Source organism: Gallinula chloropus (assembly GCF_964237585.1).
Source record: "Gallinula chloropus genome assembly, chromosome: 2".
Taxonomy (NCBI): Eukaryota; Metazoa; Chordata; class Aves; order Gruiformes; family Rallidae; genus Gallinula; species Gallinula chloropus.
This window is the reverse complement of record NC_140086.1, coordinates 87,049,100-87,121,188: the sequence shown is the minus strand read 5'-3', so window position 1 is coordinate 87,121,188 and position 72,089 is coordinate 87,049,100.

The following is a 72,089-nucleotide window of genomic DNA, read 5'->3' as shown; positions in this document are numbered from 1 at the left end:
ATGCGTACAAACCAGGTGTTGACAGATTTTTTTCTATCTAGCAGTTCTTCTGACGCACGCACCACGTCCGTATCTGCAAACCGTGGCACGCCGTCGCAGACTCGTGTGGAAGAAAGCCAGCATTCCCCACAAAACTCTGTTATCCCTGCTGCAGAGACCAACCCAGGATAATCAGAAAACACCTATCGACCGAGGTTGAACAGTTTATATATAACTAGGCACTAGTAAGAGCCTAGTTCAGGCTGTGCAGTCACAGAGAAGGGATGAAATGGAAAACAAAGCAAAGCAGAGGCCATTTTCCTGGCAGCAATCCTACCCACAAATACAGTGGCAAGATCTGTGACACTGAGGGCAGGATTTATCCTACAGACTAGCGACAGGACGCTTCCAGGTCTCCACTGACCTCCAGGAGCTCCCAGCAAATGTTTTTTCCTAGTTCTTTTTCTTACTTTCATCAAAGAATCTTCATGCTAGGCCTGACACCAGGTTGTCCCTCCACCTGAGATATTCTTGTGCCTTGTCGTCAGATCTACTTTTTTTTTTTTCTTTTTTTCTGATTCATTAAAAGGAACAAAGAAGCCATCGTTGGGAGTGGAAATCACATTGACCTCACCTGAAAATTCTGTACACATAAGACTTTCAAATCATTCCAGTGGTTACAGAATGAATCATAATAGAGTCGGCATTCAGCACTATTTTTTTTTTTATATAAGTGTGCTTTAATAGGACAAAAGCATAGCTGACATGTTTAAGTTACACATCTATTACAGGGTAGAACTCACTGAACCACTCTGCTATAATATGATTTCCTGTGAAGTTAGCCACATTTTGGTCAAATAATCCTGCAGCCAAGACTGATTTCTCTGAACATACTTGCCAGCTGGGACTCTATTAGGTTAGAGCCCCGCTTCACGCTATTAGGACCTGTGGGCACCGATGTCATACAAATAAATAATAATATGTTGCTGCAGAATAGTTTGGATAAATAATTCATCACACAGATTAAGTAGGAACTATTTGCTCATGCTGTTGTTTGCTGTGTCACTGGCCACACAGAAGTCCCGTCGCATCGGTCCTGCTCTCTGGCTACATGGCTGAGGATTTTTTTAACGGGAGAGAGAAGAGAGAGTGTGGGGATGTGTTACTGACTGCCCTCAGTTCCTGGGCATCACCACTGTTGATAATTTATTCATGCATTTTCTTCTGCTTGCTTGGTCCAGTCTTTCAGCTCATGTTTATCATTACAGTTCCCTAGAAGTCAATGGAATAATATTCATTTGTCTCCTTTTGACTGAGAATGGGACGAGATAAAATTTCAGTCAGAACTGAAGAATAAGAAGGAACCCTTGAGTGTTGCTAATCCTGAATCTAAGAGCCTTATTCCGCCCTGCTACTGCTCAGTCCCTGATTCAGCACAATCTTTTTGAGCATTCGCTTAAATCCCACTGACAGTAATGGCCCACAAGCACACGCCGAACACAAGCACCGCAAGAAAATATTCTGACTGTGGTTCTCAGAATCCTTCTAACAGCAGATCCTTGAAATGTGAATGCAGCCCTGAAACTAAAATTCAGTTTATCACACCCTGAAAAGCCAGGATAACACATTCCTCTGAATGTGTTAATGCTCGGTTTTGCTTTGAAGAACCAGCAGTTTTCAGATTATGACTCTAGTATTTTAAAACTTAAAGCCCTCAAGCCCAAGACAAAAACTAAGCTATTGATTAAAAGAAAAGCCATGGAGATGCTGAAAGTTCAAATAAAGCAATGAAGATGCTTAAATATCAGCATTTCTTTTGAGTCTTTTAATGTCTTACTGACTAGAGAAGCTCAAGAAGACAAAAATAACATCTCCCTTGCTGTGAGCCAGTGGAACTCGTAGCCCCTTGCTGACAAATCTTTTCCCTTAGCTCTACAGGCTGCGACCACCACATCCAACCCTTGGTGAAATGAGTGTTAAATCCACTGAAGAGTATCAGAAATGGAAATACACAGGGGGAAAAAAAAAGCAAGCAAACAAACAAAATATGCCATACAATTTTTGGAAGCAGCTGAACTTGGAGAAGACAAAGTTGGAGGGGAGGGGGGCATTAGGTTAATTTGAAAACAGGTAACAGAAAAGACCACTGTTATTATTTTATATATGAATATTTAAAAAAATAAGCAAAAATAGGTTTCTCAGAAGTGGAACAAACTCAACTCTGTTCCACTAAGCTGCACATCTTTGCCCTGATTTTATACTCAGGAGAGTGAGCAAAATTTGGCAAGGAGAATTACTGGTTATCTACCCGCCTCCTTTCCTTCCCACCTGAGAGCAAGCTCCTTCCCGGGCTGCCTCTGTAACAGCAAAAAGCAACAGCTCCTGCTCCATCGCTTCCCAGAATACAGCAGCAGGATCACCCCCTGCCTCCTCTCCTGGCAGGGGCTGCCCAGCAGTGACTTAACAAGCAGGGCTGGGAGGCTTACAGAAAAACACCGCCGAGCCGGAGGTGCGACAAGTCGCACAAAGTAAATGTCAGAAAGGAAAATTTCTCTCTGTGAAGGTACGTTAGGCAAGCCTGGGTCATGTACGCCTGGATTTCATTCTCCAAAGTAATGTTAATGTTAGCTGGACAACGTTCAGCTCCTGGTCTTGCAAATCTCACTGAGCCAGACTCTGCCAAGGGCCGGTCACCCTCCGTCCCGATGAACTTCAGGGACAGCGAAAAAGCAACTGAGCTCAGCGAGAGACAAACACCATCAATTTTTCAGGATCAAGCCCATGACAGAAGAGGCCAGTTTTCCCTCTGACACATGTGAGGGGATGAGGTATTTAAAGCTCAGTAGAAAAATCTGGTGCCTGCAGTGTTCATATAAGCAATGTTTTGGAGGCAGAAAGAGTAATAATAAAAATAATAAATAACAAAAATATAAACCTGGGTATGGCTTCTCTTAAATGCAAATTAAGATTTAAATATAAAAATGATAGGCTTCTGCTAATCCTTCTTAGGAAATCATAAATTGTTAATCAGACCTTAGGCGGTGTTGTTTAATACCAACTTTAATAAAATAGCTGCCTGAAGCAGAAAGACAGTTGGGATCCTGACTCTAAAACTTTGGTAGCCTCATCCACATTTTTGTAGCCTGAGGCTCTTACACTACCATTGATACCAACTCCTTTGAAATATGCTCATTTTTTAGGCTGCTAAATTATTAAACAGCTTATTAGTAGAAAGATTAGATGGAAGAAAAGTCATCTCTGTATGACGGAAAATGGATTGGAAGAGGAAGGAAAAGTTGAGGGAATATTTACATAAAAGACACAGCTCTGTTGTTGATATACAGAGGTAATCCATAATCCATAATTCATTTAAGAAATGAACCCATCGAATTACATCACAATGCATGACAAATTGCTACTGTTTAGCTATCCTACAATAAATTACACAGAATCATTCCTGTCAAGAGTATAACTTGTTTGAGACTAAAAAAGCAATGTCACTACAAGGTTGTTTTCCCTGTTGTTCCATAGGATTTCTCTGTCACATGCAATGTCTCACATTTCCATCATATACTTCGATGGGGGTAGTGACAGTTCCCTTGTACTTTTCCCTTGTACCTTCTCTTTCTAAACACCAAATCTGCCAAATTCAAACCACTATGAAAACTGCAAGAGAAGTGGGGGAGGAAGAAAAGGGAGAAAGGCTTCTTCCTTATTATTCCTTAATAATATTTATCAGTCAGGTGAGCAAATCTTTGGTCAAAAAAAAAGAAATAGTCATATCCTTTAAGCGCAATGTCTTTCCACTGTATGTCCAGAACAGCTTGTTAGCATGTTAATTGTTTCGTTTAATATGCAATAGAGAGCATGCTTACTACTTTGAAGCGCTTATTCATGATGTCATGGATATTAGTGTATACTTCTTAATTACACCACAGGACAATCTTTCCCCCCTTCAACCTACACTTCCCGTCTCTCCGATTGGTTTCTCTAACCAGCCAGAAAAATCATTTTGCCACACAGAAGCAGATAAGGAGGGGGGAAAGAAAAAAAAGTAAACAATTTTAAAAGCCATTTTAATTTAATAACAAATTGGGAGCTGTACTTTGTGTTAAATTAGCACTGCAAGCTTCATATCAATTCAAGGCAAGGTTCCTTGTTAGTTACTGCTTAATTAATCAGTTCTGTTTCTATCTAAATGAAAAGTTTTCTCTCTCCCCCCTATCATCTCTAACATCTCATTTCAGGCAGCACATCAAGTTAATCTTGCTTACATTAGCAACTTATTTCTAATGGCTCAGCTCAGTTATTTACAATAACCCATCCTACCCCAGCTTGCAGCTGAATCGCACTTCATTTCTTTGCTCTGCTCGGGCAGTCGGAGTCAGTAGTAAAACAGCAAGAGCTGCGTGAGCCTACCCAGCCCCATGATGCACCGTGGGGCCAAGACCTGCTTCCAACACTATGATGTCTACTGAACTTTTGGCTTCTTGGTGTGTCTTGTCTTCCCAGAGACAACACAGTCTCTCAGGGACATGATTTCGCAGTGGACTTGGCCACGTTAGGTAAGCGGTTGGACTCGATGATCTTGAAGGTCTGCACACAGCTGGGCAAAGAATCATTGTCTGATAAAACAACAGACAAGCACGGAATGGTCCAATGGAAGAAGAGAAATACATAAGGGAAGGAGAACACAGAAAGTTGGGTGGTCCCTGAAAACATATCCTCGCTACCCTTTATATTGGACATCCCGTAAATACAGCTGGGATAACCATGAGTCCTGCAATTACTCATCAGTAATGTATGAAAAAAATACCAAACCTTCCACCATGTCACCTTTGGAAGGAGTGAAGAATGTGACCTGAAGCACCAGCAGACTGAGTGTCTCCTTGTGCTCACCCCACCATTCCTAGAGCAGTAAATTGTTGTTGCCACCATAACCTGGTACTTTCTGTCACTGTGGTAGCCAAGCACACTAAATTTGGGACTTGACAAAAGACTTCTGGTATTTTGGACTGCACCAGCCTAGCTCCTTTCAAACATTTGCTGAAGCTGTGGTTGCTGCTAGCCATCTACTCTATGTGCTCACGGTTGCTAAGTTTACCCTCCAGAAGTAAGTTTCCCATCTGCCTCTGGGCACTGGGGTGCCTGCCCATGTCAGGATGCTTGCTGCTATCCTCCACCCCCCTGCCTATCCCCCTCAGGAGGCACCATCACTCCAGGAGCTCTGTCCCACAGTGACCCGCAGCCTCTGAGGTGTAACAGATACTTGCTCAGGTCAGGTCTCGAAACTAAATCTGCACCTGAGGTGCCTGCATCACATGAATGCTGTGTTTAATGCTGGTTTGGCCAAACACGAATGCCTCTGTAATAAGCACAAAATCCACTTCCTATTAAATGAGCCATTCCAAAAGGGCAAAGCCTGTTTGTTCCTGTCTGACCCCAGTACGTATTTTTGCTTTCCCAAGACTGAGGATGGCATTACAACAGGAAACAGGGATGTGCAGTGTATTTTAACCTCCTAGATTTGCAGCGGCCAGCTTCTGACCTCACATTTACCAGCCTGGTTGAAATTACAACCTGTTGCTAAGGAAAACTCTGTCATACCTTAAAGTAACTGTGATATCAAGTAGCTTTGAGATATCTGACAAATGAATTACAGTAGATTAATGAGGAGTCGCTTCAGGAATCCTGCAAAAGACATCCTAACATACTACAATATGATAATACATTTAATTTAGTAACAACATACATTATGTGCTGGAAAAAACTGAAGCCTGTTTTTGAGTTGTTTCGTGGTGTTTTGTTTTTTTTTCCATGAGGAAGATAAACCCTTTCTATAAATTGGAGAGCATATTTCTGTTTCTGATGGGAAACACTGCTCTGAAAAGCACTGAATTCCAAAGCTGCTTGAGCTTAGATTGTCTGCAGGATTGTGCTGATGGCTGTAAATATTAATAAATAAGATACACTGGGCTGGCCTTTTTTCCTCTGATACTTATGCACTCCTTCCTCTTAAGTGCAGATGACCTGAAGACACAGGCACCAGAAGGAAGAATCTGAGCTAAGAACTGGCTTCAGAGATGTAATGTACAGAGACACTTGCACAAAGGAAAGATGCTCCTGCTATGTTCCAGCAGACCCAGCCAGCAAGTGACAATCTCAGTCCAGTCCTCTGCATCCCCGCTGCAACTGCTCCCAGCTGCAGAAGGAAGCAGAAGGACAGGAGAGAATCCATCTCCATGCTGTACAAATGCGCCAGGGCTGTGTAGCTGAAGGGGTGTCAATGGGAAATGATGATCATTCCTTACACAGTTTTGGTTTTTTCCATCCCCACTTTTCCTAGTCTATGACTTAAGGAGACAAAGTATACACATTTCTGGAGGTCACCATTTGGTCACCGTGAAAATAATTGCAAAGTTGTAAACACTTCATTACAAGATCCTGACATCTTGATCCAGGAAGGCACTTAAGTATTCAAACAGTCTTGTGGATTTCAGTGAAGTTTATTGGTATGTTTGAAAGTAAACTGTTCTGGGACCAGGTATGATAAGGCAGAGAGAGAGAGAAAGAGAACACTGCTTTGTTTATAGCAGAAATAACTTGGTAATTATCGGCAGTGAGAAGGGAAATACCGTAGCAGGGCATTCATATTATTTAGACTTAAATGGAGTTTAGATGAAATACAGAGTTTTATAAAACTGGTAGGCACAGCATGAATTGCTTAAAGGGATGTGACTGGTGGACTTAAAAGTTCCTTCGGCATCTTTTTCCCTTTCAGCAGTGACAGCTAAATTGAGCACCAATTTCACAAAAGGAATTTGCTCCCTGAAAGGGATTCTAACTCTATATATTCCTGCTCTGTGATCTGCCAGAGCACTCTTTGCACTGTGAAAACGAGGAAATAGGCTCTCTTGAATTCTTGCAGTGGTCGATCAGTTTGTGAGGCCAGCTCCAAAAGCGTTAGGGCATAGTAGGTGGCATGCAGATCAGAACCTGGTGTTATTTTGACCTAACCCTGCCAATTAACTGTAAATTTAATGTGTCTTTTTCTACTTCTCCCTCTACTTATTTGTACTAGCATCAATACCCATGCCAGGGGTATTGGTATCTGACATGTCCTTGCTCAACTAACTTCCCTTTGACTCACCCTCATATCTATGCACTAGGAATACTACTCCTTAGATGTTTACAAAGCGAGGTTGCTTTGAAATGAATTCATACAGGCATGGACGAGAGCAAGAGAGAGTGTGGCGTGACCTCTGGCTGCCCCAAACCACGGGCAGCACCGTCTAGAAAAGGCAGCCTTTTATGAGACTTTTTTTTATCCCCTTCTCTCCTACAGGCATAAGTAGGTGGGAATGGACAAGGCAGAGAATGATGAAGAAACTCTACGGCCGGTCCAACTGGGCCAATGCAGAGAAGAAGGTCACGGCCACCTTGCTTGGGGACAGCTCAGATTACTCTCTCCCAGGAATAAGATATTCAGTCTTGTCCCAGATGGCTCTGGAGCTACCCAACCCCCCTTTCCCCTCCACGCAGAACACGGCTGAACAAACAAGCAAAACACATCCAGAAAATCCTTTGGGGAGAAAGTGTCAAAGCGGCTGCAAGGAGTCCTTGAGAAAAATAATTGGCTTTCTTTTGGATGAAAAAAAGAGACCCAAAACTCATTTTTTTTTTCCCCTCCATCCATTCTTTGATCAGCTCCAACAGCTTGAGTGAGCAGCAGAGAGGCAGGAGGGTTGACTGTGAGCCGTACTTGCTGTAAGATCCTGGTTCGTCATCCCTGCTGTGCTAAGGCCTCCTCGTGCGACCTTGGGCGAGTCACTCACCTCCGTTGTGATTCGCTTCCCCCTGCTGTAAAACATGGCCAATTATACAGGCCCGTCTCGCAGGGGGGGCGCGTGGCAAAGATGCGTGTTTTAGACATTGTGGAATACTTGAACAGCTTCTGAGTGAAGGCCCCATGTTGATCAACTATACCTCATCCCTTACTTGAAGCAAGGCTCCCAAATCTCCACAGAACATCTCATACAGATGGTGTTTTGTTGGGTTTTTTTTTTTCTTTCTTTCTTTCTGGCAGGATACTCTAAGCTATTTCGTTTTCTTTTTGTCCATGAAGATGCTTTTGTCAAGTAATGATCGCCAGACTAATGACACCCTAAAGTTACAAACCACCGGGCACTCAAAGAGAATCAATTCAGGGAGGAAACAGATTTCACCTGAATGCTTAGGGCAAAGCTAAAAGTAACCCTGCTTTTAATTATTTTTCTTAATGTATTGGAACCTGGGGGGTGGGGGAGGGTTGGCAGTGAGGAAGACACATGGAGATCTTTCTAAGTGAGAGGGCTTTCCCTCAGGTGACAGCTTCAGTACAGAGGCTGGCCCTCATGCTTCTTGGTATCAGCACCCTGGTTGGGACCCACAGGCTCACATGGTTCTCCCACCACCCCCAGGCAGGACTGGTCTGCATCCCCATGACCTTCAAGAACGCAAAGCTGAGTTAGCATCAGAGGCAAGTGTTTTCTTTGTGTTTGGTCTTACCCTTCACCCCAAAGCGGAGCTACATGCTAATGATCACGTTGATTAAGCAGCCTCTGTGCTTATAGAAGCCATTAACTGACAATTGAAATGCAGCAGTGAGGGAGCAGGCGGCTCTGCCTCACACCCAGACGAGCACGCACCTGCGGTACCTGGGGAAACTCGACTAGTGTTTAATTTCTTTGCTAATTTTCAATTCCTGCTGACCCTTCTCCTAGGTTCTCCTGCTCTGGCTCCGCGATTAGATGCAGAAGTGGGAATGCTGGAAAGATACACTACCTATTATCTCGCAGGCAGCTGTAAACATTACGGCAAGATAATGGAATTAGTTTAGCTGAGAGGAATTAAGGTACCCAGATAGTACAGGGCTGATCTCATTCATAAAGTGCTCTCTTCTGAGCATTGCGGTGTGTCGCTAGGGAAGAGCTGAGGGGTTACGATGGGTATTTATGTTACAAATCAAATCTAATAGTCACATTCTGGCTACAACGAAGCACTTTCTGACTATATATAAATACTTCTGCATATCCTGACAAGACAGGCTATTTAATCCATAAAATATTTGCCCACAATGCCGGAATAAAGCCATTATTGAACAGGTTACTTAAAACACAGCAAGGTTGGCACTGTTCCTGAGTGCGACCAGATGGAAACGTATATGCGCTTTTGTCTGTGCGCTTGGCGAAGAGGAGAGTATGGAGAGACGGTCTTGTGCCTGGGTGTGAAGAAAGATAATGCAGTATCAGTGTAATCTTGGACGTTTCAGCACAGTGCTATCGAGTGCTTTGGCACCGTCACAGTTAAGCAATCACTTCTGAGCTTAAAGCTTCTTGCTGGAGGTCCAGCACCATAACTCACGAAGGACACCATGCCAGACGTGTCTTTTCCATCCTGGCAGGGCTCATGGTCTCCTCTCACCAGAAAGATGCAGTTTCCCTTCGCTGTCAGCATTGCTCCTCACCGCTGCTACAAGGGGTTGAAGCTACAGGAAAAACTGAACTGTCTTTTCTGCCTTGTTTTGGAAAGGGGGAATACTCAAGGAGTGGGTAGCTCCACGAGACTGGGTGTACCAACAAGTAACTTTAATTCGCACCATTCTAAGCAGTCCTGAACTACAGTTACCCTAATTTCTTCTGGGAATGCTCCTGTTAACAAACAAACAAAAGCATAAATGCAAATGTTCACAGTACTCATTTGGGCCTTTCAGTGGCAAGTGTGCAACCTGGAAAACAAGGTGGAAGACCATGCTGGCAACCAGCCACACTTGGAGTAAGTACTGGAGATGGTCACAGGTGCAAGAAGGGATAACACTGCCTGAAACAGGGAAGGGAAGTTGTTGATGGGTGGCCAGGATTAGGACACACAGCAGTGACCTGGAGAAGCTTAGGAACATGAGGCTGGATGGACTCCCAACAGGTATCAGCCATTCATTGGGGAAGAACTCCCAGGTTTACAGGAAGAAAAACCCACATGGATGTGAAGTTCTAAAACTTTAAATATGCTTTTATCCAGGACTTTCTCCACCTAGTTCCACTGCAGTGTCACTCACAATCCAACTCAGCAAGGATGACTTTTTCTGTTGACATTTTGCATTATTTATGCATTCTTTAAGGGTATTTTTAAAACTCAGACAGAGACTAATAATCTGCTCAGAACCTTCTGCTAAGCAATAAAGACAGATAACAGCTGGGTTTAATTGCACTAAACGTTCCCTCTACATCTCCTCTCTCCCCATCCCAAACAAAACACAGCAAGATGTCTTTGCACACACCTCTCTCCTCACAGACCCGTTTCTCCAGACCCCTCAGAAAGGACTGCCATGACTGAACAAGCAGCATGAGTAAACCAGCTGCTACTGGACTTTTATCTCAACTGGAACACATTTAAATTTGAAAGTTGTGCTTATTGTGCAAGGTGAATACAGCATAGAGTCAGAAGAGATTGGGTTTAGAGGCACACAGAGCTGTTCATGTACAGGATGGGGGACTCACTTTAAAAGTTTATGTTGAAAAGGTCCCGAATTTGGCCCCAGAAGGCAGTCAGGATAATCACAACTAAGTTTATCAACCTTGTTCCTAAGAATTGTGAACTCAAGTAATTATTAGGGAAAGAAAAAGAAATAAAAGGAAAAAGCAGCAAATCCCAAAAGATGCAAAGCCTTTGAAGAGACTGCAACAGTCACTGCAGCGAACTGGGTCTTTAAGGAGTTAACAAAGAAGTCTCCCTAACACCCAGCTTCCAAGGCACACCCCCTCCATGGCATTTCCCACACGCTTATGATAATCAAAAGATACTGAAAACCAATTCTACTTTATTCTGGTATAATTGCAGCAGAGCCACTAGAGGAATTGCAACCATTATGCAAGATGAGGTACCATCACAGTGGGGCCTGCTGTTTCCAACAAATTCTACTTCTCGTTTTTATAGATTTCAGCTACCTTTCATTTTAGTAATTAGCCACCATTTCCAAGGAGATCCATAAGCAATTTCCTGCCAATCTTGAGCCATAATGCTACAAGATTGCACTAGGAAGGGAAAAATAGTTTAAAAGTAGTCAACAAAGGACCGGAGGCACACTTCTTAGAAGTTCTGTTAAGCAAGAGGTGGAGACCACCGTTTCATTTAACAGTTTAGATCTGCTTGACCACCACACAGTGCACAAGCTTCCAGTGGAAAACCCAACAGCGGTTCCTTCCAAACCCCGGAACACTGCAGGAGTCTATTAAGAAGCAGCAGATCGATTTGGCTGAAATCTCCAGTCGAAGCAAAAATGATGTAGCAGACCAGAGGGGGAACTGGACTGGAGGGAGGATCCCGCCCTGAGGAATCCTGTGTGCCCTTGGGTAGAGAGAGAAGGTGCCCTGGCAGGATCTCAGCTGGTGAGAGCACAAGCAAAGCACGTGTGTAACTTCTATGAAGTCTGCGTTAGCTTCGAGATCTTCAGCAGAAAGGAGGGGAGGTGGGTGGAAAAAAGCCACAACATTTTTTAACGTGTGTGTTTTGCTTTCAAGGAAGTCTCTCAACTAAATATTATTGAAACAGCAGATGGCAAAATGCAAACTTTATGGAAGGGAAGGCTGCCTTGAGCGGCAGGTTACTGTTTGCCTGGGAGAGCTGTGCAAAGGAGGGAGAGAAGAGTCAGAAGATGCATGTTTCTGGTTGAACAACTTGGTTAGAAAATGATGACCATGTCTGTAAAAATGTAAGCTTTGGAGTGCTGGCATGGAGATACGCAAGAACTGTGAACTGGTGTGAAAACTAAAATACCTAGAGGGACTAATAAGTCCCTACGGGGACCCCAGTTCCTTCAATGGCGCAAAGGATAATTGCAGAGAACTACAACAGGATTGAATCAATGCCATTTTCCCTGGGAAGAAAAAAAAAGAAAAAAGAAAAAAGATAAAAGTATTGCTGCCTCTGATTATGTTATTCTGAAGACTGGCTGCTTTCCCTCTCCCTCCCCCAGCTCAAAAGTCACTAGAAATATGTCCAGAAAGATTATGATGCAGCTGAAAGCCAGAAGCATATGAGATTATATATTTACCGGTGCTGTGTCAGATAACATCTGAGAGGAGAGGTAAAAGGGATTCAGCCCTGCAGTCTTTATTAGCATGTTTGGGCTGTTTAAAGGAGCTATCCAATTGTGTCATTGCTGCCAGGCCTTTAAAACTGTGTGTACATATATATATATAGATATATATAGATATATATCTATCTCCATGATAAAGGAATCTACTTGATCTTGATCACAAGCCTCCAAGCCCTGGTAGGGCTTCTCTTGTGACATGCAAACTTAACTACCTTTAAACAAGAATTAGGGGAAAAAAAAAAAAAGATAAATTAATAAGGATGCACCATTACCCATAGCATTATATTGCTCAGGAACAGATGTTAATCAATTTTATGGAATGCTTTAAGTAATATGCAAGCACTTTTGCACAGAACAGACTGCATAATAGAGATTTCAACCCAGCAAATACAGGAGATAAGCCTTTATCTTGACTGGGAGAGTTACGTCTATTTTGATTAAAACCAAAGATGTCTGCACGTTCAAGCAATTCTATTCCCTCGGAATTATGTTATTTCCAGGATGCTATTAGGCATGGTCCTATGACAAAAGGGAATGGAAATAACCTTGCTCTTGATTGTTGTGTTCTCCTTGTACATACGCTGATGCACACAGGTTATGAAGTGCACATGTAGGAGGTATGTGCCATCCTCACAGGTTCCTGAATAGACAGGAACAACTGTACTCTCTATTCCAGCTGTGCCAGAAAAACAGTAAATTTGAAGAAAGGGCTGACCTTACATGTTGTAAGTAATTTTTGCTACACAATCTCCCGTGCAGTGCTAACAGAACTTTAAAATCCCACACAGTACACAAGTACATTGAAAACAGTGCCCCATCCTCCCAATTTGTATAAAAGTAGCAGCTGTGTCATCACGCTGGGAGTAATTTTGGTCATTAAACTTCTTGATCCTTGAATGTCATCAGGAGTTACTTAGGTGACCATCCACTTGCACTTACAAAGTGCTGCATTTAACTCTCCATAAAATATGGATTTTATTGCAGCAGTGACAAGACTTCTTTCCACAGCCACTGACCTCTGCTGCTATTGCTTATCTCTTTACCCAACCTTTTGCATAGGAATACATATATACGGCATGCATACCGTGTATTGTTTTCCCCTCTGTGTGCATGTAGGTGCTGTATACATGTGAATATATAAATAGTTCCGTCAGTCTGACAAAGTATGTTACCAGCTCCTTAGAAACATTTACAACACAGCCAGATTCAGCGCTCGCTTTCTGCAATTACCCAACTTCTCTCCCGTAAAATGCCTGTACGCCTACCCCCTTTCTTTCCACCACCTCCATCGCTCCCCAAACCGCTCTTCTATCAAATAAAAGATTTCACATTTGCCAATTCCTGCAACGTCCCCGGATCTGCCCCCTCTGCCCCCTTCTTTTCGCTGAGGGAGCGCCTCACTTCAGCTGAGCTCTACGTTCGGCTCTGCACTTTGCCTCGCGTTTTCCTCATGATCCGAGAGGTTTTGCCCTGCATCCGTTTCACAGCAGCGAGGCACTGTCAAGGAACCCAGACGGGTTTGGGGTTTTTTTTTCAATTATTATCATTACGCTCTAGCTACTCGCCACGCTTCTCCTGTTGTTGTCATTATTGTTGTTGTCATCATTACTGTTGTCATCATTACTGTTGTTGTTATTATTGTTGTTATTATTATACCTTTCCAAATAGGCACGACCCTCCCTCCTCCCGCTCTCACCACCTCCCCTCCGAAGTGTCTTGCTGCCGGTAACAATTCCCAGGAAAACGCCGCATCCCTTCGCCCGACTTGAGACGGCACCAAACGTGGTCCCCGCACGCCGCGGAGCCCCGCGGCGGGGGATGGGGGGAGGGATGGGGGGTGCGGACGGACGGGAGACGAGAGGGGTACCAACGACGACACTCCGGCACGGCAGTGGGGTGCAGAACCCTCCACGGTGCGGCTGCCAACTTCGCAAAACAAGTGCTTGGCCCCCCTCCCATCTTGCTCCCCCCACCCCCCTTAATTAGCATTCCCAGTGAGCACGGCAAAAGGAAAAAAAAGAAGGCAAAAAAAAAAAAAAGGGGGCAAAAAAAAGAAGAAGGCAGAAGGCAGCTGCCGCCTGCTGAGTTGAAACTTGCTCCTCAAGAAGTGCAGAGCCGCATCTCCTTACCGGCAAGCAGGGACGACGGGGCTGAGCCTCGCCCGGGTCGGCGGCGGCGGCGCGGCGGCGGCGGCAACGCGGCTCCCCTCCTGCCCCTTCTCCCCGCCGCTCAGCCTCCCCGCCTCTCACTGGGGCTCCCGCTCGGCCAGCAGCACTTTTTAACTCCAGCATGCAGTCAGCCCGAGCCGAGGGGGCTCTCTATCTGATTGGTTTCCATTCAGTGCTCCTGATTAATAAAAAAAAAAAAAAAAAAGAAGAAAAACGGGGGGGGGGGGAGGAGGGGGAGGGAAAAGGGGGGAAGGAAAAAAAAAAAGCCAAACTCCTCCCCCCCGGCTCCCGACTCGCCTCCCCGGCAGGCGCACACACGCTCTCCGGCACACGCGAGCGCACACCCGCATGCACACCCGCACACACACGGCGCACACACACACACACACGCACTCCCGGCGCTGCGGATGCCGCCGGAGCTGCCGCACTGGGGATGGAGAGGCGCGGAGCGGGCGCGGAGCGAGCGCGGGAGCGGGAGCGAGGGCTCCTCCGGGCGGGCAGAGATTTGCAAGTGAATGCGGTGGGAGGGCAGAGGGGGAGGGCTGTGCTACGGAACCCCCCTTCCCCCCCCCTCTCCCCCACCTCCCCCGAAAGCCGCTCCGTGCGGCTTGAGGTGGAGAGCAGCCAGCTTCTTCCTAATCGCTGGGTAGTGATAGTACAAGCAGAACAAAATCGGGGTGGGGGGCTCACAAAGAGGAGGGAGAGGCGTCTCCTCTGTGGTGCGCCCTGTGCGGCTTCTCACCCTCGGAGCCGGTTTTAAATCCTTCCCTTGACACCAGAGATGCCCGACTTGCCTTTTCCCACACTTCCCGGGAACTTCTTGGACTTGATGAATCAAGGATTTCGGTGAATTATTAATGGAGATGACACTTTGTGGGGGTGATCACACGTGGCGGTTTCTATGTGAATGGGAAGCGGCGGAGGAGGATTTTCCAGGTGCCTGCCTTTGCCCGGGCCCCCTCTTCCCAGAGGGCTCCCCGCTCAGCGGATTATGACTAATCTTGATGCAGAACGCACCGAAATCTCGGCTTTTGCCGTGGGACTCGCGGAGCCCCTCAGCACACATGCACATTGTACGGTCCTCCACCCAAACCCCTCCCAAGTCTAGCCTGAGATAAGGCTTTAGGTGATTAAATCTAAATATTAAATGATGAGAAATTACCTTCCAGTTTATCATTTACCTGAGAAGAGTCCAGTCGGATCCAGCTGCACGGCATCCCCTTAAGATGCATGGCAAATGTTGCAAGAAAGTGAAGCTTCCTGTCTTTTGCCTCTCACATCTCCACAGTCTTAGATTTGACCTTTATGATGTATTTCTTTCTCCCCTGCTAGTCAATCCTAAATAGTCTTTTATTTTTTATTTCCCCTCTCCTCCCCCCCCCCCCCCCCTTTTTTCCTTTTTCTTCCCTTCCTCCTACCCACCTCTCACCAATTTCTGCTTACTGTGTGTCTTAAGGATGGGTCTGTGCTGGCTCTAAGCCACCTTTGTGTCCTGTTTCTGGACCGTTTCAAGGCTTTTAGTATAATTTAAATACCCTGAGCACCAGAAGTTCAGGTAACAATCTTACTGCCTGTGCTGTAATTTCTACAGTGCTGCAGCACCATCTCCATGGCATAGCTGTTATCCCTCAAACTGGTGCTGGACTCCTTGAAGAAGCCTTCAAGATAGTCCCCGTGGTTGATGAGCCCTTCTTCAGCACAACTTGGGGGTTTTAAGGACTCTGTGTGATACTTGCTAACGCCAAAGGAGTGTAAGGCTGCTTTCCATATGTTAGCAAACTCTCTGCTTAAGCAAATCACCCAGACACCACTGCCATTATTATCTAGGCATTTTAGTCTTTCCACACAGCTGAGTTTATCCAGCCTGGGGATCATTCTGGTTGCTCTTCTTTGAACTTCTTCTAGTGACATTTTTTTATTATTATTTTATTTTTTGGCAATGACAGGCCAGGAGCTCAGTGAGTATTTGCAGAGTATTCCCATGAGAGCCTTCTGGACACAGTCTATGTCTCCTTTATGACAGACCACATTTGCAGCCTTTCTTTTTCTCTGCCATATTGCATTGTCAATGTCTGATTCACTGCCCACTCTGACCCTGAGGTCTCCTTGGGCATTATTCGTTCCTGGATGTGTCTCATTCTGGTTAGCTTTAATAAGGTTGCTTCTCTCCTCCCGCTTTTCTTCCCCATTATTTCCTCAGACAGGACCAGGGCTATTTATGTCCATGCCAGACTTCTGTATTTTTTGTTAAAAAGGCAAGAGTTAGTACAGGAACTGTTGTGTTATCCAGAGCATGTGCATGAGATTTTTAATCTTCTCATGAATTCTTTTAGGTCAATAGCTGTGTGAAGAAGATGGTTTTCATCTTATTTTTGAGGCACGTTGTCAAGGTGGTTCTCTTCTTCCTCAACCCTCTTGTGTTGACAGCTGTAATGACATTAGAATTCCCAGACTAGATCAGGTCGTTAGCCCATGAAGTGCCCTGTACCTGACATGTTAGCTGAGTGAAAGGCTCAGCTACAATTGTGAAAATTAATCAAGATCAACATTGGTTGAAATCGAGTTACCTGTCATGAGGTGGAGAATTTAAGAAGACCTAAAGATGGACTGAATGTTTATGAGTCTAGCTAAGGCTGGAAAGGAGATAAACCTCTCTTTTTCAGCTCTTGAACCAATCGGATATTTGGAAATTGGGATGAGTACTCCATGTAAAACATACGCTATCACACCTGTATTGTCCGTGGGTCTTCTCTGGAGCTCGTATTCCCGCCCATGGTCAGACAAGGCACTGAAATAGCTAGAACAAAGATCCGAACTTGCAACTTCAGCCTCTGCAGTCTCTGTGGAATGCCCAAGCCTGGCAGACTGTGACCAGAGTGTGCATGAATCTCAGCCGCTGGCACAAACCCAAAATGCAGCATGAGTTAGGTATATATGTGATGGGTTTCTCTAAGCTATCCAGGAGAAATCCTATTTCCAAACAATGGAAGATGTCTGTGTGGGATTTAACGACTAAGAAGAAAAATTCTGAAGCTGTTGAAATGTCACTTACAGTTCACTACAAGCTGCAGTATTTATGAAACAATCTGAAGGTCTCACTTTGTAACTCCTCACATGAATCAGGTACTTCAGAGTTTTTCCAGCCCTGCTTATTTTCCAAAAATGTGGAGGTACATTATTCTGAATTTATAAAGGGGAAACCTCAGTCTAAAGGAATTTTTCTTTACTTGTTTCTCTGCCTTTTTTTTTCTTTTTTTTTTCTTTTTTTTTTTTTTTTTTGATGGGGGACACTAGGAGACAGAAAACGTTCCAAAACACCTACAGTTTCACATCACTATGGCAGAAAGGGAAAAATGTACATTGAACCTCATAGGAAATCAGATGATGCCAAAAATTTTGAGGTACCATAAATTATTAACTTGGTGTCACATCATTATGAATGTTATGCATGGTCACTATCCAGATCTTTAAAAATCCACAGTTTAACTCTTCTGGCCTTCTGTGATAATGAATTCCACAGATGAACCACAAACAGAATAAATGTATTTTTGTTTCTTTGTTTGCTTTATATTTATAGCCTCTTAATTTCAGTGTCAGATTTATATTAAGTATCAAGAAAATGATGAGCTCCTGGATAGTTTAAATAGTATTTTTCATTTCTCTCCTTGCTAACAGATTATTTGTTTTTTAATTTTTACTTTCCCAAATTTGAATGCCATGTCTTCTAAGTCTGTAAACCCAGTCCTGTAGATCTATGTGTGATGGTTAAGGGTTAGCCAAGCAATTGTAAGGGACTGAAAGACTGTGTTGCTGTTTACCATTCCTCCAGTGAGACATGCTTCTCATAGCACTGAAACTGATCCCTTCTGGTTTCCTAATCCTAATCTGTTGGAAATACAAAAGAAACAGGTTAGCTCCAAACACTTTCCTGTCTTCTGATCATACCCGTGGTCTGCAGGACCACTGGAGTGAAGGTTTGCTTGCCAGGTGGATCCAACTGACTGCATGCAAACCTGCATCATGTAGTTGTTCCCCTTCTCTAAATAGTTTTATTTTTTGTTGGTGTCCTTCTTCCAGTGAGGTCCCCAAAACTGGAGAAAGAGGTTATTCCAGCAAATCTGAATGCCTTACTCTATTTTGAGTTTGTCAGATATTTTAGCCCCTTCTGAAGAAATGTAGGTGGTGGCTTGATTGGTTGCTTTGTAAGCCTCCAGAGGAATTATTCCATTTATGCCTACTGTATTTTAAAGTGAAAGAGGCTCCCATTGAGAGGTACAAAATAAAAAAGGAGCAAAATTTGCATCAGAGCTTGATGGTTTTGTGGGAACATTATCATAGAATCATAGAATTGTAGGGGTTGGAAGGGACCTCGAGAGATCATCGGGTCCAACCCCCCTGCCAAAGCAGCTCCCTAGCTCATATTGCACAGATAGGTGTCCAGACAAGTCTTGAATCTCTCCAGAGATGGAGACTCCACCACCTTCCTGGGCAGCCTGTCCCAGGGCTCTGTCACCCTCGCTGTGTAAAAGTTCCTCCGTATGTTAGTGCGGAACTTCCTGTGCTCCAACTTCCAGCCATTGCCCCTTGTCCTGTCTCCACAGACCACTGAAAAAGGGCTGGCTGATTCCCCCTGCATCCCCTGCTTAAGATATTTATAAACATTAATCCGGCCCCCCCTTAGTCTTCTCTTCTCAAGACTGAACAGTCCCACCTCACTCAGCCTTTGCTCGTAGGGAAGATGTTCCAGGCCCTTAATCATCTTCGTAGCCCTTCTTTGGACTCTCTCAAGGAGATCCCTGTCCTTTTTATAACCCAGAAGCCCAGAACTGGACACAATACTCCAGGTGGGGCCTGACCAGGGCAGAGTAGAGGGGGAGGATCACCTCCTTTGAACTGCTGGCCACGCTCCTTTTGATGCACCCCAGGATCCCATTGGCTCTCATTATTATTATTATGAAACCTGCCTGTTCCTTAGATTGCTCTCTGAACCTCTCAGCTGTCTTCCAGATAGGGAACCTGGAACTGCAAACTCTTGGAGTTTCATGACTTCTTGAGTGTCTGACATTCCTCATTTTAGTGGTGAAAGCCAGGAAATGAAGGTAATTAGAAAATAGTAATAACATTTTTAGTTTATGCTTGGAATAGTTGTATGTATTCATTAATAGTGTAGATCCTCATAAAAATATGGAACTTCTATCTTTTTCTTGTAGTGGAAAGATGAGAATTTATTTTATAAAGTGTTCCATTTTCCAGCCAACTACCATGTCATCTATTCCTCTGCTGCTCTGTGTCCACCAGAACCATTCTAAACAGCACCATTTTTCTTTACTACTTCTAAACTGAGTGATCCTGACCACTATGGCCCTCCCACAATTTTTCCTCTGGTTTCTAGCCCATGTCTTTTTTGCCTAGGGATGGCAAAAACAATCTCATTTTGAGTTAAACTCAGACTGAAACAGATATTTTCAAAGCTGTCATACACCCCCGAGTTTCTTACCTCTCCTAATTCCAGTGGTATTGAAATATCAATGTAACAACAGCTGTTGTTATGTTTCTTCTGGAGTCAGTAATTACAGATCTGTGTTGCGAAAATATCAAGCTAACAGGTGGCAGGTAAGTTTCACAGACACATGGTTTAGGTATGTTCTGCTGAACTGACCCTCTACACTTCAGGGTCCACCTCTCACTCATCATAAGCTACAAGGAAAGTGCTGTTAAAATAGACAGCAAAGGAGCTCTTCGCCTCTGCGTTACCAATACGTTGGGTTGATTGTTCCTGTCAGAAGTATAAAAATGTGAGCATAACAAATGAGACATGTAAATAGCAGCTAATGCCTCGGGAGTTTCATTGCCTCAACAGGTACGTGGAGTTATAATTGCCCTAATCAGCACTCCTACAAGCAGTTAGCACTTCTGCTTGCCATAGAAGAAGCCTGGAAGGACAGAAACATCTTCCATCGAAAACGCTGTAGAGGTCAATTGCACAGGCTGCCCAGAGGGATTGTGGAGTCTCCTTCTCTGTAGATATTCAAGACCCATCTGGATGCATACCTGTGTGATATGTCCTAGGGAACCTGCTTCGGCAGGGGGGTTGGACTCGATGATCTCTGGAGGTCCCTTCCAACCCTACAATTCTGTGAATTTGTGATCACAACCAGTACGGTCTTTAAAAACAGAAGATTGCATCATCAGATAAGTGAGGAGCCAGCTCACACCTGCATGCATAGGGTAGCAGCAAATGGAAAATCAGATTCTATCCCTCTAGCTGAATAGTCATTATACAATAAAATCAGTTCATGACCAAATTTCACTGTAAATCATTTGGCTTCAGTCAGAATCTCGATAGCTTCCTTGTAATTGATAAGAAATGTTGTCAGCAATCCTCTGATGATGCTGTTGTAGGAGTTGTTAGTCATGGGCACTAGTCAGAACCTGTAGATGTTACTCTTTTCCATGTGCAGTGTTACTGCAGTAGAATTAGAAGGCAATGCCATTTTGCCAGATCCGTCAAATTTTTTTGTGCTTCGGGAATATTTTGCAAAATGCACATAAGTACTTTTCAAACAAATGCTTTATTTTCTGAAAAACTCCCTTTAATTTAAGGCAGAATCCACAGAACTCTTCTGCAGGGTCACATTTGCTATCAAAATGCCCTACTTTGACTGTGAAACCTGTTGTGTGAAGCTAATAGTCATACCAGTCCCCTGCCTGTATCCACAGATCCTCCCTTTTCTTGGGGCTCGAACTTTCCATGTAAATTACCGTGGTTTAACCAGTTCCTCCTCACTGCCTGTGCCATGGTAACTGCCTGTGCGTACTCTCAGATGGTAGAGAACACCACGTAATTTGACTTTATCAATCCCTTTTCACTGTGGACTGGGCTAAAAAGAATTACCTTCCATTTGTTCCTGGGTAAGAGTGCCTATGCGAGCAGTTACTATGCTTCAGCCGATGTAGGCTACTCACTGTGCGGTAATAACTTGCTTGTGAGTCTGATATGAACATACTCTATATTTTAATAACCTCCAGAGAATTGACTGTCTTTTCTGCCTCTGCTTGCACAGAACCTAGCACAATGGGAGAAAAAGCACTAAAAAAAAAGTCATGCAAATAATTAATACATCAAAATCACGGTGTATTTTTCAGTAGTACACACACTCACACATTCACTCGCAGACTTCCTGGCCCAGAGGGTTTGTCACCTAAATAGAGCTGAAAGGCAAATGCTGCAAAGGAAAATGAAGAGATGAAGTGAGTTAAGCTTCACGCAGCAGGTCGGTTTAGATCTGGGGATAAAATTCAGACCTGATTCCTCCTCCACTCTGGCTCACGTGGTGTCTTATCCTCTTATGCGCAGTGCTTGCCACGTCTGGTTCCTACCAAAGGTTTCAATCTGGGCATATCTTCCCTTTTCTCAGATAAGCATTGTTGAGAACCACAGGTCACTCCTTCCCCCCCGCCTGATCACTTCCTCCTTCCCAGGATTATGATTTAGTCCAGATCTTCATCTCTCATGATAGCACTACTGATGCATATACCTAGCCAAGTGTTAGGTGAGGCCATCTACGCAAGGAATAGTAGATAATTTTTTGAGTAGTTTTATAAAAAGTTGTACTTTGCTTTCTCCCATCTCCAGTTTTTGATTCATGTAGTCCCAGGTATATTCCTTGCATGGCTGCAGTGATCCACGGGGTTACACCAGGGCTGAATTGTTCAACACACACCTTGCACTAAGGTTGCAAATACACATTGTATTTTTTTGACAAAGCCGTTTAAACCATTTTCCCTTGCTCTACCTGTGGGGTAGTCATTCCCACTTTCTGCCCCAGCTCATCTCTCTCCATGCTTTCTTCATCAAAACCATCTGTAGGATGTGCTGTAACCTGGTCACAGAAATCGAAGTGGGTAAAAATGATTCAAATGGGTAAAAATTACTGTGGTACCAAAGTCAGTGTTTGGGATTTGAGTCACCCATTTCAGTGGTAAATGTGAGGGAATGGTGAGCTACTGCCTCTCTGTGTATATGTGGGAGAGTGGTGGTTGGGGGAAACTTCTTAAATGGCTATGTCACTGGAAAAAATATAGTGTCACATTACACATTAAAAGATACATTCTCTTTGCAGGAGGAATTATATAGTAGCATAGTAATAAAAATGATGAAGAGTCCCCAGGACATTTGTGAAAGATACTTCTCCAGCTATACACAGAATTTGCAAAGTGAGCTAGAGTTCCATATTAGCATTTACTTGAGCTAATCAACAAATCTGCTGCTGCCTTTCTAGTTGCCAACTGATATTGTCATCACACAAATCTGCTACTGCCTTTCAACTGATATTGTCATCCCAGACAAAACACCCTTTACACCACAGCTTCATGGGTTCTCTGTATGCCAGTCATTTAATCTGAGCAACATAACTTCACGTTCCTATTGTTTGGCTGAAGAGAAGGTGCTAGCAATGTTCTTAATGAAATTTCAAGTGGGCTATTTTATTCTTTCCCATGATATGTCTTCTTTTTTTCCTTTCTCCTTCTTTTCAGATTTCCTCTCATCTGCTTCCTCACAGAAGCCTTCATCTGAAGCATGGAAATTGTAGTTCCTTCTGCCTAACTTTAAAGCTGCCACATGGACTGGGATCATGTGATCACAGTTTTTGAAGTCCAATGATCAGAACATTTTAATAACTTTCTTGTCCCTACCTCTTATGGATGTAGAAGCCATGTTACTGTTGGAGAGTGTTACTAATCTAAGCCTGCACCTTAAGAAGGCAAGTGTATTCTGAATTTAAGTAGATGTCTGACTTTCAAATGAAGGTGTGACTGCAGCTGAAAGGGCAGGGATACCTATACTTTTCCTAAGAGGCTATAGCATTTTTAAAATTTACAGCTCATCTGCTTCCGTGATGAATGCATATAACCCCTCATCCAAATCTTTCAGGGTTACTTCCATGGTCACCCACTCATCCTGCATCACATCTTCTATCCCCCAAGCTGTGGCCCTTTCATGGAACTCATAGAAACTTGGAGCAAAACTCATGGATGAATTATTTATGAGCCCCCCTCACTTCATGTGGAGCTCCAACAAGTACACCAATGGATGAAGCTGGGAGTACCAGCCCATAAGGATGCGGCAACTCGCTGCAGGTTGCCATGAAGTGCAAAGGAAATATTGACACTTCATAATGCAGCTGGGTACTTAGCCTGGCATTAATATAACTTTGGGTCTTTTTTCCTCAAATGAAGAGAAACGTTCTTTCCACTGTAAAGTCTTTCCAGTCAGAAAGAGAAGCAGCAACCTTTTGTTTTGCATTTAATGAGAATAGCCCCCACTAGAAAAGAACATATTGTCAGGACCTTTTTTTATTTACTTTCTCAATTAGTAGCAAACTGTGATAGTAATTCACAAGAGAATTAACACACTGGCTCCTGCATTTCACTGTCTCCTCTTCCTGTAGCTATTTTAGGAACTGCAACGCTGTGGGATATACCTAGTTCCCATTAATAGGTACTGTACCGAAAAGGAGAGAGCTAAACATCCTCTACTCGATCGTCTTCCTAATCTCTTATTCAGTGGGTCTTCTAGCAGGGTGAGAAACATTTTAGCAGGAATTAGAGCGATGCAAGCGGGCTTCGGTAAGAAAAGGCCATCTTGCAGTTGAATGAAAATAAGTAGGCTACCAGGCACCCACGGTAAAACAGGGGAAGGCGATAGCTGCACTGATACTCCTGTTGGAAACGTTGGTGTATTGAGCTAGGTTGTAGCTCTGCAAGTTAATTAGAAACAGACTGAACTTTGGGCACCCGGGTTGTCCCCCTGAAGGCTGGAATGACCATCATAGCACCTTGGTTGAATCAGAGTTTTGAGGTGCTACGGCAATTAGCACCTCAAGAGTTAAAAAGATTCTGTTTGCATGTTCTCCTTGAATTGGGTGAGGAAATATTTCCTGAACCCACGGGCTTTGTTTCACACTTGAAATACTGTATAGCCCATTTGAATAAACCCATTTGAATATTTTTGTAGTGCTTAACATTAGCATCTCTCACACAGTTTACATTACTTTGACTTATGGAGGTCCCACTGTGGAGGATTGGGAAAAACTGAAGTTCTGTATTAGTAAGCCCGTGACAGAAAAAGAGGCAATTATCTCTTACTTTAAAAGCTCCAAAGTGTAATTCTCGCAATTAATTCCTACAAGGTTCAGAGAATCTAGGCTGGATTTGGTTTGTGGTAGATATTTACATTCTCTTTGGATCAGCTATATATTTATATATAAGAACAGTGGTTTCAATAACAATCTTCTACTTAAACTTGCAAATCAAGTAGACCCTATGGGGCATCTGATGTAAATTAGTGAACTGTTGTTAGAGGTCCAGCTGAGTATCTGATGCTAGGGATAAAAATAGGTTACTTGGCACGTCTTTGAATCAAAAAAAAAGTTTGTAAGGCTCTTTCTTGCTAGAATTAATTCCCTCTTCTGTTTTTTCCCATATGATTAGTTATATATTAGCTAAACATCACAGTAGGGAAAATACCCAACAACTATTTGGAGATATAAAGCCAGCCTGATATAATGCATCTGATAGGAACATAACCCATAGGAGCAGCTGGGGTGGAGCCTCAGGAAAGAGCCATAATTTATAATTGGCCACTGTTCATCTGACAAGAAAAGAGAGAAATTCTGAGTTCAAAAGGGACTTCAAAATGTGAACCTGTCAGAGCCTATGCGTTGTATTTGCTTTGGATAGTGCATTAACATCTCTAGCAAAGCTTGTGCTCTTTTGAGTGATGGAGGTCCTACTGTGTAGGGCCGGGAAAAAAAAATGAAAAAGTTCTGTACTAGTAAGCATGTGACGGGGAAAAAAGGCAATTATCTCTTTCTTTAAGAGCTACAAAGTACAGTGGTGGTAGCTTCTGACAACAGTAAACTAGATGTGCAAAGCTTAAAGGCAAACTGAGGACATGCAGATGAAAAGTTCAGCCCTCTCTTCCTCCCCCCTCCTTTCCTTACCCAACCTTGTGATCTCTTTGCCTCAGTTTGAGAGAAAATCTGGGGCACTTGTTTCTTTTATTTCTTCCAGATTGTTATTTTATCTTCATTTTTGGTAGAGCAGTAATGATATCCAGTGGCTGCTTAGATGAGTCACTGATAGATATTCCTTAGGGATATTCCAGAAAAATGCATCCCAGCCAGGACTTATTTCCTAAGTCACAGCATGAATTTGAAACCTACACAGTCTGCCAACAGTAATCAGCTCCTGTCACTGGTCAGGTTTCCATTATTTTTTCCCTGGCACTCTTCTTCAACCCTTCTATTTTCTCCACCCCCACCAGCAATTAAAGGCTGCAATGAATCTCTGATGTGCGTAAGAAGGCGAGAACACACACAGGAGCCTTTCTTACCTTTGCATTTTATCTCTAGAATATTACAGCTTTTTTTGCTTTTTTTTTTGTTTGTTTTTGCTTTTTTTTTTTTTTCCCCTTTTGTACTCACTAGCTTATGCTGCCTTGGTTTGGGATTTACAAGATATTTCCATTTCTTGTCTCGGGTAATTTGCAAGAAGAAAACTTATTATATATTCCTCCTCTTGGAAATCTGTAAGGAATAGAGGCATAATCAATGGAAAAGGGAAGGATAGGGAATATTATAGCAAAAAGATAGATGGGCTCTGGTCAGAGATCTGAAATGAAATGAAAAATCACCTGGGCAAAGGCTCCACATCAGTTAAGGATGTGAGAGCTGCCACAGTATCCAGTGGTTGTTTCTGGAAGTGCAAAGGAATCTCCTCGCAGTGCAGGCTGTGTGGTGAAAAGACCTAACAGCTACAGAGAGGGTTGTTCCTGTTCCTTCTGAACCAGTCATCTGAATTCGGACTGTGCTGGTAGTGACCAGGATTGGTTTGAAACTGGGAGCTGATTGTCGCAGAAGATGCTCCAGGCACATTGCAAAGTCTCCCTGAAAAACCTCTGTCTGTGGTGTTATTTTTTATGGAAAACTTCTTCTCCCAGAATGGCTTTTGGAGTGGCAGAGCATGTCAGCTCTCCCTCCTCAAGAAGGCCTTTCCAGCTGGCCTTTGCCTGTTGTGCCTGCTGCCGGTGAGAAGGCAAGCTGTCACCGCTTTCCTTCTCTTATGCAGTGGGCAAGTTTCTGAAGAGAAATACCTTTGGATCTGGACGAAAGTAATTTCCCAAACTTGCACAGCAATTTATCTGCTGCTGTTGCAGTACCCAGAGCTCCGGCGGCCGGGCTGACATGACGCAGAGCGAACGCTGCTGGCTTTCCTGTGCGCGCCTGCCCTGCTGCCGCAGTCGCTGCTGGCACTGGGCTTGGAGAAGCCAGGCGTGAGGCACAGGGAGGGAGCGAGGCTGCCTTCATACGGGCCTCGCCCAACCTCTAATTCTGCACCTCCGAGCAGCGGATGTGTGCTGCTGGATCATGGCACAACAGGCATCTGGCCTAGATCAAGGACAGGCTTACAGCTGCATTTTTGTTGCTGCTGTTATTGCTGAACTCGAGCACAGATTCATAGCGATGGGTGATGGCGTGCTGGTACAGCGGGTGTGTATTAGCCATAGGGCAACAGACAACTGGTGAAAATTCACCTGTCACAGCTGGCAACGTAGGCTAATTCCTCATTGACACTCCACAACCAAGAGCTACGATGAGCTCTGAAGCCACATTTACTATATTGCCAAAACACAGCCTTATTGATGGGATTTTTGGTAAAAGCATGCAACTTCTAAGGCTGCAGAGGCTGAGGAGAGTGTGGGGAGGATGCTTGGGAAGTGCTGAAAGCTGCATTGCAGTTCACAGTCCCAACTCCACTAGCTCTGCTGACACGGCTCGATGAGAGTGCAACCCACGAGCTGGGCCACTGAAGTGTTTTTGCTGTTTCTTTTCAGAGCTGCTTCTAACCCAAACCATTTGAGTGATCAGTGATCATTTACAGACCAGTCAGAGAAACGCCGGCCTTGGCACACCAGGGAGGGTAAGACTGCAGCATGAGGTGAGGGGCAGGGCATGTAACTATGCTGACCCAAACACTCGGTTGAGTTTTGAGCTCTGTTGCAATCCCTGTGTGTCAGACTTGAAGGATATGGAGTATATTTTGCAGCATTGCTCCCAGAGGTATGAGTATCTTAGGAACGGCGTACTATTAAGCTGGCACTTCTCACTGTGCAGTCTTTTTCTTAAAATAGGCAGAGCAGGCTAAAAGATGTTTGTTTACAGTAAAACAAAAGCTCTAGATGGAGGAAATTAGTCTTGTGGTATTTAATTTGTGATTCAGGCTCATCTATGTCTCTTCCTGTTTCTCTGCAATTAAAAGAGCATGCAACTGCACGTAAACATTTAGCCTAGTCAGACTTGGGTGCCAAACTTCTTTTGCTTTTCAATGGCATTCGGGTGCTAAACTGTTATTTCTTCTTTTAAAAACAACTCCAGGATTCAAGGTGCTGGTTTTGTATCCTTTTTTTTTTTTTTCTTTTTTGGTGAATTTTTTTATACTATAGGGATCAAGTAAATATTATACAGTTATCCCACTGGTATTGCAATAACAACTTCTAAAATATTGGCACTTCTCTAGCGAAAGAAAAAGCCACCCTCATGCACATAGCATTTTTAGCAGATCCTAACTAACAGTATATTTGCAGGGTGCCATGTCATGATCAAAAACTTGTGTTATTATCTCTGTAGGAGAGCCCCAGTGAGGTCACATTACATTACCCCATGCTGGGGATTTTCTGTCTCATGTCTCCTGCTGGGGGCTAAAAAGATTGTAAGCTGGGTGTTCAGTGTCCCACAGAATTAGCCAAAATGCCAGATGAGAAAGCAATGATTTCTGCTTATTTTAATCAACTTTGTACCCATTTAGTTCATCATCCTTTCAAGAAAAGAATTGTTTATCCCATTTTTGTTATTAGATCTCAAATTAGTATCTTCCAGGGGAGGCACAGAAACTAATTGTAATAATAAATGTACTCATATTGGCTGATATATTTTAGCATGCTACCATTCAGATGCAACACATATGAATAGTATTTAATAAAAATTCGCCTAATGGAACATATACTAAAATGATACTTTTCTTTTCTTTGGATCTGACTACAGTGATGTGGTTTCTCCTGTTACATTTTCCTGTCTTTTAGGTCTTTATTTTCCTGCTGATGAACAGGAGGCAGAGGAGGTAAGGTCACTCTTCCTGTATCACTGTCATCAGCAGCAACTGCTGTCATTGCAACAGAAATAATACTCTTCTTGTTTGTTCTTTCCACTGAGACCACAGTGAAACACTTCTGAATGTTAACAAAAGGCTCCAAGTGTCTGTCTGGTATGTACAGAAAGGCCTCTGTCATCCTGTTTCCTCCTTCTTAATACTGAAAGTAGCTGCCGGAATCATAAGCCCAGCGTGGTGGCAGTTGCCTTGCACAGTGACTCCCTTTGCATGGAGCTTTGAAGTCAGATCCTCGCTGTCTTTTAATCAAGAGAAACTCATTGACTTTCTAGACTTCACCTTCAAACGCTGAGTTATCCAAGATGTGGGATCAAAGACATGGTGTGGAACAGGCAAAAGCTGAAAAACACAAATGTGATGTTTCCTAATGGGATGTTTGGATGACTAGAAAGTTGAGAAGTAGTCAAACATCCTTTTTCTTTCCTCCTCAGGGCTTTGTTGCCTGCTGCTTTGTAGGTGATTGCTATCCATCCATGTCCATGATGTATCATTGTGGCCAACTAACATGTTCCTGAGCAGCAAGACACTCTTGCGTTATTGGCTTTCTAATCACAGGAAGAAAAATTGTCCTGATTGCTTTGTAGTGGGGAAAAAAAATCTTTTTCTTTCCATATTGCCTTACCACAATCTATTTTCAGAAATTGGTGCTCTCTCAGGAACGGGTTCACTGAGGAGAAGCAAAACTTTCTCACCACTTTGCATCCATTAATTCCTACTGATATTCTATAGATGCCCTCAAATCTAAAAAAAACCCCAACCCAAAACAAACAGCCCACATCCAGGCTCTCTTTACCAAGGCTCCCTTCACACCAGGCTCTCACCTTTATTTACAGTTCTTATTGCAGTTTGAAAGACTATGGCTTACAATGCTTATCACCAGTCCCTTTTTGCAGATTAGGGCTTTGTCCCTTTAATAAGCTCATGGGAGTCTACATGTGTACTCTTTTCCTTTCCTTTTTTTCATCTCCACCTGTGAATTAAAACAAAGTTAAAATGTACCAAGACATTTATCTCATATTAGTATTTATGAGTGGAATTAATGACTGGCTTGGTAGATGAGAGGAGAACAAAAGATATTTTCTACTTGGGCTTCAGTAAGGCCTTTGAGAATGTATACCAGAAGATCCCCATCGAAAAGCTGTCAGTCTACTAGTTTGATGAGCAATGAGATGGATTGAAAACTGGCAGAATGGACAGGCTCAGAGGGTGCTGATCAGGGGAAAAAAGTCTAGCTTGAGGCCAGTGACTAAAGGAATACCCAAGGGATCAGTGCTGGGTCCAGTCATGTTTAACATAGAAGCATAGAATCATCATAGTTGGAAGAAACCTTCAAGATCACCAACTCCAACTGCAAGCACCACACCACCATAACCTCTAAACCATCTCTTGAAACGCCACATCTACCTGTTTTTTTAACAGCTACAAGGACAGTGATTCCTCCACTTCTCTGAGTAGCCTGTTCCAATGCCTCACAACTCTTTCAGTGGAGAATCTTTCTATATATCCAATCTGAAAATCTCCTGGCACAATTTGAACCTATTCTCTCTTGTGCTGTCACTAGTTATTAGGGAGAAGAGGCCAACACCTGCCTCACTACAATGTCCTTTCAGATAGCTGTAGAGAGCAATAAGGATTCCCCTCAGCCTCCTCTTCTTCAGGCTGAACAGCCCCAGCTCCCTCAGCCTCCTATGAGGCAGAGCGTACCCTCATCAAGTTTGCTGGTGACACAAAATTGGGAGGAGTGGCTGACAGGCCAGACTGCTGTGCTGCCATTCAGAGGGACCTAGACTGGCTGGAGAAATGGGCTGACACAAATACTGTGTAAATTCATCATGGAGAAGAACGAATTCCTACACCTGTGGAAGAAAACCACCATCACGGATATATGCTGAGGCCACCCATCTGGAAAGCAGTTTTCCAGAAAAAACCCTCAGAGTCCTGGCAAACAGCAAACTGAACATGATCCAGAAGCATGCCCTACTTGTAAAGAAGGCTAACGGTATCCTGGGCTGCATTCTGCCAAGTATTGCCAGCAGGCTGAGGGATGTGATCCTTCCCCTTTATTTAGTGCTTGTGAGGCCACACCTGGAGTGCTGTCTCCAGATGTGGACTCCTCAGTACAAGAGAGGCGTGGACATGCTGGTGAGAGTCCAGTGAAGGGTCACAAAGATGATTAAGCCACCGGAGCATCTCTCCTATGAGGAAAGGCTGAGAGAGCTGAGGCTGTTCAGTCTGGAGAAAAGCAGGCTTGGCAGGGGAGTGTCTTGTCAGCATGTATAAATACCTGAAGGGAGAAGGCACATAACATGTAACCAAGCGCTTTTCAGTGGTACCCAGTGACTGGACCAGAGGCAATGGGCACAAATTGAAATGCAGGATTTTCCATCTGAAAATCAGGAAACACTTTTTTCACTTTGAGAGTGACTGAGCCCTCATACAGGTTGCCCAGAGAGGTGGTGGAGTCTCCTTCCTTGGAGATACTCAAAAGCTGTCTGGACATGGTCCTGGGCAACTGGCTTTAGGTGGTCCTGGTTGAGCAGAAGGATTGGACCTGATGACCTCCAGAGGTGCCTTCCAGCCTCAACCATGCTGTGACTCGGTGAGTTGAAGTATATGAACAAAGGATGAAGTTGCACATTAAACCAGCAAACCTTATTGTCAAGAAGATGCAATCACATTTACTTCTGCAGGGCAATGGAGACAAGGTTACCCATGTGGCTCCACAGTAAAAACAGGCACTAGCAGTGCCTCTGAAGCAGGAGTGACACCTGCCCAAAGACTGCAATGCAAACTACTCCAGCAGTTGCCATTATCTTTCTGCTGTCACCTACTCATGTGAAATGGAAAGTGCTTCCCCTATTCCTCTGTCCCAGGCTCTCTGAGGAATCTGGCTGTAGGCTGCCAGTTGGACTATTTTGTAGAGTGAGCTCTAACAATGTGATCAGGTTTTGGGTTTGGGTATTTTATACAACTCTATAATTCCCAGCCATAAATTTAAATGGAAAGTTTAAAGATAGGAGACTGCTAAAAGTTGGTGGTTTGAAAGTTACCGAGTGAAGTAAAAGGAACTGTGAACTAATCAGGGATCTCAATAGTGAAAAAGAAGATGAATGTATATACTTAATTACTTGCCTGGGTAATATAAGCATATCTGAGTGCTTTACAGGTATTATGAATTTTCTCCATTCACTGTAGCTTCATCAGGAAAAGTTCTGTTCCAAAGTGGGAGCAGTATCAAGCTCACAAAAGGTGTGTAACACTTCTGCCACTGAATTAGCATGAATTTTGCCATCCGTGGGAGCCGGCTGTTGCCCCCAACATTATGACAGTGTTAGCTGACTTAGGAGTAGGGATGATGGAATGAAGAGTATGAAAGCAAACCACCAGCGTTTATAATATTATTCATTCCTCTGCCTAACAGAGTCACAGCAACTGTGCCTTAGGGCCTTTTTGCCCCATAGGATCAGCATCTAGACTACAAAAGCTGGGATGTGGAGTGTTTGCTTTATGTCAGGTCATGGTCCTGTATGAAGTGACTTAAGGCCTGGAGGAAACCCTTAGCAGGGGGAACAGGAGATTGCTTCTTTCCTGTGAGCAGCTGAGGTTATTCAGGAAGAGGAGACTTTGGGAGATGGGAGAGGTAGAAGGGACTGGTACACTCCTGAAGAGGAGCAGGGGCAACACGGTGTGAGGGCTCAGAGGTGGTGGAAAAAAAACCACTTTCTTTGGGGACCAGAAGGCATAGTGCAGTGCTTTCTGCATTTCTGAGTGGATGGACTGGGAGCAAGTCTGGAGTCATGGAGCTCTCCTAAGGACACAGTGCGATAGAGATTTGATAATAAACCCCTTTTATTTACCTTCTGCCTCACCAATTGTTTTGGTAACTGCACTTAAAATTCAAATTTATACTAGGTTTCCTGTATTTGAGAAAGCTGTTTGTATTACTTTATGAGCTTATAAAAAGTAGGGTTTAATCTCACAGAGCATTTTGATTTTGTGAGGACTTCACCTGAAGTTAAAGGTATAGGTAGAGCACCCTCAAAACTCTTGCTGATCTGTGTTCCTTCCTCTTTTTTTCACACTGCGGGTATTTAAAACAAAATTTTTCTATCAACTAGAGTAATATGGATAAAACCAGGAGAAAAGAAAACATTTGAAGTAAGTTGCATATGCGTGGTGCAAGTTTGTGAACACTCCTGTAACAACTACTTCCAGATAAATTATTCTGTGCAAATAGTGCTACTTCTGTCCATGATTGTAGTGATTCACAAACTGCGGGACTTTCGCCCAGGAAGCAATTTATTTTCTGTGTTTTTTTCCCTACATTATGAGTTTAGGTACTTTGAACAAAGCAAATTCTGGGTATCAGAATATTGAAATATAATATATATATATCTCAGATATTGGAATATCAGAAATGAGAAAAGGTGAGAAGTGTTTGTACAGTGCTTGGATTCCCACTGCTCCAAGTGGTTTCAAATGCAGAAGCAGGAATCAGTTGAAAGGGAGATGGCAATGACACTGGTGGTGGAGGTGGAAGGATGCAGCGGGTAGTCTGGCAGTGAGCACCACAGGCATTTCCACAACGCTTCTGCAGGTGTGCAGACTTTGAGTGCTTGCAGGTATGTTTAATAGAGAGTGTGGCCACCTGAGCTGGAACTGTCTCCAGAACGAAGAGCAGTTGGAAAGCATGCTTTACTGAAGCCTTGGAAAGCATTCTTTGCTGAAGCCTATCTGGGTGTGACCTCTCAGTTCATCCTGTGCGCGGGCCGGCCATGTGGGGGTATGTTTGCGGCAGTCATGCGTCTCTGTACTGCCAAGCTCTGCAAGGAGGACTGGGATTAGAGAGAATGGATGACAGATAAAGGATGAAAGTATGTTCAGACTTTACTCAGGACTTCTGGTCCACTGGTGCTGTTGCACTGTCTACATTTTATATGTTGTCATTAAAGGACTAGTTCGGGTTGGAGTCAATTTGGTGTGGATGAGTAAGCTACACTGACCTCCATGTAATTGTTTCAAGTTTATCATGCCTGATATTCACACTAGTTGGCTGGAAGCTAGATTGACTATCTCTATGCTGTGTTGCAGCCACGTCTGACATTACAATGTCAGGCCATACCTGAAGGTCACCTAATGCCAAGGGAAGGAACTTGAGCGGATCAAGTCCTTGTTACACAGTGAGCAGTGTAGGGGCCCAATGTCAGCCATAATATTTGGTATCTACAAAATCCAAAAGCTCTATAAACAGACTCTAGGAAGTTCATGTATTTATTTATTTATAGAAGCAGTTCAGAAGACTATGTTTTGAACTAATTATAAAGGCATAATAATGCTACCTCAAATCCATGAATCTTAACCGCTGCATCTCTGCTGGTAGTTGTAGTCTCTTCAAAAAAGACATATGGACATTTCTCTGTTTGGGAAGGAAGGTGGCCCATGAGTATTGAAAGTATGCCTTCTTTCCTATAAGTGGGTGATTTGAGGTTGGAAAACTGTAGGTCACAGCCTTTCAGTGATCCTTTCGGTAGTAGAATCTCCCTACCCTGTCGTCTCTTTTCATCAAGCTCACAGGAATTTAATACTTTTCCAGGCTTTGTCCTTTGGTCATGCTTGTCTAAATTAGGCCAGTGAGTTCAAAAGTCATTGTGAGGATGAAGTCTTAGAAAGAGGAATATCCACACAATCAGCAAAATTGCTTTGGAAAACAGATTTGAAAAGAATACCACAATAAAACAGAAAAGGGTGCCTTGGTTTGTGGGGCAGTGACAGAGTTGCCTGAACATGTGATCTGTCTGGGCAGCAGTTTCACTGAAGTAGGATTGTATGAAATTTTATAGAGATAGAGCTCATTTATCTATGATCAGTATGATAACTGAGGCATTTGTTTTACATTTCCAGAAACTGTAATTCCTAGGCAGATAAATTCACCAGGTAGTCAGAATAGCTATTGGAAATCCCACCACAGGCTTGTTCTTTTCAGTTGCATATCCAGGAAAGAACACAAGCTGTTCAACAGTTTGGACACCAAGCTTTGAGAGATCAAGAACTGAATCCACGCTGGATCCAAGTAGTTGTTGCTGCTGCCATTTTATATGGTCAGCTCTGTGTTGCAGTCTCCAAGCCTCACAGCCAGCTGCTCACTGCAGTGGTACCGGTGCTGACTCGGCAACAGTGGGGATGCAGACGTCCTGCCTTCCTAACAAGGCAAGTGAGCACGCAGGCAGGAGGAGCGGGTGTAAATCAGCGTAATCCACTCTAATCAGCTGCGGACACCAAACTGTACGCTATTAAGAAATGATGGGAACATCCCAGCCAGATCTAAGGAAAGAATGTAGCCGAAAGGCTCCCAAAGGCTCTTATGAGTGCTGTGAAATTCTACTTGTATCACAGAATGGCCTGGGGTGGTCTGACCAAAGCTGACACGTAATGAATCTGACCTGATTTACGTGAATAATTTGAGTAATAACTTCTTCCAACTAACGGCTAAGGCTCTGGCAAGAATGATCATGTCATAATTTATCAATGAAATGGGCTTCCAACATGCAGAGTCAGCAGGATCTTCTCCTTAGCCTGGGTAACAGATACTGTTACCTCTTGCTCGGTCAGAGGTGAGATACTGCTCTTTTGGCCTCATTAAGCTTATCGGAGAGCCTGTGGGTTATTTAGATAGAGTTTAAATAAAACTCAACTGGAAATCCATTGCTGCTTTGGGACTAGCCATTTTTTCTCACAGTTTGGTCTATTTCCGTGAAACATAGTCAGGTTCCCTGGTGTTCTTTCCAGACTTTTTTTTTATATTAAAAACTTTGAAGGAATTAACCAAAGCTGACCATAGATTTTCATTTTAGTCTAAGTACTATGGCTTTACCTATCTACTTCTCTGTACTCTCTATAATTTTTAGTTAAAATAGAACAGTCTATTCATTTTCTACTGTGCTTTCTAAGTTATTACCTCATTTGTTTAAGGATTTTGAGTTTGCAGTGTTTTGGCATGATCTTGGTATAAATCTAAACAACTCAAGTATAGATGCCAATTTTTTATTAGCCTTTATGAAGATTTTTCTTCTGTTACAGGAGAGTCTGCTATAATTCTGTCATATGAGCATTTGCCACATCTTAGAATACTGCAGTTGTTGGATGCAAAACTGTTTAGTTCAATAGTCTTCCATTCATCAATGCTGAAAGGCACAAAGGCCACGACCATGACAAGGAACTTAGCCTCCCTGCCTGCTTGGGAAACTCACCTCCCAAATGAGAGATGTTCAAACTGCTGTTCTTACAGTCTGATCTTAAAATTATCTCCATTTGCAATTTCAGCTGACTAGTGATATGGTAGAACATAACCTCTTTCCAGAGGCTTAAATAAGCCCCCAAAGAGAAAAGGTTTTCTTTCTGACAGTAGGATGTGCGAATTTCTTTGTGTCTTGTTGCTTGCCAGGACTGACTATGGGTTTATTTGGCAAATATAGTCTAATAAATGTTAATTTGTCCCTGACCAAGCAACATTTTGTGATCCCAACGACACCTGTTGGTATTGCAGCTCTGCAGACACAGAGTGATTTGGGGGGTTTATTTTTACTTCAACCCGGCATGAGAGCTAAAATGAGAATAATGTGCAGTTATGAGTACTTTTGTATGCAAGGTTTCTATATGCTGATGGGAAGGACTGGTCTCCTTCATATATCACACAGCTGTAATAATTAAGAGATGGTGGGATTGTGCCAGTAAGCACCATATAAAGCCTAACCGCTGGCAGCCTTTAGGGCCATGCTCCACAGATGAAAGGAAAACAATGGATGAAAGGAAGAGAAACCAAATATTACAGATGGCATTCAGCTATATACTGTGGAGTTTTGCAGGAGGAGGGTTTTTTCCTTGCATTCAGGATACAAAATGCACTGCCAGAAAACCACTTTTGTGATCCATTTCTTCTGACCTCATTAATTATGCAGATCGTAGCACTTTCCCAATTGACTTAATTGTCACCCAAGTTTGCCAGAAAGACTCCAAACAACTAACTGAAACAGCCCACCAGAAGACATCCCATCCTTACTTAAACATTTCCAGTGATGGAGATTGTAGCCTGTAAGACTTACAACGCTCTGACGGTTAATTATTCTCACTGCTCAAAATGTCTGCCTTATGGCTGGTTTGAATTTTATCTAGTTCTGACTTTCAGACTCTGGCTTTTCTTACACTTTTCTTTACTGAGTTGAGATAATGAAGACACATTTATAAAGAGTCCTCAGGTAGGTCTCCTGTCTTTGATCAAATCATACCTCGATCTCCTTGTCATTAGACTAGGAAATGTCACCACAGGGTATGTGTTTCAGTGCATGTACTCATCCAAACAACTCTTCTCATAAACTTTGTCAATTTATTATCATCCCCCCCTGCAGTGTGGACATCTGAACAGGACAGCATTCTGGCTGTAGTTTCACACCATGCAAAATACTGACATCCTATACCTTAATCTCAGTTGGGATTCTTCTGCTTATTTACCCAACAATAGCTTGAAGAACTGAATTCGTTTAACAGAGCCTTTTGTCAGAGTGGGATCCTGGAAACTGTTAACGTCTGTTGCACAGCATGCACAGAATAGCTGGACATTTCATGAAGCATTTCATGGTTTGTATTTTGCTGTGGCCAGTGCCATATATTTGCTTTTCAATTCTTCTGCACAAGAATGTGTCTTCCCTTTCTAGCTTGCCACATGTTCCAGCTCTCCTGAGCAGTTTTTGCACATATAAGGATGTTAGCAATAGTTATCCTAGGCCAATTACCTTGCAGAAGCTCCCAGGTCCTCTTCCTGCTTCCATTACTCCCAAGGTCTACCTGAAGGGCTTCAAGCTTGAGATGTATTCTCCTTTATAGTGTTAGGAACACCAACAATCCTAACGGCATCTTTTCCTTATTTTATGTATATTCTGAGGTTTTAGAACTTTGTCCTACAAGGTCTACATTTCTTCGGAATTTTCCCCTGCTTTGCCTCTGTCTTACGAGCATTAACCCAAAAGTGAGAGATTAATACCTCCAACTCAGTAATTTACTTCTGAAGTCCAAATATGTGTGTTTTGGAATAAGAGATGTGGGTACAGAAATATGGATCTTAGACATTTAAGCTTTGTCTTATCAGCATCTGTTTTATGAGTCAGCTGAGCTTCAAGGCAAGGTAGTGCTTCATTTAAAGTAGTGTGGTTTTCTAGGGGTGACAGGGATAATTGAGCCTCTTTTCTTAGGGAGAAGACCATAAGGGAAGTCCTTTCTCTTCTTGTGGTAAGCTTGAGGGCTACAGGGCATATAGACCTGGGTCTTTCTGCATCTAGAGGGCTCTGCAGCATCTGAACTGGTGCTGTTAACATTTTGATGGAGAAGAAATATTATATACGTTGAGTGAAGTTAGATAGGACAATTTCAATGCACCAGTAACTGGTCTTTCTTCCTCTGCTTTCCATTATGAGTTTTACAAAGTTTCTTTGAACTATCATGGTGCCCTTGGGGAGTACAAAATTGGTCTGGAAATCTCTATGCTTTTTTTTGCCTTTTTTTTTTTTTTTTTTTTTTTTGAGAGAGAGAGAGAGAGAGAAAGCGAGGGAGATATTTCTAGTACTTTCTCTTCCAGCTGAGCATAACAGCAGCTTTTGTCTTCGTATTTTGGCATCTTCACTTCTACTCCCAGCTGGAAGTGGGAAATGCACTAGCAAATGAAATTGAACAATAACAAGGACAAAAAGGGGAAAAAATAATAAAATAAAAAGTGTCACAGAGGGTTCATATGTTGTGTTGTGTGTCTTCCTCCTGAGGTGGGTCTTGATCCTGCCAACTGTTCCCCCTGTAAGAAAGTTTATGCCTGTGGGTACTCCTGCTGAGTTCAAAGTTACTCGCATGAATAATTGATTGCAGGGTCTGGGACATAGTTTGCAATTCCCTTTTCAAGATAAGTTCATTATCATCAGATCTCATCTTGCTCTGAACATTGCTGGGTTAGGGGCAAGTAGGTCAAATGGATACCTGATTTTTTTCTGTTGCAGGAAGAGCAAGCAACTGGCAACCTGAAATGGTGATTTAATAATAATAATATTAATGGGAAAAAAAAAAGTCACTGTCACTCTTTTGTTGGGGTAGGCTTTTTATCAGAGTGGTGAGCTTTGAACAGCTTGTTCAACAAGAGTTCGAGTCCCAGGGGATGGAGAAGAGCTCAGAAAAGCTTTACATTTTACAAATGTTTAAGTGGTATTATTCATGGCGTAATATGCTACACTGGTGTGGGCTTCAGAGTACTGCTGCTGCATCCTCTGCCATATCATTTTCCAGAAGTCATACACATCCAAGTTTATATTCAAGGAAATCAGTGTAACATAGAGAAATTAAGTAATAACTGAAGTGGATTCTAGCTGCTTCAGCACAAAGGGTCTTAGTTGGATATATTTTTAGCACTTGGTGTACCACATTGCTACAGTAACACCAACTCACTGAAGGGAGAGAGGGGGAAAAAAGCACAGAGTTGTAGAGGATGTGAGGAGGAAGAAAAGAACAAAGAGGACTTTTCTCCAATCAAATGCAAATGGAAATGACCCTAAAGATTCTGGGAACACAGGCTTTCTCCTGACAATGAACATTTTCATGCAGTGAAATCCATTTTTGAGACTCATTAGCAAATGCTGTGATCTTGCTTATTTTCTATAGCAGTGTCTAGTTATTTCAAATTGATTAGGAAACCTCTGATGTGAGAGAGTGAATCATGAGCTATTCCACGTATTTCTGTAATTGGTTATCATGCTTAATTACAAATGTTTGAGTACAACTAGTTTGTTCTGAACTTGATTTTTCCTACCTTTCAGTTCCTGCTTAGTGTATGTGTTAGCTAAAAAACCCCCACAGCATACATTAAACTTCCAGAATGCTTTTGTTTTAAAAGAGCTGAAGATTTACAGAATGATGGATTAATTTAAGATGTACTATCAATAATGACTTAAAAACAAAAGAACTAGACTATCTGTCTATTGATCACCTATCCATCTCAAGGGCATCTGTCACTGTCAGTGTTACCAGCCTGTTTTGGGTCTAATTACAGTTCCTTCCACATGGCAACTTCTATTTGCCACTTACTGGTTGCTGAAAACAGAATTCCCGAATCTTTTCTCAGGTACACTGACAAGCCATTTTTGCTCTGCTCTGCACACTAAACTGCATAATCCAGAACCTGGAAGATGTGGTAACCATCAACGCTTGTGGGAACTTCACGGAGAAAAATGGCTATCGGGATTGTGGTCTGCCAGAGAAAAAGCATGTGTCTTGAAGGGAAATGGGAGATGCTTTGAAGAATGCTGCTGTCCCTTGGTGTGGTGTAGGTATCTGTTTGTTTTGCAGGACTACAGCAGCCATTGACAGCACTCACAGAAAGAGAAACAAGCAAAGCATTTGGATAACAGTGAAAGCTTATGGTGACACAAAATCATTGTTTATAATGGCCTGGAGCAGGTTGCTTGATCAAGATGTTTATGATGTCCTTAACTGGTTGCAGTAACACTATTAACTGGATACAAAGCCCCATTTGGGCTTTTCCTCCTCTGGAGGGGGCAACACATCAGGAAGTAGCAGTTACAGCTTTTCATCTCTATCACTGAAGTTCTGCAGTTTGTGATGAACTTAACATTCTAAAAAATGAAAAAATATTTATTACTAATCCCCATCAGGAGACTAAATATTGCTAATGAGGAGACTGTGTACCAAATGTTGCTTCTGAAACCTCCTCAGTTTTGTTTAGCTCAGTCATAGCTTTAGGCACTGTCACCTGTTCTGCTGAACAGGGTAGTGCTGTGCCGTAAGAGTTTTTAATTTTCATTTCTGCAGCAGTGACTGGTAGGCAGAAAGGATCTCTGAAGAATGAATAAGATTTAATGACCCAGTAGCGCAAGTGTGGTTAACTTCATCCAAGATACCTTATAACACCTGCATCATCACAACTGCTTCTGTGTGCTTGGATGTCCTCTCATTAAATAAGCCATCTAACCAAACTGTGTGTGTTTGGATTGTAATTCATTGCTCAAAATTAACTCTACGGGGCTGTTCTTTGTGAGGGAATGCTCTCCCGCACCTCCTCCTGAAGTCTTGTTTCAAGGGCCCAGGCAAATGAGAAGTTGATACTATCCTGCCAGGTTACATCTCTGTTGCTTTCATAAGTTCCTGGATCTTCTTTTCTGTTTCTTATTTTAGGGGATGAATAAGAAAGATTAGTGTCTGAAGTCTAAGCTTGCTTTTTGTCCTACAGCAATCAGTATTTGCTCTCTGGTGCTGAGACTTTCTGGTGTAATGTCATGTGAAGCTGACTAATTTCTAGCTAACAGTAATCTTCCACATTTACACAGTCCTCCAGTTTGTAAGAATTCAAATGTCAGCTAAATCTGAGGAGACACTAAATGTTTTTCCATTTGATAGTTGGTATAATATGAAACGAATGCGGGACTTCTGAATTAAAGGGGAAAAAATCTGTTCTAGTTCATGCAGGCTTTTTTTCATCATTGTGAGTGTGAAGTAGAGAGAAGAAACTTAGCTTTTACATTTGATATTGATGTAGTCACACCAGCATTACTTACTTGCAGACTAGAGAGAACCATAAACCTTTCAAAAATCAAAACTTTAATTTAAGTCTTAGCTAAATGAAAATTTTCATGCGTGCTTTTGAAGAATAAAAGGCAAGCTCTGAAGCCTTTTTCTCTCTGTAGCAGAACTATCAGTTCTTGCTGTCCAAAGTATTCTCTATCAGCACTTCAGTTAAGCCTCTGTGCTTCTGCTGGCACTAACATTTTTCTTTAGATTTCCCAGCATTTGCGCAGCACTGATTCACCTCTCCCGGTGATAACAACAGTCAGAGGGGCTAACGGGGACTAGCCGCTGGCATTTTAATCTTGCTCAGAGCAGGCGAGTGGAAATCCTGTCACTGCCGAGCTTGTGCTCCTGCTCCCTGCGGTGAAGCTGCGCTGTTGGCGGTAGCGCTGCGGAAGTTTTGGGGAACCGCTCATGTAGTGAAAGCCTGTTGGCCCCATGACAAAGGGAGACACCTTCATCTGACAGGTAAAAATGCTTACAAGATAACACAGGTATATATGAGCGAATAAGCAGACCCTGAAGTAGCCTAGACAGGGACAAAAGAAAGTTCCCTACTTATTCCGGCAAAGAATGTATCCGAAAAGTCTCAACTTCGATATTTGTTTTGAGAGTTGAATAGATATTTAAATGAGATAATTTGGCCCTGTGGATTTACTGGAGCATAAGCTAACTGTCTGTCACCTTTCTTATTCAAAAAAAAAAATACAATTCCCATGGAGATAAAAAGGGAAAAAGAAATTAAAAAACAACACTTCAGACGTCCTGCATGAGGATACTTTGCTGAGATTAGTGAAGACTAAAGCACACAATGTGATAAGAATAGAATTGCTGGAGCCTGCTCTCTTCTCTGTGGGGGCTTATTCTCTCCTTTCCTTCAATATGCATACCCCCCATAAATGTTAATAGGAGCTATTCACAGACAAGAAGAGGCCCAGGGACTTCAACATATGCAACTCCCATTCACCATAATAAGCAGGGAGGTTTGATTCCCTTGGCGCCAGCCTCTGGTCTCTCTGAGAACTTGTACAAATAAGCTGTGGGTATGAACACCCAAATAAGTTTCTACAGAGGAAGCGAATCTGTGATTTCGCAGGGTTTCAGCAGCTCCATGGTAACATTTTTGCATGCATACTCTTACCCCATGGTAATTGGAAAGTAATCTGAAGTATTTCATCCTCCTGTGAAAGAAGGGAAAGTATAAGACACAATGCATTAATCATAGGTTAAAGAAAGTGGAGAAGGGAGGGTAAGGTACTGCAAATTTATGCTTTAGCTTACTCTGCAAAAAGTTCTTTTGAGTGTCCGTGAACTGGGAAGAGGCCTGGGCAGACTTTGGTAAGCCAATGAGATAGAAGGAGGGTCTCGGTGAGGGGGGTGATTAGATGATGAGGAGGCACTTTTTTTTTTTTTTTGGATGAGTTCCAGCAGCTCATAGATATCAAAACACGAGTTGCAGACTGACAAGTGACTGGAAAATAAGTGTGCTGGCAGCATGAAGCATGAAGGTACCTGACGTGGATGTTGCAATTGTAGGGTCTTGGACAACTGAGTTCTTCATCTTTCCATGAACATTGAGTCACAAGGGACATGGATGCTGTCTGGAAAGGATGCTGACTGATAGAAACCCTGGTAAGCATGGGACCCCGATCTGCAGCACTTGGTATGTCCCTTGTCTGGCCTTGAATACTGACACACTTAAGCTGTTGTTGGAAAATAATAGGAGTCAAGTGCAGGGGTAGGGTGAGGTGAGATCCCTCTGCCCGTGTGTGCAGAGTGCTCTGACACTGGATTTGTGGGAGAAGCACAATACATTAAGCAAGGCTCTTGTTAGGAGAGAAGAAGTCACAGCAGCTATAGCAGCAATTTGAGCAGCAGGAGACTGGGGTTTACACCTAGTTCTGCCAAGGTTTTGCTCCATTACCTCAGGCAAGTTGCTGAAAACTGTCATCGATTTTGGGTCCCTGGATCTTTGGATGCCTAGCTCAAATAATTTGGGGTCTGGCTTTCAGAGGTGCTTAGCTTCTGCAGTTTTTATTGACCATGACTGATACCTAGGGCTCTGCACATCTGGCATGTAAGCCTTAGCAGGCTCACCTGAGGTATTCCGAGTCCTCTTAAAAATTTTGTCATGATCTGACAGTGCTTAAACTTGTGATACAAAATCAGCTATGATGATATCTACCAAACATAGGCATCCCAACATGAAGCTTTGAGTGTAAAGTACTAATTTATTGCTTACAGTATTTTTTTCCACAAGAAAGACAGTCTACTTAAAAACAGAGTTTCATTTGGTGAAGTGTCTTGATGGTGTCCTGTTACAGTTATTAATAACATTGCAAATGGCACTGGGGGGAGAAAAGGATAGGAAGCCAAATGTCATTAATAATAGCTGCAATATTCTTAGTGTTAACAAATTATCAGCTGTATAAATTTTTAATTAATAGGAGTATGAACAGCAATTTGACTGTCAACAGGCATCAGTATTGATGTGTGCGAGTGAAGCATGGCAAGGCAAAGATCAAGGAGGGAAGATATCTGAAACCACGCAGCTGTGAATGACAAGTCAGTGTTTTTTGAACAAACTTCTGAGCATCACGACTTTGGGTGTAGCACTCTATAATAAGAAGAAAAATGAATCTCAGTGAGGGCAAGAGAACCTTTTCACAGCAAAGGTGAATTAATTTTGCTTGGGATTTTCCTGTATTTTACGTGAACTGGCTGTTAAGTGCAACAGCAAAAAGGCATCTATGATGTTGGATGGGAATATGGCGAAAGAAGAGTAGATTGGGCAATTCAGGCTGGAGACAACTCGTCAACTTTATTAGTAACAGACACAAGATTCCAAACAAGTGGGTAGGGTACTGTACTGTAAAGTTGGGCTCCTTTCTGTGTCTTTCACTTAACTTTAGGTGGTTCTAACAAGCTGCTTAGGAAAAAACCCAACCTGGTTGATTAAGCCAAAGCCTGGCGTAATGAATCAGAGCCTGGAATGATATCATTAGGTTTAAATGAAATCAGAATATTTTAAACTTATAAAATTTTCAGTAACTACTTTAAACTTTCCTTTCCCACCCAACTTGTCAATTTCAAAGTTTTCTTTTTCTGTAACTTTCAAAGTGGCTTTGATTTTAAAGCTTAGATCTCTTATCTGAATGGCAGCGTGCAGCATTCCCCCCGCCTTTTTCCTATTCTTACTCTGTGAATCCACAGAAACAACTTTCAGTTTTTGGCATCCTAAGGAACAAATGAGGGTTTTTTGGTTGCTTGTGGGTTTTGGGGTGAGGGTTTTTGGGTTTGGGTTTTTTTCCCTTTTTTTAAAGGGCAGAACAATTTATGTATCTAAAACCACTGCTTCCCTCAATTTTTTCGATTGGAAACTTTGAAAGACATTTTTGGTTTTTTTTCTGGAATGCATTTTTTGCCTTTATTAGTAGTAGCTATTTATGAATCTATGAAAGATTCAACATCTAAGTGTATGTACAATATAAATACTCCAATTATAGATAAAGAATATTAATACTAGAGTAACTCTTTCTAGCTTAGTAGATTATACCAGTTTTTTGTGTTATATCATTAATAATCTAAAGATTAAAGCTTTATTTCACTTTTCATTTGAGGCGATCAAAATTCTTTAAAGACATTAGCTAATTCTCCTACTAATCCTGGGAGATTGGACAGTGTTATAATAATCCTTTCACAGATGAATAAATGAAGATAAGAGGGAGGCTAAGTGACTTTTCAAAGTCACAGATATAATCAGTGGCAGAGTTGGATGCATAACCTTGGGGTTCTGGTTACTGTTTTGCTCTTTCAGACAATAAATGTATATATACTCTTTTTCTTTCCACATTGCTAACAATACGCAGTGAAAAACTATTACCATCGGTTATGTTTATAATAATAATAATGATTTTATTTATTTAGTGCCTCCCTGCCAAGACAGTCAGGGTGCTGCTCCAAAGACAATTAAAATGCAATTACTGTAATAAATAAACAACAATAATTAAACCATCATAAAATAAACAATATCAAAAGCAATCAAAAACACTAAGTAGCCAAAGTTACTGCAATTAATAATGGATCTGAGTGACTCATTTGAAACAAATTGCATATTTAGTGATTCTTTTTGTTTTGTGAAAAGATTTTTTAATAGCAAGATTATTATTTTTCAGCTGCATTTTTATATCCAACCCTTCAATGGAAGGTTTTTGTTTGTTTGCTTGTTTTGTTTTTAATATACAGCTATTTACGATTTTAGGATGGTGCTAAATGAAGACTGGTCAACTAAATTACATGAACTGCACGAATCACATCAACTAAATAACTATTGCAGTTCACTGCGTGGATTAGCCACACTAAGGTCTGAACTTCAAGCTGGTCAGTAGGAACGACAAAGCACAGAGGCATGGGTGAAATTTAAACCACTTTGCTGTGGCCTATTCTCCTTGACCTACATCCAAAGTGCATTTAAATTAAAAGGCTAGTTGCTTGTTTTTCATATTGACTTTGGTATAGTTTATCTTACACTCTACCACTCTATCTGCAGCAGCTTTTAGTGTATGTGTGTTTGATGGCATTACTCAATTTTAGGGTTGACCAGCCCTTTCCCTAGTCTGTCATTTAGCTGCAGTCACTGAGCATTGCAATGATTTCTGTTTATTGTCTTTGAGCAAGAGGCCAAATTTTTGTAGCACTGAGATGGCTCATCTGGTTTGGAGAAAAGAACTTGCTAGAAACATTTTGTTTAGGCCATGATAAAGCAGTTTTAGAGGGCTCGAAAACTTTAAGCTTTGAAATTCACTGGGGATATAGCCTTTGTTTCAGGCATGACATCTACTGTCTTTTTGGCAGAACATTGAAATCTGTCCTTGTTACAAAGCTGTGAAAACTGTGTGTTGTGTAAACTAGCCTGAGACCTGGTGGTGGGGAGTGGGGCAAGAAGCAAAGTGAAGCTAGGCTGCGCCTCAAGAACTGAGCCTGGGGATGGTGAGGAAGACCTGGACGTGAGGGAGGAAGGCAAAGCTGCATGAGTGGGGAGGAAAACATGCAGACCTGGTGGAGCTGAGAGAAGAAGGTGAGGCAGAAGGGAGGGCAGATCTGACTGAGAGAGTGAAGGAAACAGGCGAGTCATAAGACCAAGGAAAGGAGGACAGAGGTGGAAGGCCTCATGGAGGACACATATGGTGTTTGGTGACAGAAGCCAGGGAATAGTCTGGAAAAGGGGAGTCTGGGTACAGCACACAAAGATCAACAGTGTGCTGGGTCTGGAAATCAGAGGGGACATGAGGTTGCACAGCCAGTGAGATGAAGGCTTAGTGGGCAAGTAGGTAGAGAGGGGAGTGAGAACCCTGTTGAGTGTATGATTGGCTGAGGAGCCAAGGGCAAAGAAGAAGAGAGAGATCAGGCTTCTGTCATTTGGTTTAATGAGAAAAGAAACCAGGCTTATGAGTAGTAGATGTGTCTAAGCTGCACTGGCACACTCCCTTCCAGAGCCGGATAGCTTATGAACAGATCCAAGCAGCAGACAACTTGAGCCTGAGATCCCTCTATATGCCTGCTCTGCAACCATCTGCCAGAATGGGGTGTTGCATCCCCCTTCAGCATCTGTCCATGAGAAAGACAGCAATCCATTAACACAAACAGCCGCTCCATTAGCTCAGTGGCAAAATCTGTGTGTTGGCAGTAAAGCTTTGAACTCTGCTGCTGACCTGCATGTGTTTTCCAAAGATGCCAAATTATGAAATTTGTGTCTGTGAATGTTTTGTCGTCTTTTGTTTATTTATTTTTAGATAAATTTGGGAGAATGCACATGCAAAATGATACTAAATGTTTTTGGGTTTTTTTTAAACTGAACCCATGAAGAATAGTATTCAAACATGAGAACATGCCAGCATTTCAACCTTTTCTATATGGTGTAAGCTTTTGCATTAGTTCTATGTTTGTAAAATGAACATGGTAATATCATGCTTAGGTGTCTGTCCTGGTTCTGGTCAAGGCCAGAGTTAAACTCCCCAAGCAGCCAGCACAGGTGAGCTGAGTCAGCCCGGGCTGTTTCCACACCACCTGGCATCTCTCACCCATAAAAGGGGCTGGTAGGAAGGGGGTGCTCCTGGGTGCCTCTGGGGCAGTCTGAGTGCAACTGGGCCATTGAGTCAGTTCTTGTGTTGTGCAATACTCTATAATTACCAGGTGGGCAAGGTACTCTGTGTTATCATGGGGTGTCAGGGTAATTGGGTGTTATTGTTTCACCTTTCATGGTGCTTTGTTAGTAACCTGTCCTTATCCCAACCCACAGAGTATCTGTCTGTTTCTCTTCTGGGAGTGAGAGGTGTGTGGTGCTCAGCCACTGCTTGGGGTTGAACCACCACAGTCTTTTTTGAACCACACATCATAAAGTCCTGCTCTTATTTCATCCCTTCCTAATACTTTACTTCTATATTGTCTTGCATTCTGCACCAACTCTGTCTTAGGTTTGTCTTCTAGCTCCTTCTGATAGGACAGCTATACCCCTGTGTTGCTTGGGTGCCATCAGAAGGGACCAACAGCACAGGAAAGGCAATCCTTTTGTTTTTAGTACTCATGTCTGAATCAAAGCAGTCGTTACTTTGGAAAACCATACCAATAACCCTTGGTTTGAACACACTCCTTGTTCTTTGCTTAGTAGTACAGGCACTGTTTCCTCAAGCACAGGAGCTGTGAAAATCTCCAGCATATCCTGTGAAAGCTCTTTGGGGAACTCAGCTGCAAAAATCAAAGCAGCCCATCATAGACATGCACAAACAGCAATTATTCAAAGGCTTTTCACTTGGCCACGCTTGGACCAGTTTTCATATAGGGCAAAAGGCAGACCCTGATTCATTCCTTTCTCTCCCCAGACAGATTTCAGGTCTTTGCCTAATGCTCAGTTGCAGAAGAGCATTCCAAAGAAAGGATTGTCATGAAAAGGATAATGTATTTTCTCATTAGCCTTTTTCTTGGAAATGACTGAAAAGCATTGGCTGAAATTTTCCAGGAAAAGATATAAATAACTGCACAGATAATGGGCAAGTGAAATTTCTGCCAAACAAGTTAAATTGGGTAAAGTTAGGAAGCAGCTGAACAGAGGGGCTCGTTGGAGAATAGGCAACTAGGCAATATTAATGAGTATAATAAATAGTACCAGCTTGATCACCTGGTAGAGAAATGCAGACATATCTCCATGGATCAGTGGAGCACAATGCAGGGATTTCCAAGCTGGCTCTAGGCCAAGCTGGTAGTTTCACCTAGCGCTATGCAGATGAATGGCTTCTGGTCCTGAAAGCTGGTCAGCTGTGTTTCCACAGCACTGTGCATCATGGTCAAGCACATTATCCTGGGCTCAGGGCTCCATGCACGCTGATGATTCCTGCTCTGAGCCATACTAGCCCAGTTATCGTGTGATGAGCGTGTGCCCTAAGTCAGGTGGGACACAAGCTGCAGAGCTGAGAAATGCGCCCAGTTCTCCTGAGCCCTAGTTTAGTTCATTAACTGCAGAAGATAAATCAGCTTCCTCCAGAGCAGGGACTAGAATGACATACTCAACACCATAGCAGACTATCTTTCTTTGTAGAGTCAAATCTGGCCCAGCTGATGTGAACTCTTAACCTCCTTGGGATCTATATCCTCTCTTCTTCAGCGGGGCATCACAGAAAGGCTGTACCACAATGGAGGGAATAAAAGGTATCTCATGCACCTTGAACTGCTTTGACATATCTCCCAGCCCACCCAGAAGCTCTTTTGGGCAGTCCATGGGGAAATGTTGCTGAAGACTTGATGCCAAATGCTCTGTCTTTGTACTGTGTCCTGGGAGACAAGTATGCCATGCTCTGCAAGCCCATGCTGTAGGACCCCCAGGCTCTTCCTTTAGTGTTACCTTAATCTAATTTTCCTTTGTATTTAATAAAAACCTATGGGTCTTGGGTTTTTCATTTCCTTTCAAGAAGCAACAGAGAAAAGCTCTCCTATTTGATCCTGCTGATGTTCGCTTCCCAACACCTGCCACCAGCACTGCTTGGACACGTCCCTTTTATTTCCCATTCTCTTTTAAGTGTCTAGGCTACTTTGATATATTTCTGTCTCTGTCTGTAATGGCAACAGGATAGGGTGTTATTCTCAACCTGGGCTTGGCATGATGAGCCTTTTATTTCATTAAAGTCACATTCCTTTTCAGGAACTATAGCCTGAATTGGAATTATTTTGCTCGGACTAGGGCTGAGCATACCAAGGACAGCAGTATGAAGTACAAGCATCTATAAATGCAGATTTGATTAGATTTTACCCATCCTGTTTAAAATTCATATATGATAATCAAAATGGTGAGTGTGTAGGGAGCATTGCATCCTCTTCAGCTTACTGCCCTTATGTAAAATCTCAATATAAGGACTGTAACCAGCAGAATTCCAGCATTTATATTTCATGAGTGGATTGTCCTTGTGTAAATATTGGTTTCTTTAATGCATACACTTCCATCTCCTTTTAAAAACTCCCAACTCAACAGCATCTGACAGCATTACATGTCTCTTTCTGGAGGCAGCAATGAAAAAGTGCTGATAATTTGAGCCCTGGGAAGAAGTCGGTTCCCCCGTGAATTTCACCACAGTCACACCGCTCTGCCATTGTATTAGCTCTCTGCTGCAGCACAAGAATAGCAGCTCTCTCCACATTATAATAGCACCTCTCTCAGATCACATCTTACTGTCAAATAATCACCCGTTCCCAAATGGCTGGAAATTAATGATGGTTGAACCAGTCAGTGCTAGGCTTGTGCTAGTTACACAGTCCAGATCCTGAAAAGGCTTTTTGCAGGGAATGTCTCTGGATAAACTCCTGCAGGCTTGCTCGGAGAGTCTGAACTGCTCCTCATCATCGCCCTCCCATTGTGACTGGCCACCCATGGTTCAAAGGATTCTTCCAGTTTACCTCAGTCTTTGGAATTAGAGCCAGGGATTACAAAGTGTAGGAAATACTATTTGTCTAGCATCAATCATGAGAGGCAAGATCTTTTTTATTCCTGCCCTGGAGACCCTTAAATCTTCCCCCCCCCCCCCTTTTTTTTTCCCCAGATCTTCTAAAAAATGTAGTAAAGTTTCCTGTTCCAGGGAGTGCCTCTGAAAAAGTGATAGAAACAACTGACCAGATATCACTCCTTAGAATATGAGAGATTTTCATGACAGGGAGACCAAGATGTAGATACATCTATTTTTCCCCCTCTATTAAGGAATATGAGTGGCTGAAGTCAGATCCCAGGGCCATCTGCTACTTATGAAAAATTGAGGCCTGCCTACAATTTCTGTATCTCAGCTCAGTTTAGAATTTTTTGGCAAAACTGATGATGAGGAAAATGTCATGACTATTTTTTGTACAGACCTATTCACCCTTCCCACAAGTAAAACTTTAGCATCCAGATTCCTGATCCTCCTCTTCTTATAGTTCAATTTTGGGGCATGAACTTAGTTAACATCAGACTGAAAAAGCACTTTGATTATTGAATCATTTACTGATTTTAGTATTATTTCCACTGAATATTCAGTGAATTATTCCCATTGTCCTCCCATGTTTTAATCACATCTTGGTAGAGAATTTTATGTATATATGGTTCAAGCTTGTATGAATTGTAGCACATTGAACATAGACTGTGGGAAAGTAACAGCATTGGGTTATGCCTTTTTTATTTGATGCATTGCACTGCAAACCTACAAATCCCACCTGATCTTTACATGTCTCTGGAGTTAAGCCAGGAACCACAGTTTTTTGTGTATTAGTTATTTTGCATAGTTTGAGACATAAATGTACAGGCATATATATATATATATATATATAAAATAGAATTTTATTGCTTATTTATCTATTTATCCTATGCTGCTGCTGAATTATGTGATGGCTGAATGCTTTTATTCCAGCTGGGGAAAGATGTAGCATATGGTCAGCTCACAAGGCTCTGGAAATGACTCTTTGGCACCTGTCACAAAGTGATCTCAGATCTGTGTAAATGGTTCCTTCTACTCTGGAGATTAAGTACCAGATGCTGTCCTTTGCAAATAACCAAATAACAAGTTAGCTCAACACACTGGCCGATCTCCTGTGAGTGCAAGAGATCTTGAACTCCACCATGTCTCTTTGACAAGTGGAAATCTCATTGTATGTACTATGCTGAGAGGAGGAAGAGGTCTGAAAAAGTCTTTTCTGCATGAAAGTCCATTTTTTTTCTATACTCAAATAACATCTGAGGCTGTACTTTAAGGATTCTCTGCAAAAGTGGGTATTATTCCTGGTTCAAAACAATGAAATTTCTTCCTTGTGTTATTCTGCCTGAAATTATAACAAGGAAAGCAGGCATTTTCAATTTATGTCAGTTTTTACTATCTTAACATGTAAGTACTCTAAGCCCTGCGAAGCGTATGTCCCGATTCGTATTTTTTCACACATAAGAAAATGAAGGCTGAAATTCTGGGAGCTTTCACTATGTCTGGAAATAAGCCCAATTATTTGGCTGCCTACAGTTATATTCAGATTTCAGACACCCAAGTTAATGTATGTTTGGACTGTCATTCTAGTGGGACTTGTACTAAGATGTTCATACGGACCAAACAGTCTCAGAAAGAACATTGCACAACTGGACTTGGGTCAGGAGTAGTCAGCATGGATTCACCAAGGGGAGATAGTGCTCGACCAATCTCATAGCCTACTTTGGCAGGGGGGTTGGACCCGATGATCTCTCAAGGTCCCTTCCAACCCCTGTGATTCTATGATTCTATGATATGCTGTGGGAATCTGTCCCATGCTGACCTGTGTTAGTGGGGAAAGTAATGCTTTCTTGACTGCCCTGTGAATTTGCACCTTGGGCCTTCTGTCATCCTGTCGTTCTACCAAACAGAAATATTCCTCAGTCATTTGTTTCTCTGTGTTGAGCATCAGCAAAAGAGTATTCCAAGAGTATACGGAGGATCGAGGTGCATTTCTCAGAGAAGCAGGACTGCTGAAAGCAGTACTCTGGGAGACACTAGCTGAGAACTGTGTGGTTGAGGAAGAAAACATGAGAGCAATTAATGAGAATAACAACGTTAATTTGGGAAAAATTTCTGGCAAAACAAAAGAGGTGATGGGAAGAGGGTGATTGGGAGGATGATTGTGAATGCAAGGTGGTATGGGTGAAGCAGAGTTAAGGTTCAGGACTGGGTGTGGATCTTGCTGCCTGGTGTTCTCGTGAGCTGTGCTCCGTCCCGGCAGTCAGCACATCTTCCCTTACACCGCTGTACTTTCCCCTTAACAATGAAGGGACAGAGGCTATTCTATTTTTTTTTCCCCTGCAGAGTAGTGAAGCAGTTCAGATGGAGGATGTTATGTGTCATGTATAATCACTAATATATTATTACAAGACAAGGAGACAGGTCAAACCAAAAAAAGCACTTGTTCTGCTCACTCCCTACCATCCTTGAAAAATGTCATTTGAGCTACACAGAACTTGGCAGCAGTGCCAGAGAACAACCCGTGCGCTGGTTCCCACACGGATTACCCTAGACAGCGTGGACAAACGTGTCACACAGCAAGAAGGTGGGTCCAAGTACATCTCGTGGGCTGCAGTGTTCCTTGTCTCAGGCTATCCAAGGTTTGGAGAGGTCTATGGGCAGGAGCTTCCAGGGGCCATCACAGCCCCAGTACTAGTCACCAAAGAAGTTGCCCTTGGCTGTTTTGGAGCTACTTCCCCACTTTGTCCCCTTAAGTTCCGGTTGTGGGGCAGGAGGTAGTGGGTCCAGACCAGTAATACTGAAGGAGGTCACATGATACAGCCCCCAGGGAAGGAGGCCATGCATCCCTAGCTACTTGACTGGCTTATACCTGGAGAAATGTGAGTTCCTGGGATCAGGATTGCAAAAGGGGGATTGCCTCCAGTTGTTCCTCTGTTCATTATTATCATCATCAATATTTTGACTAACTGACTTCCCTGCTGCTTATAACAGACTCTCAGCTTTTGTCCACCCAGCACTGTAATGCCCTGTTTTCTACCACAAATCAGAGGAAGCAGGGCAGGTTTCAAAGGCTGGATGTAAATTGTAGCAGCAGTGCAGTATACCCAACCTTCTGCGCTGTGGTTTTGCACAATGCCGGGTAATGGTTGCTGCTGCAAATGTCAGTGTGTCAGCAAAGGGGAAGGAATAATCACAGACCAGCCTTTTAGCGTCAGTCAGTCAGCCAGGGATTGCTAGCTGAGCTACAGCACTGCAGGTGTGGTTGGGAAGTGCCTCGGTAGGAAACATGTGCCGTGCAGCATTGGATCCCTCTGTGCAAAAAAAATGTGTAAATTGGTACCAATGCGTCTGTGCACCTTGTCAGTCAAGCAGAGCAAACTAGAGCACGAGGGCATAAAATCTGTGCATTTTATGTTCCAGTAAAACCCAATACAGACTATAATTTTCTCCTTGTCACTGTGCCCTGCAGGCAGCAAACGTATTTTACTCAAGTATCTGGATTTATCTATCTGTCACATTGCTTTCTTGTATACACAGTTCATGAAGGGCATTCCTTTCTATAGTCCCTAGCTACCGGTAGTCCAAGGAGACTGAATAAACTGGGATTTGATAATTAGCTGACGAGATATTGCAATGCCCAGCTATTTTCTTCCCCATCATCAGATGATGGAACATCCTGATTTCCATCCTCAGTGCTATGCTGTGCACTCTGCAACGCATGGGGCTCGATACAGCTTTATCTTGCTGGACCTGCCCCCACCCTCCCCCCCCAGCCCATTGCTAAGGCAGAGCTGGAAATGTCTCTTCAGTAGCACTGCTGAGAGAAAAGGTGGGCTATAGATCAAGCCTACCTTCTTGGTGTACATTTATGCTGCACAGGAATAATTGAATTTTGTCCAGACTCACTTAGAACCAGTTTGTTTTGATACCAGTAGTGGGGTTTGCAGGGTGGCAGACAGCTCAGGTTTGCTTGCGCCATGTAGCCAAACCAGCTGAAGAGCTCAGCACTGCAAGGGAGCCCCTTCTTCACCCCTCCCTGCTTTTCTTTCCTTTACTCCTGCCCATGCCCTCCCTCTGCTGGGTCTTCTCCTGCCTCAATTCCCTAGGAAGCACAACTGAAATCTCTTCCTCCCTCTTCCTCTTCCTCTTCCTTCTCTGCTTCTTTTCTTTCTTTCTTTCTTTTTTTTTCTGGCCTGGCTTAGTTTAGCATGCTGTCTCAGCACCAGGAGCAGTGAGAAGGGTTGTGCTGAATCAGCTGGGAGCAGGGGTGAGGAGAGAGCCTGAATCTCCCGAGCTGCTGTATGAGCACAGGGACGATGGCTGCAGTCCCCGAGCAGGCTGTGTGTGCACCCCAGGGAGGTGTCCAGGCAAGGAACTCACAGGGGAACCTCTGCCGCAGGGGCTCCAAGTCCTCATGGAACCCCGGCTCATGTCAGTTCCCAGCTCAGGCTTTCATAAAGCAACAACTCTGCAGTTGGCTTCAGCTGCAGTGCAGACAGCCTGCAGTGTGGGGTTAGGTTTGCTAATTTTAGTTGTTTGGAAATTAGATATCTAGTCTCAGCATCCCATTTAGGTATGATCTGCAAGTCAGTGGAGTGTGTCAGACAGCCCATTAGTAGACAAACATTGATGTCCAAAGCAGATATGAAGAAGAATCCTCTGCTAGAATTACTTAACTATCTCTGTTGGCTGTAGAGGGACCCTAGGTTAGTTTTCTGAACAGCCAAAGTTAGATGGGACTAATGCCACCCTTAGACACGTGCAACTTCATCAATACCAGAGCACCCTGCATCTCACATTTGCATGTAAAACTTGTCCTTAATAAGTGAATTGTAGCTGCTTCCATGAGCTGAAAATTCATGGGCATATATACAACCAGTTCCATGCAGAACTGTGTCCCCACAATCTGATCAAAGTAGCAAACAGTAAGTAACCCAAAAGCACTCCTCCTATTCACTTCATAGAGCTATAAATTCTTAGAATGCTATGGGATTTTTTTCTTGGATTTGTTACAAATTGACTAGCTTGTAAATGATAGAGTTCCACACTGAAAATGCAAGTTGCCTAATTTATCCTAGGCTCCTAAATGTATTATTTGCTACTGGGACATAGAATTATTATTTTTTCAAATGTCATTAGTCCCAAAAGCCACCTATTATTAACTTCCTTTTTTTTTTTTTGTAAAAAGGAAAAAGAAAACAACTATGGTTCCCTCACTCATACCAACTTACATTAAACTTCAGAACTGAGAGGCTATTATAGATCTCGATTGCTTTTCAGAGCTAAAGGAGTGTATAAAATGTTGGTTATTTTTTCCCTGAGGACTCTAATTAATTATACAAGTGTTAATGAAAACAGAAGAACGATGAGAGTATCTGTAAGTAAGGAGTCTTCCTATGCTTTTTCTTTCTGAGTTCGAAACAGCCTTCAATTAGTGAATAAATATTTATCGCCCCTGCATCTTTTTTTTGTTTTTTCCTAGTGCCTTTGAGACTAACATTTTTTCTGTAATGTAGTGACATATTAAACTGTTAGACTTTCTAACCTCTTGTATATCTCTCTGTGGCTGGAGTGCAAAATTGGCATGGGGATGAGGGGAAATGAAGAGAAGGGGAGACTGGTGACATTTTGGCTTGTTTGAAGAACCTGAGCCAGTTTCTGCACTGAGTGTTGAGTTCTGGGTTGGGGATGTAGAGCATTTAAGGCGGCACTGGTCCTTTGTTATAGTTCAGATTAGAAAAAAGAGAGTGGATTGTACAAAAGATTTTTAAGCGCAGTGACTGGAAGGCTTCATTTTCATATTACTCTGTAAGCGTAAAGTCTCTTACAGGCAAACAGGTTCTAAGGTTTAAATCAAATACTTTTTAAAGACCTTAGTGGAATTTAATTAATAGCTAGTTGAAGGTGATGATAACTGTTTAATCAAGAAGTGAGAAGAGACGTAGCTGCCTTTAATCCGTATTACTCCTCTTAATGCTAACTCTAATCATCTTCAAAGGAAGGGCAAAAGAGAATGATGGACAGCATGTCTTCATGTAAACTCTCCCCACTCCAAATCTAGGCGCATTTTTAATGAGGCTGCTGTAGTACTCTTCCCTAGTTCCCCCAAAACATATTACTCTCTTTGCATCTCTGGGGGCAAAGGGATTTGCCCTGGGGCTACGTGCCTTTGTTTGCATAACACATTCCCTGTGTGTTTATTAACATACTGTTAAAACTATGTTCTCAGCATGAGCAGGCATCCTCTCAGGCCATTGCTTGGGTCCAGGCATGCTCACGCAGCAGAGATAATCACTGGAACTGAGCTGACTTCTCACTGGGAATGTGACTCCACTCACAGCAAGAGAGAAAATAGGAAATGACTCGGGGCGAGTCTCGCTAAGCTGGAAAAATGAATTAGACACACTCCTCAACAGAATCTGAAAACATTACATTCGGTGAAGGGAGAGAAAAGGTTAGAGCACGAGGTTGCTTACCATTCCCCACTCGGAACTGAAATGCGTTTATGGGTACGTTATACCTCCTTATGATGTGAGGTTTGTCTTTCCATCTTATTACCCAGAAAAGATCCCGTTCATTGAGCAGTCCTTCCATTCTGTATATACAGTTCAAGTTTTGAGAGAAGTAGGTCGTGTCAGAGGCAAATCTCCATACTTTCTTGTGAAAAAAATGAAGAAAAAAATTTGGAAGTAAAATTGTGGAAATTGCTGTGACCTTTGAGACACCATCCTTTACAATATGCAGTAAAAAAATTGGGCTGCTCAGGCTTACATCAAGTTTACAGGAACATAAATTGCAACAATTGAGCTGCAAGCTTTATGTTCTTAAATCACATCGTTATTTTTCGGGATATTGGAAGGGAAGGTAGAAAATAGCAGATTTCTATCCATCTCAAGAAATAATAACAGTCTTACTGATTGCCTTCGGTATTTTGCTGCAGTATATTAGGTCATTTTTAACCCCCTCATTTTGAAGAAAACTTCTTTTAGAAAACATCTGCTATTCAGGATAAATCATGACATTGACAATTTATTTGTCTGATAAGGTGAACCTACTGCACTAGTTTATTTTTGTCTGAAGTGTAACACACAAAAGCACAGATAGTGGAGCTAAACCTAGAGAAGCCCATAAAGTTATGGAATTATGTCAATTTATACCAGTTGAGGATCTAATCAAAACATCTCAATGTCATAAAGTAAAAGCTAGCATTTGATTTAAAGTAAAAGTGATGAAAACTTTAATAAGGCAAAAAGAAAGACAGCTGTAGGAGTCAAACAAAAGAAAGAATAAAGATTATGTCAACATTAAATTGCTACTGTAAGAAGTACTTTGCCATTTTAACTCAGTTACCAGTTTAAAAACACAAAGACCAAACCCAGGATCACATGAAGGAGCAGTCCTTTCCAATTAGTCATTAATGCTGTGATACTGCAGATGAATAACAAGTTGGTTTTTGGTTGGGTTTTTTTTTTTTTTTTTGAGGGGGAGGAGTGAAATCACAGAGGGTGCTTTATATGTTTGTTGTTAATAAAAACTTCATCCTTAGCCTGTATCTGCTCAATTACTATTGAACTAAATTAAAAGTGCAACCTAGTACTGTTAGAAAGTCCCCCAATATGTATGAGGTCTGTATGCCCCTAGGGCATTGGATTTAAGCAGGGACTAAGTGGTACCAGCTGGCCTTCAAGCCCAAGTGCTTGTGAGGATTCATTCGTTAATGGGCCAGAGAGCATAAAGGGTTCTCCTGAGAAGTGCAGGCTTGGATTTGTGTTCTTCTTGTGCTGCTCATGGTGAGTTCACCTTACTCTGTGAAATGCATTTGCTAATTTAATAAGAGAAAGGGAGAGCGAGATGCTAATAAATAGCATGGTAAAGATAGCAAAAGATTATCTAAACAATAGAAACTGTTGAAGGAAAGCGTATATTCCCTAGAGGAGAATTTATTGAAAGCTGAGGTGTAACAATAAGAAGCTACGTTCACAAATCTCTAAGGGCAGCTTTGCGCTGCTTCAGCAGCGCAGAGCAACTTAAATCCAGATTAAATTTCCAGTGGAGCATGCTTTTGTGTAACTGACTCCCCTGGTTTCATAAGGCTGTCGTAAGGCAGGTGACAAGGGGAAAGCTGTGGCTTAGGTGACCTGTTTCCTCAGGGTTCATACCCATGGTTTTGAAGTCTCCTCTTGAGTTACTGTAAGCACAGCTCAGATGCCATCCAGGAGTACAGGCCAAAGTTTATTGCTGTCATCTGTATCCCCTTGATGAGTGAAAGGAGAGGACAGAAACTCCAGATAATCTAGCTGTGCATAAAACCAGGTCATGCTACAAACCCAGTTGGTTTCTGGTAATTATTCTGTTTTGACTAAGTGTGTTTTCCCGAATAGGTGTCTCTAAAGTGTTGGTCAAAGTACATGTGAGTCAGACTGTCTGCACAATTGAGCTTTGTGCTAGATAAAACCTTGAAGGTGCAGAGTTTGCCCTGTTTTCCATTCTTGCTCCTTATAAGGAATTTGTGTGTGTCCTGTGTTACTACAGTGTCTAAGTACCTCATGGTCTTTAATATTTTTGTGGTTTAACCCAGAAGGCAGCTAAAAGAACCAGACAGCCATTCTCTTGCTCCCCAGTGGAATGGGGAGAACTGAATAAGAAGAGGTAACACTCATGGGTTCCGTGAGACATGCACAGTTTAAGATGACAGAAAAATAAGAGAATACTAATCAAAGAATATGCAAACCAATTGATGCACAGTGTAATTCTCAGCTAGTTTTTGAGCTGTACTGATACATGGCCAACCTACCTGTTCTATACTGAGCTTGATGTTATATGGTGTGGAATATCTGTTTGGGTCAGCTGTCCTGGCTGTGTACCTTCCCAGCTTCTTGGGCACTCCCCATCTTCTCCTTGGTAGGGCAGTACGATAAGCTGCAAAGTTCTTGACTGCTGCTAGGAAGAAAATTATCTCAATTGAATCCGTGGCAAATAGGTTTCTGTGTACGGCATTATTATGACACTCATACAGTAACACATAACAAGTTGTGACACTGCCTGCGGATGTAGTGGAAGGTCAGGAGAAATTAAACTGTAATCAGAAGCATTAGGATCAGCAGAGTATTCAAATGCTTTGAAGTTAGACGTGTTGCCTTGTTTTTAGATGTTGAGTGCCTACAATGGAAGCTAGAAATCTGCTGTGTATGTGGATACATAGCCCGTACAAGGAACATGGTAAGGTAGGCCCTTCTACTGGGAGCAAAACAACTCTAAGTCTATCCAGAAGTGAACTGCTCACAAGTGGCATCAAGAAGCACAAGGGCAAGTATTGTGCCTGAAATCTTTGTGGTCTCAGACTTGGGATGCTTGCTGCCTGGAGTTTCTCCTCCTCTTCCTGCACTCAGTCCTTTCTCAGCTGAAGGACTGTGGTTTCTGCTTCTCGCTTTAGTTGCTGCTGGAAGAGGACAAAAAGAGGGAAGTGGTGGTGGTGAAAGAATCCTCTTCCCCATTTGTTGTTTGTAGGTAGAAAGAGGGAGATTTAACTCATGTGCTGGAGAGGATTCAAAACACCGTGTCCCAGAAGACTTGACCTAGCTACAAAAATCCACATCGTTTGACTTCACTTCTATAGAAAATGTTTCGTTGTTGGTGAGAGGGGGAAACAAGGACCACAATATTAGCTAATTGATTAGGTGTGGATTGCAATTTCTCTGTTATGGCTAATAGAGTATGCAGAAACATTTTTATGAGTAAGAACTAGACTCCACATCTCCCTGCTCCTGGCTGAGCACTGTTAGCCAATGGATTATGTGGCTGTGGGAAAGGACCAGAGAAGGGCAGGACAGGACTCTTCAGGATGCCAGCTGAAGGTTTCAGATCTTTGTCTTCACTAAGCCTCTCTCTTGTAAGGCTGAATACTTTGCCTGCCGTACAGAAACTTGTGGTGAAGTAGAAGCTTGAATGTGGCTCTGCAGCCTCTGGGCTGACAGTTTAGCTACTGATTCTGGGATCTATTTGAGTGTACTCACTCTTGTTTCTGTCAGATGTTGGCCTAATCTATGTAGGTAGGGTTTCTCTAGGCAGTAGAGGGGCTGCATGTGTGTTACAGCTTTGCACTACAGTATCTTTCTTCACAGTAATAAAATGTGAAAGAATCACCAGGGGTTTTTTGCAATCAAATCAGACTGGTAGTACCAAAGAGAGAACCTACCAAATCTGTGGTATGACCAAACTGAATGTGATCAGCTTTGGATATCTTTACAATTGGATGTCCTTGCTAAAGCGAAATCATGATAGAAAGAGGGGAGTAGGTAGGGTGTGTACTTCAATACCTGTTTCCACATGGGTACAAGAGGGCAAGTTGCCTTGCAGAGCTTCACTAAGAGGCACTATCTTTTTGTGTGTATCATTAACAGTAGTCATTCTAGCTGAGACATGGGCTATGAAGCACAAGGGTCGTATTTCTGTAGAAAGAATAACTAGATAATCTGAGGTGGGGGAAAAAAAGGGTGAAGTAGCATTTTTATGATACACATTTAGCTCTGGAATCCGCATGCTGGCACGAACCCAAAAACTATTATAAAGGAAAAAAAATCCCTTTCATTTCTGTTCATTTTCATTTGCAAGGGCCAGTGAATGAAGCTGAAACGAGCAATGTTTGTTATTTAACAATAGCTGTATATAGAGTGAGCCTTGCCTTTTTCCTTGTGTATTGGTTCTACTTACCTAAATTTGCAGAGATGGCAAAAGCTGTTATATTTTGAGCTCTGTAGCTAAAGAGCAAGGAAGAGGTAGGGGGAGGGAAAGAGTTGTTTTGTTTATTTTCTGTTTAAACTTCTGGTGATACACTGAAGAATTTTAAAGCACAGTTGCAGTATGAGAGGTGGCTGCAAAAAGCCTCGTTTTGAGGGTTTGTGTGTTACAACAATAATTCCTATATTGACTCTACATACTACTCAAGCAAAATCGATGTGTACATACAATTTAAAATATTGATTAATCTTGTAACTATATCCTGGCATCTGAGGTACAGACTGGTGGATTATTTTTTCTCTATTACCACCAGCAGCAGTAATGTTTCTGTGTATTAGTAGCTGATTCAAATATACCAAATCAAGAACTATCTACAGCTGTAAGTGACTGAAATTGAGCTCTGTAATATGTGTGACTATTTACACTGTCTTAGCTTGATCATGTCTGCAGCACTAATGGATATTTAAAAAAAAATTAAATAGTAGAGTATTACGACACACATTTCAGAAGATAGAAATGCCCTCACTAAAAGGCAGTTAGCAGATAAGTGCTTAAACAGTTTTGGAAAAGAGGTTGTAGGGTGTTAAGTAACTTCATTTTTTCTTTTGAAGCAATTTTTTATTAGACTATTTTCAGATCAATTTGCATATGAAATTTAGGCACCTGAAGGCCGGCTTCCAAAATAGGAATTCAAAATATTTCCTTCATCTAGTTCCTGTGTTTCTGAAGGAAACTGTGTTTAGCCTACAGCGGCATTTCTTCAGTACTGTCAGGAATTCTTTCTAAATACTTAGTGTGTTTTCAGCTTGAGGTACAGTAATCTCTAAAACTCTATTCATCATCATTTAATTCCAAAGAGCAATGGACAGAGTGTTCTGTTACTGTGTTAACCCTTACTTTAAGGGATTATGGTTGCCCAATGATAAAGTTGTCTATGGGGAGACAAGGCCTCTGTTCTGGCACGTGGAGGAACATGAGAGAATGTCATTACTTTTTTCATATATTAATCATACTTTGGTTCAAACAAAGCCAGTCTTACCTAACCAGGGAACAACTACAAATGGTATTTCTTTAGTTAGTTTGCTACAAGGAAAAATAGGAAACAAAAATGGAGCCAAACCTTACGTTGTGTGAGTAGTGTGATAAATAGCTAACAAATTAACACTCTACATGTAGGCATAAAACAATATTAATATTAAATAATGCCTGGTTTGAACTTCACTGTCTAATTGGGCAAAGATATTTTCTTGTGTGTTCAGGTTTGCCCTTAATCTGGGAACTTCAGTATTAAATACAGAACTCAGCCTGCCAGTTATGTGCTGCTGACATTGACCGTACTGGGAGAGTCTGAATTCTCAAGTCCCAATTCATCTAACATTCATATTGATCATGTGCAAGTGTTTGCTCAGCATAGGGTTTTCTGAAGTGTTCTTGAGGAGGAGAGCTCAAGTGTGCTTACCTCAAGGTCTCCTCTAGGTAAACTGGGAAGGTCTGTCAGAGATGAGGCTGAAAGCAAAGCAGCCTGGTCCTGAGCAGCAATTGTCCCTGGGCTGGCTCTTCTAATGCCTTAATCGTTCTTAATATTTCAGTGTAGATACAGCCCCTGACTCCCCAAAGACTCTAATCCTCAGTGCATTCCTGCATGAGGCCAAGGTGTGATTTTTCTTCTTTTTTCTTCCTGTTGGAGAGGAACAGTTCAGGCAGTCTTGATAAGCAGAGTTTTTCTAACTCCTTGCTTCGATCCTGTAAAGTTACTGGTGCTACTTGTTGTGCTTTCTCTAGATAACTGTCAATGTTTTGTTGAATAAAATGTTGTTTTTTACCCTAAACACTTGTTCCTTTCTCAAAGCCACATCGTTTGCTGACTACTTCTCTTATTTTTCAAATAGTGGAAAAGTCATCTTCATTTCTACCACCCTGGTCTTACCTGCTTATGGTTTTCACATTCTTCGTTGGCATGCCTCCTGGGCACACGAGAATCTCCATGATGTACCTTTACAATTTGGTCCTCTACTGTCCTGGTTCAGGTGAGCTGAGTTGCCCTGAGCTGTTTCCATACCATGTGACATCGCACACCTGTAAAAGGGGCTGGTTGGGGAGGGGTGGGTCCATGCAGCTCCAGGACAGTCTGAGTGTGGCCGGGCATTGGGTCAGTGCAGTGCTCTGTTACCACCTCATTGGGTCAGTAAAGTGTTCAGTGTTGTCACTGTGTGTGTGAATTCTGCCACGGGCTTTACTATTCTTCTTCCCCTCTCTCTGTGCTGTGTCAGTAACTGTCCTTATCCCAGCCTGTAGGGCTCTGTCTCTTTGTCCTCCCAGGGGATGGGGTGAGTGAGCAGTGCAGGGTGCTCAGCCACTGCCTGGGGCCCGGCCACAACATCTACCTTGGCCTCAGTGTCTTGCCACAGAGCAGCAGTTCAGATGGGTTTACCTCTATACTGCTTGTTTATCTGTATCTATCGCAGTAACCACCCCTCCAAACATTTGCCACCATCCAAGAGGCAGTACAGAGGCAGAGCACTGGCCACTTTTCTCACCCAGCATTATCTGGAGCCAACCTGATGGCTTTCACTTCTGCAAACTCACTCGGTCTGCCTTTTCCTTCAGCAGGTTTTGAGATGTCATGTGAAACTCCATAGAGCAGTTTTCCACTTCTGATGATTTTCTAAAATGTGATGGGACACATCGCTAAACAGAACATACTGATCCCCATTTTCTGGAAATTTGTTATGCGCTGGGGCCTTTGATACGGGTCACCTCCTTGGACAGTTCTCAAAAATATCTACCTTCTGATCAGTCTGTGATCTCTTACAGGACTTCTGGGTGGTAGGAGTTCCCCAGTCAAACCAGTTACATGATCGTTGCTACCTACTTACTCCATGTAGTCTCATGGAGTCACACTGAAAAAGCAGCAGTTAATGAATCCTGAAATTTGTTGTACAGCAAGGAAGGGAGCAAGTAAGGTAACAAACTAGTGCTGAGAACAAGAATGTCAACTCTGTGACCAGCAACAACAAGTATCAGCTTGCCAAGCAATAGCTAAACAGGGGGAACAACTGTAAATTCAGTCTAGCACAGTCTCACCAAATCTGTAGTTATTTTGAGCCCCATGGTGGGTGCTAAAGAGTACTGTTGTGGCTTGACACCAGCTGATAGGTTAAGTCTGAAGCTAGTGTCTTGCTGGCCAAGCTCCCCTGCAGTGGGATGGGAGAGAGAATTGGAAAGGCAAAAGGTGAGGAGAAGAAAAACCCTCCTGGGCCAAGAAAAAAAACTGTTAATAAGTTTGTGTGTAATAAAAATAAGGATTTTATGCAAAAGCAATCACCACTTGCAGACCAATACCTAATTGGTCTCCAAGTAACTTGAGAACACAGTTGAGAGTGATGTTTTATAATATGGAATATCCCATTGGACAATCTGGGCCAGATGTCCTGGCTGCATCCCCTCCAAACATTTTGCCCACCACCAACCTACTTGCTGGGGAGGGCAAAGTGGGAAACAGAGAAGGCCTTGATGTTGTGCCAGTATGTTTGAGCAATACATAAAGCACTCATGTATTGCCAACACTGTTTTGGCCACAAATCCAAAACAGCACCACACAGGTTGCTATGAGTAAGGTTATGTCTGTCCCAGCCAGACCTGGTTCAGACTGATAATGTCATGTAGAATAACCATTGTGTATCCTACATGCTTGTTCACATGCCTTCTTAAAACAGTACCACCTTTTCTGACCACCTGTCTTTTACCTTTCAAACTGTGGAGATCTCTGCCATAAAACTGAAGTCCTATAGAGAAGAGTTTTGTCCGGTTTCACAAGAAACTGGCAGCGGATGTGTGATGCATGTGGAAGAAATTCAGACCAAACCTGTGCGTTTATTGTGTGACGTGTGGCTAGAGGTTCCATCTGCAGACCATGACTATTGTGGCAACTGCTGTACAAACACAGGAACAAAACATTTCTGCCATGAGGGAGTCACCATTTCCATACCAGAGTTGATGACAAAGCTATCTGTCTGAATCCAAGCAAATAGTGAGACAACATCAGTGTGATAAGCAGCAATTTCATCATCTCAGAAGCTGAACCGCTGTTGAGGGCATTCTTCCAAAATCAGGGCAGATCTGATTATGGAGGGCTGGATTTTATTCCCTAGTTGTGTGATAGAGCAGGGATGGAGAACTTAGTTTCACTCAGTGGTCAAGAGATGGCTTGATCTTGAATATTTTGTGGGGTCTAGAGGTGGTGGGGTAGAAGTTGGTCCTTTCACAGACCTAGAGATGTGATTCATTTTTTGCATGGTACTGAGAGCACCTCAGCTTTCAAGTGTTTCTCTGTGCAAGTGACAACATGGGCGCTTGGCGCCTTTCAGAAAGTCCTTAAATGTGGCAGAATCGGGCCCCTTCCAAAAAGTTTGAAGTCTGTGATTGGTATGGTAAAATTCTGAATTTCCCCTGCAGTCAAACTCTATTTCTAGTTTAGCAAAACAAACCCCCTCCTTTACTGAGGATATGCAAATTATATATATGGTCTACTTCATCTTAAGACACAATTTGCAAACTGGTATATGGGATTTTAATTCCCTAACGATCACTTTGGAGGCAAGTCGCCTAATGCAACACTGAAATGGAAATCACAACCTTGTGGGGAGGTGCTCATCTTGTGTTGGTAAATGCCTCTTTGTTTTTCTGTGGAAGTATCTTTTGCCTTTACATGGAAATATTTGAAATCCAAGAATAACTCTCAGAAGCAAAGACCAAAGTGTTGGGAAATGCCATGTCAGCAGATCTAATGCCTCCAAGCCAAATAATTGCAAGGTGTTTCTCTTCCTTGAATTCCTCTATTTTAGCTTTTTTAAATACATTTTTAAAAACAAGATATAAATATAATCTCTCTGAACTTGACTGCAAAGACTTATTGCCAGCTAAAAAAGAAAGAGATCAGACAAATAGTTTTTGATGGGCATTAAAAACTTGGTCGATCTTTCTCTTCTGAATTATTATGACATTTTCATAAAACCCTTTTTCGCTTTAATGCCAAAGCTACGCTCCTGTTGATAATGTAACACTGATGCCACCAGCCACCTCTAATCATGAGATAAATGAGCTGGCCCAAGCAATATTCTACTTGAGGGATTTGTTAAAGCAAATGTGCTTCTCAGCCCTCCATGCTAGAAGTTTCTGAAGATAAGAAATATGTTGATATTTAACATGATGCACAGCTGTAACATGTTTTTCTTTTTTTCTTCTATGGCTGAAATAAAAGAATTTGATTTTTATTTTTTTTAATTAGGATACCACATCTTGAATAGTGCTGTGTAGATGCAGGGAGAGCTAATTTGACAGAAACGAGATAGTTATTAGAAGGGTTTTTGACACTATACCTCTTAAAAAAAAAAGTGGAGTGTTAGAAGTATGTTCAGCAATAAATATGTGATAGATTCCTCTCCCCTGGAAATTTTGATAGATTAAAGAAACAAACTGACTTGATCTTATCCTTGTGTGTGGGTCTGCATGGGGGAATTTTCCAAGATGCCTTTCCACCCTTTGTTTCTGTCTCCTCTTATTAGTGTGAGTGTTCCAGGCCGTATTTCACTATGTCAGAAGTAGCTGTTCCTCTTTTATGCTTCACATTGAAAATGTGTAACTTGTTTTTTAAGTGCTACCTTAACCCCACAGTGAACTACAGAGATGAGGCAGCAATGCTGAACTGGAAAGGATGAGGACTGCAAGCGATCAGTTACTTCTCTTAGACAGTCTACTTTTAACCTTAGAGCTGAGGTCAGAAACGAGGGTGCGGCTTAGCATTTGCACTTTACAAAATGCTAATAGAGGGTAAATAGATGGAAGAGCCCTTCTATGACTGCACATGGTTGCTGGACCAAATTTCTGCTCCACTAGCTGACCTCAGCACTCGTTGCTTCTGTGTGTCCTCCCAGATGTGCGGGAACATGGTCCAGGCACAACAGGAGTGGAGGTTGGTTCTGTAGGTGATCCAAACCCAGTTACATAGACTCCTACTCTGGGAATTGAGATGTGGATGGGGTGGGGTCCTCAGGCACATAGAATTTTGCTAGCTATTTTTAAAGCAAAGGCATCATTTAGCGTCCTTAGGCTCGTTATGTTTATCTAGCCCCATTTCTGAAGCTTGAAACAGGCTATTTTTGTTATCTGCATACGTGAGTTTCCTGGCGTTTTCACGGTAACTTTCACAAGCAGATGCTGAACTGGCCTGCTGGTGCTCCACTGACTGGATTCTTCACCCCCTGGCAGGACTAATAATGAATGACCAAACAGATTAATTACACAAGGTTGTATACTTTTTCCCAGGTACTTCTAAATAATGCTGCTTATCAGTGTAACAGCTGCATAGTGCTCTGCTTCTGGAGGCTGAAGAGGCAAGAGATGTCTTGGCTGCTTCAGCACAAGTTGGAAGCTGAGTAGGTGTGGTGGGACAGGGAGATCAGCTGAGAGTTTTATGTGGGATGTGTTCGGGCTCATGTGTGAAGTGCCTGAGCTGCTCTCTGAGCTGAGAGGTGGAAAAGTGCCAGAAGAGCTGGTGTGAGGGACAAGAGGAGATAGGGAAACTTTAATAAGCTGTGCTGCATAATCTTGTTCTTGAATACAAGGAGGGGAAATAGCAGAGAAAAGGTGCAGAATAGTGAGTGAAGAACCCGTGCAGAGCATGCTGGATGGGAAATGCAATGTTCTTTGTGTTGGTCTCTTGTATAGCACTCAGCACAGGGGCCTTACAGTTACATGTTGGAGGGAGAAAGACTCTACTGTGCTGTTTCACAAGGAACCATTAACATCCAGTGTTTTGAAGGATACATTAGAATGTGGTTTTAATTACAAATTTATGACAACTGTGCTTTGCTAGTTCTTCATGAAAACAGATATAGACCCTATGGTGATTTTATATTTTGTAATGCAGACTTAGATAGCATAAAAAGAGTGCTGGAAACTGTTGGTCTGTTGAATTCAGTGACTGAAATATTTGTGCAGCTCCATAGACACCTAATTCTCTGAGGGACCTCTGAAAAATCTCTGCAGCAGGTACCCCAGCTGCTACCTTTTCCCCTGTAGTGTGCAGGGGTATACTGAGGCTTCTTCATGGGAAAATCTGATTAGGAATGTGGTTGCTTAATTAAGTGGTGAGTGATCTATTATTCTTGTTGCTGACTCTTTTTTTTTTTTTTTTTAAAGAGTATTGACATTGTCTTCAGGCCCAATCTTTGGGTAGTGTGAATTGGTTCACAACAGTTCATACAGCAGTGCTGGTTAATTTTCACCAGATGAGACCCTAACCTCCCAAGTGCCAGGGCAGTGAGGGGGGAAGAGGGGAACTATTGCCTGGTAATCTGGGAGAATGATTAAGACTCAGTGCTGGATCATTGAATTCAGAGACAGTTTTGCCATTTGACTTCAATCAGATGAGGATCAGAAGTTCTTTGTCAGAACATCAGGCTCTGAACAAGGGCATCCTAGAAATGTAACTTTTGCTCTGAGACTGGGGCTGTTGGCAGGACGGTTGGGAGAAATAGAGTTCTTCTGCAGTATTATATATTGATATCAATAAATAAATGGAGAAAAAAAAAGATCAGAGATATTCGAAAAGAAGTTCAGACCCTTTGCTTAGAAAATGAGAAAAAGGGAAATATACTTTTCTTTTTCTGGTATTGAATGGGATCCATTTCTGGTTGTTTTGATAAATTCTGAAACGGATGCCTGGAATAACGGTCTGCTTATTAATATTTTATTTCTTCAGCACCTGGAGAAACCCATTGCACAGGGCACTGTACAAACACATATCATGGAATATTCCTTTGCCCTGTGTAGTTCTCAGCTGGGGAAAAAACAAAACAAACAATAAAACAACAACAACAGAAAACAAAACAAAAATCCCACAAAAAATCCAAACCCAAACAAAAAACACAACAGCCAGGTTAGGCAAATAGAAGCCTAACTATATTCAGAGGTTTTCTGCTTTTACATTTTTTGTAACAGAATAGAATGAATTTATGACACTTGCAATAGCACTTTCATCAAATGCTTTGGTTGACAAAATTGTTGCCGTCCTTTCTACGAGTTGTGTGGTGAGGACTGCCCAGTACATCTGACCTCATTTTTCTTTCTTTAGAGAGGAAGGAATGGGGAATAAGGGAAAGAAGGGACAAAGTCCCCATCAGCTTCAAAGGACAGAAGTGTTGATTCATTTAAATAAAAGCAAAACACAGGTGTTTGGTCTATGAGCACTACTTGCCCTGTTGTGGCAGTTTTTCCAACTGGAAAGCTTGAAATAATTTCATATGTGGTCCTCTATATATTTTTTTAGAGACATTGCATAGTTCCTGATGATTAGATACAGAGACTTCGGTGGAATTAAAATGTATGAATGGTTCTGTATTCATCAGTGTGGTTGCAGAACTACATCAAGACTTGAATATATCTTCAAGAGTAAGCACTATTCACCAGTCTTGCATTCTTAAAATGGGTGTTGCATCAGAGGTTTCAGGGGAAGCAGGGTTTGAGCTCAAGCTTATTGACTGTAGGTAGAACCATTTCAGAGATAATGGTTGCATTGTTACTGGAATAACAGACGCAAAACTAAGCAAAGAAAATGAGTGGGGACTTAATACTGTATTAGTGAAGAGTAAGCAGAATCAAGCAGGGACTTGACAATATTGGTGGATGATATTAAATTTGTAACAAGGAAACCTAGAAAATATATTAGCTGACGTGGACAAGGACAGTCTCTGTAGAACTTGCAATCAGAGGAGGGAGCTTGGTGATTCTTGGAATAGCCAACATCAATGTAGAGTTAGGGGACTGGGAGATGCTTTTTTAAATTAGAGAGGCCTGTAGGAAGCCCAGAAAATTGATCATGCAGGATTTTAATTACTGAGATATCGATTAAGATAATAACTATGCACAAATTAAGAAAGGGTACATAGTGCAGGACTGCTTTCTTAAGCTGTTTGTGAGCTTGCACAGTCACACGCTCTCTTGGATCCAGCCCTGGGGAACTGAGCCAACTATGACAAATGAGGTGGAAGGATCTGTGGAGCACCCTGGTGTCAGGCAGGGAAGAATGAGGAATACTTAAGAAAGAAGCACAGAGGGTTGATGTTGTTTTTCGTTGGGTTTGGGTCTGTTTTAGGTTAGTAAAGGCCAATATTCAGGAAATGTGCCTGAGGAATTTCTTCTGATTATGGAAATCTCCATCTGTACAAATGAAAAGTAACTGTGATTTCCTCAGAGAGACTGTAATTAAAATGTGTCCTGGTTAAGTCTACACAGGTTAAAGGCTGATGGGGGTAAAGTCAGTATGAAATTAGCATAAAGTATTAAGCAGGTACTTTCTTAAGCTGCAGCATAATCAGTGCAGTAAGGAGCAGGAGAGTGCGATACACAGAAATGAAAAAAAGAGTATAAAATTGAGTTCCTTTTCAATTTATCCAAATAATTATTTTTGCATGCTATTTCTCCTTTATTCGCTTCCCTTTCTGGATCATGCTTTTAGAGGCAGGAATGTCTTGTCTGCTTAATAGGATGGGTGAAGGTGGTTATGACAGGATATGTTGAGGATATGTAACTGAATATTATAGGTTGTGCTGTTTAGTCTATGAATACCTTTTTTGTTTTTTTTCCCCATGAAAAACACTTTTCTCTCTTTTCTGCCTTTTGCAATGGTCCAGAGTAGAGCTGTTTGGAGTGAGGTGAGTTATAGAGAAATAAGAAACAGTCTTCGTTTTACCACCCACCAGCAATAATAAGTAGCCAGCCTTGAAGTGAGGAAGAAAGCCATGTCCTTTTAGCCAATAAACCATCGTACTTCTCAAGGAGCATACAAAGAATTCCTACTCACAACAGCTCCTGAAGGAAAGATGCTGCATTCTCAGGCACAAGGGAACAGTCATCTTATTAGAGGCATTTATTTTGAGAGAGTAAAAAAATTTAAACACATAGCCTCTTTCCTGCCCCTATATTCATAGTGCAGAAAGAGCCAGAGAAAGCAGCTCTAGGAAAAATGAAGTGGATTAGAAAAGGAGCTAGGATAGATCTGTTCACTAATGCTTTTATTATCTATTTTCCATAATGAAAGAATGGAAATAAGCTTTATTTAGAGAATATTTTTCTGAGGTTGCTGGATAATCAGATAATTTGCAGTAAAGAATGAAATGGCATGGCCTGCTTCAAATAGACAAACCACAGCTATTCAATATAACCAGCGTACAAACCCTTGTTTAGTAAGAAACAAACTTATTGATGTCTTTGTTCTAGGGGGTTCTTTTCAGTAAAAGTTTTAGGTCTTCTGATCAGTGAAATGTGATTAATGGGGAAATGCAAGACAGTATTATATTTTAAAAATACTATTTAGCTTAAAGATGATTTTTGAAGAAAATAAACGGGGCTTTTTGTTGCACACATTTGTAGTAGAACTTAATGTAAATTTAATCTCTTATTGTATTTAGCAAATAATTTGGTCAGTATAAAAAATAATCTCCTGGTGGATGGTTGTGAGGGGAGGGGGGGATCAGGGAGGAAGGCTTCCCCCATAGTGCTGTAGAAGATGACCTTTTAGTTCTGTAATCTGCTGAATGGATTTGAACTAAAATTTCTACATCTCTGGAACGTGCTCTCCTTACAATGTTCTCGTAAGGCTGCTCTTACTTTCTCCTACCAAATCCATTTCAATTTATAAAATGTACTTTATCCACTCATTGGACTGCTGCCTGGACCCTGAGTGTTACCTCCTAGGAGAGGACCCATGTGGCACTCTGTGTGCCATATACTCCATTCCCTTATGTCTTGCTCCTGTGTGCAGGTAGACGTGTGGCCAGAACACCTCAACCTCATACTCCATGAAACAACTTTCTGCATTAATCCACCCCCCTGCAAAGAAAAGGAGAGTAGTGAAGTGTGTTCCTGCAAATCTATCTACTCCATTTGAAGACTGAACACCTCAGGCTGGACCACTACTTGCCTCTGGAAAGCAGAGGTTCAGGAAAGTTAGGAGATGTATCCTGATGCCTTTCTATGTTTTCCTTGGCTGGCAGCAGCGATCTGCACCCTGTTTGAGCTCTTCATTTTGCTGTGGCACTTGCTCCCATGGCAACCTGACAGCTCATGCTGTGGGTCAGGTAGGGCTGGCCAAGCTGAGTACCCTTTCTTTTAGTTGCCCAGGTGGTATAAAATCAAACCTTAGTGTGGAGATTTAGTAATTTCTTATTGACCCTCAGCTGATCCTTC